Source organism: Nicotiana attenuata, unplaced genomic scaffold (assembly GCF_001879085.1).
Source record: "Nicotiana attenuata strain UT unplaced genomic scaffold, NIATTr2, whole genome shotgun sequence".
In the NCBI taxonomy this organism is placed as follows: Eukaryota; Viridiplantae; Streptophyta; class Magnoliopsida; order Solanales; family Solanaceae; genus Nicotiana; species Nicotiana attenuata.
Genome location: NW_017672257.1, coordinates 95,158 through 151,036, shown reverse-complemented (window position 1 = coordinate 151,036; position 55,879 = coordinate 95,158). Strand labels below are relative to the sequence as shown.

General features: G+C 42.4%; 2 protein-coding genes and 1 long non-coding RNA gene across 6 annotated transcripts; 2 read left to right on the top strand and 1 right to left on the bottom strand.

Moving 5' to 3' along the window:
* The first annotated feature begins 22,841 nt into the window (after positions 1-22,841).
* Positions 22,842-23,699, top strand: LOC109212487. Its single transcript, XM_019376137.1, has one exon. It carries the CDS (start codon positions 22,842-22,844, stop codon positions 23,697-23,699), a length of 858 nt encoding a protein of 285 aa, XP_019231682.1.
* Positions 23,700-25,704: 2,005 nt separating this feature from the next.
* On the bottom strand, positions 25,705-29,648 carry LOC109212492. Of its 4 annotated transcripts, none has more exons than XR_002065866.1 (4): positions 29,272-29,645; positions 28,318-29,186; positions 26,696-28,210; positions 25,705-25,841 (listed from the first exon to the last, which is right to left on the bottom strand). It is a non-coding gene; the product is annotated as an uncharacterized LOC109212492 (long non-coding RNA). The 4 variants fall into 4 exon arrangements; XR_002065867.1 differs by lacking the exon at positions 29,272-29,645 and having other exon boundaries at positions 25,710-25,841; positions 28,318-28,501; positions 29,036-29,050; XR_002065868.1 differs by lacking the exon at positions 29,272-29,645 and having other exon boundaries at positions 25,711-25,841; positions 26,696-26,764; positions 27,500-28,210; positions 28,318-28,621.
* A 12,357-nt stretch (positions 29,649-42,005) lies between these two features.
* Positions 42,006-45,122, top strand: LOC109212486. The gene is made up of 4 exons (XM_019376136.1): positions 42,006-42,611; positions 42,701-42,871; positions 44,584-44,857; positions 44,902-45,122. Exons 1-4 carry the CDS (start codon positions 42,006-42,008, stop codon positions 45,120-45,122), a joined length of 1,272 nt encoding a protein of 423 aa, XP_019231681.1.
* The last annotated feature ends 10,757 nt before the right edge of the window (positions 45,123-55,879 follow it).

Here is a 55,879-nt window from a genome sequence, read left to right as displayed (position 1 = left end):
GGGATAACAGATAATACAGAAATTCAAGAGAATAATAAGGAACATCAATAAATTATCTCTAACACGGATAAGGAAAATAAAAGCAGATTTCACTGTCTGTACACATCTCGTTGCAGGCGTGCAACCCGATCCCATTTCTCAATGTTTCCGTGGTAGGCGTACCACCCGCTCCCATTTCATCAAATCTCGTGGTAGGCGTACCACCTGCTCCCATTTCATTATATCGATAGTTCTTCCAAATGAAGTTTACTCTAATAAACGCAACAATTAATACGAATTCATAAGACAACAAGTACACAATAATTATGATTCACTGAGGAAAACAAATAATGACAAGTAGCAATTAATTATGGGCTTTAAGGAGCAATTAGGAAATTTAGTATCTAATATGTCGAATGTCAAGTAGCAATTAAGTCACATAAACATGTAGCAACTATGGCATAAATTCAAGGCATAATGTTGCACAAGGATACCTTAATTCAATAATAACAAGTAACACAATAAAGAAAAATGTCAACATGAAGAATCACAGTAATAGTAGAATAAGACATAATGCACTTGAACTGTTAGCAATAACAAATCATAACAAACGGCAAATAAGTGCACGGCATCACCCTTTGTGCTTTTACTCTCATCCTTACCAAGCAATGATATAATAAAATGTGCATGGCATCACCCTTCGTGCTTTTACTCTCTTTCCTCACATATAATCAATAGAATTGGCACGGAATGGTACATCGTGCGGCACGACATCACCCTTCGTGCTTTACTCTCTTTCCTCACAATAATCAAACAATGCACGACATCACCCTTCGTGCTTTACACTCCTTCCTCACCATAAACAAACAATGCACGGCATCCCCCTTCGTGCTTTAACACTCTTCCTCACCCAAACAACAATCACAAATAAGGGGCAAGGGAATAAACAAAACAATAATGGAAATCCCGGCAAGGGAACACAATTAAACAATTAAATCCCGGCAAGGGTACAACATCAATAATCTTAGCGTCCCGGCAAGGGATAATAATCAATAAACAACAATATCCCGGCAAGGAAACAGTTTAAATAATCTTTCTCTTCCTTTCAGTTTCATTTCATATCTCACTTTACCACTTAAGCCAATGCTCAAAAGGGTACAACCATTTCATATACGTTCACAATTGTAATATGACTTGAGCCAATGCTCCTCGTTGTTCATAGGTTACAATTCCTCTAACAAGCTTTTCATAACAAATAGGAATCATCGCCAAGGCAAGAGAAATACAACGAAATCAAGATATTCACAATTTAAAGACTCACGGTCATGCTAGACACCAACGTATAGATACTCGTCACCATGCCTATACGTCGTACTACAACAAGAAGCAATTAGCAAATAAGACTCAACTCCTAGTCCCTCAAGCTAGGGTTAACCCCAACACTTACCTCAAACTTCCACGGCCAAATCAATCCTCAACAACCGCTTTCCCTCTCGAATTTGGCTCCAAATCAATCAAATCTTCATAATTGCAATTTCGAAGTAAAGCAGAGACGACATGTCGTGTAGAATCATCATTCTCCACCAGCAGCACTTTAATGGAGGTGACATGAAGAAATTGTTCCCAACAGACTGCCGACCCTTGACTCTGTTGTTGTTGTTGCAATTTTAAACCACCTTGGACTTGCAATGTGTTCCCTCCCACATCTATTCTATCACTATTGGTTGTATTAATGTTGATCTCATTATCCTGAACTACATTTAGCCCCTCACGTAAATTCCCAGCTCCAATAACCTTGTCCTCATCTAGCATTTCTCTTTCTTCATCGCCAACTACTGTCATTGAAACACTCCCTGTGAACCAGATCCAAAAATACTGTATCTAAGGAAGATGTGGTACCGACATAATCTCTCATAAATCCTTGTCAGCTAAAACAAATTGCACATTGCTTCTTCGTCAAGAACCCAAATTCGTCATAACACAAACCCTCTCAAATCTTCTGAGGTCATCGAGAAAGCAGTTAAAGAGATTGCTTTTTCAATCGAAATTCCGTTAAACCCAGCAAAAAAAAATAGAGCAACTGAGTCATGAAAATTGATTTGGAGAGAAAATTAGTAATTATATCATAATGAAATTTACAGAAAATTAACGAACAGATATGGAAATGAATTGCTTTATCGAGTAAAAACCAAAAAAGGTTTTCAACTGTTTTTTTTCCACAAACTTCATTAACTTTCAATTTTAGAAATTTAAGTCCGAAACACGTCAAACGACGTCCGACTTCAACCAAACTTTACAGAAACATCTTAAATCACATATAAGACCTGTACCGGGCGTTGGAACCAAAATACGGGCCCGATACCAACACGTTCTAATCAATTTTCATTTCAATTTTCCTTAATAATTTCAGAAAAATAATTTTACTCAAAACTTCATTTCTCGGGCTTGGGACCTCAGAATTCGATTCCGGGCATACGCCCAAGTCCCATATTTTCCTACGGACCCTCCGGGACCGTCAAATCACGGGTCCGGGTCCGTTTACCCAAATTGTTGATCGAAGTCAAATTTATTCATTTTAGTATCAAAACTTAGCATTCTTTACACAATTTCACATTTAAGCTTTCTGGCTACGCGCCCGGACTGCGCACGCAAATGAGGCGATTATAAATGAGGTTTCCAAGGCCTCAGAAGCACAGAATGGGTAATAAAACAGGTGATGACCCTTTGGGTCGTCACATTCTCCACCTCTAAAACAACCGTTCGTGCTCGAACGGACAAAAGAAAGAAGTACCTGAGTCGGGAAAAAGATGAGGATAACGACTCCGCATATCAGACTCGGACTCCCAGGTCGATGCCTCAAAAGGCTGACCTCTCCACTGAACACAGACAGAAGGAAAAGTCTTGGGTCTCAACTGACGAACCTGCCGGTCCAAAATAGCTACCGGCTCCTCCTTGTAAGACAGGTCCTTGTCCAACTGGACAGTGTTGAAATCTAACACGGGGGATGAATCGCCGCGATACCTCCGAAGTATGGACACATGAAACACTGGATGCACGGCTGATAAGATCGGCGGCAAAGCAAGTCTATAAGCCACCTCTCCCACTCGATCAAGAATCTCAAACGGACCAATGAACCTAGGGCTAAGCTTGCCCTTTTTCCCAAATCTCATCACGCCCTTCATAGGCGACACTCGGAGCAATACCCGCTCACCAATCATGAAAGCCACACCTTGAACCTTACGATCTGCATAACTTTTTTGCCTGGACTGAGCTGTACGAAGCCTATCCTGAATGATCCTGACCTTGTCCAAGGCCTCCTGAACCAAATCCGTACCCAACAATCGAGCCTCTCCCGGCTCAAACCATCCAACTGGAGACCGACACCGCCTACCATATAAAGCCTCATAAGGAGCCATCTGAATGCTCGACTGGTAGCTGTTGTTGTAGGCAAACTCTGCTAAGGGCAAAAACTGATCCCACGAACCTCCAAAGTCAATAACACAAGCTCGGAGCATATCCTCCAAAATCTGAATAGTTTGCTCGGACTGACCGTCCGTCTAGGGATGAAATGATGTGCTCAACTCAACCGGTGTGCCCAACTCTCGCTAAACTTCTCTCCAGAAGCGCGAGGTAAACTGTGTACCCCGATCCGAAATGATAGATACCTGCACACCATGAAGGTGAACAATCTCCCGAATATAGACCTCAACAAACCTCTCAGAAGAATAGGAGATTGCCACAGGAAATGAAATGCGCTGACTTGGTCAGCCTATCAACAATGACCAGTATCGCATCGAACTTCTTTCGAGTCAGCGGAAGTCCAGTAACGAAGTCCATAGTGATCCGCTCCCACTTCCACTCGGGAAGCTCAATCCTCTGAAATAAACCACCAGGCCTCTGATGCTCATACTTAACCTGCTGACAATTCAAACAACGAGCCACATATGCTACAATATCCTTCTTCATTCTACGCCACCAATAGTACTGCCGCAAATCCTGATACATCTTCGCGGCGCCCGGATGATTAGAGTACCGGAACTATAGGCCTCCTCTAAAATCAACTCTCGAAGCTCATCCACATTGGGCACACAAACTCACCCCTGCAATCTCAAGACTCCATCCGCATCTAATGTAACCTGCTTGGCACCTCCTCGCTGCACCGTGTCTCTAAGGACACACAAATGGGGATCATCAAATTGCCGATCACGGATACGCTCCAATAATGAAGAACGAGCGACCGTGCAAGCTAACGCACGACTGGGCTCAGAAACATCCAGTCTCATGAACTGATTGGCCAAAGCCTGAACATCCAAAGCAAGCGGCCTCTGACTGACCGGAATATAAGCAAGACTGCCCATACTGGCTGACTTCCTACTCAAAGCACCGGCCACTACATTGGCCTTCCCCGGATGATATAAAATGGTGATATCATAATCCTTCGACAACTCCAACCACCTCCTCTGCCTCAAATTCAACTCTTTTTGCTTGAACAAGTACTGGAGACTCTTGTGATCAGTCAACACCTCATGTGCCACGCCATACAGATAATGCCTCCAAATCTTCAAGGCGTGAAAAATGGCTGCCAACTCTAAATCATGCACTGGATAGTTCTTCTCATGAATCTCCAACTACCTCGAAGCATAGGCAATGACCTTGCCATCCTGCATCAACATTGCGCCAAGCCCAATACGGGAAGCATCACAATAGACTGTATAAGGCCCTGATCCTGTGGGCAAAACCAACACCGGTGCCGTAGTCAGAGCTGTCTTGAGCTTCTGAAAGCTCGCCTCACACTCATCCGACCATCTGAACTGGGCACCCTTCCGGGTCAACCTGGTCATCGGGGCTGCAATCATGAAAACCCCTCCACAAACCGACGATAGTAGCTTGCCAACCCCAAGAAACTCCGAATCTATGTAGCTGATGCTGGTCTAGGCCAGTTCTTGACTGCCTCAATCTTCTTCGGGTTCACCTGAATACCCTCTGCTGATACAACGTGACCCAGAAATGCAACTGGACTCAGCCAGAACTCACACTTGGAGAACTTGGCATATAACTGACTATCCCTTAGAGTCTGAAGAACCACTCTAAGGTTCTGCTCGTGCTCCTCCTGGTTGCGGGAGTATATCAAAATATCATCAATAAAGACTATCACGAACAAGTCCAAATAAGGCCCGAACACTCGGTTCATCAACTCCATAAACGTTGCTGGGGCATTGGTCAACCCAAATGACATGACCAAGAACTCATAATGCCCGTACCGAGTGCGAAAAGCTATCTTAGGAACATCGGATGCCCTAATCCTCAACTGATGGTAGCTAGATCGCAAGTCAATCTTGGAGAATACCCTGGCACCCTGAAGCTGGTCGAACAAATCATCAATCCTCGGTAGTGGATACTTATTCTTGATCGTTACCTTGGTTCAATTGCCGGTAATCAATGCACATCCTCATTGACCCATCCTTCTTCTTGACAAATAACACCGGCGCACCCCAAGGCGAAACACTGGGTCGAATGAAACCCTTCTCAAGCAAATACTGCAACTGGTCCTTTAGCTCTTTCAACTCCGGCGGGGCCATACGATATGGCGGGATAAAATGGGCTTAGTGCCCGGAGCCAAATCAATGCAAAAATCAATGTCCCTGTCGGGTGGCATACCCGGCAGGTCTGAAGGAAAAACATCAGGAAACTCCCGGACAATGGGTACAGAATCAATAGGAGGGACCTCAGCACTGGAAACGCGAACATAAGCCAAATAGGACAAACACCCCTTTTGACCATACGCCGAGCCTTCACGTACGAAATAACGTTGCGGGTAGAATGACCTGGAGTCCCTCTCCACTCTAAACGAGACATACCCGGTAAAGCTAAGGTCACAGTCTTGGCATGACAGTCCAAGGCAGCGTGGTAAGGTGATAACTAGTCCATCTCCAATATAACATCAAACCAATCATGTCCAGAAGAAGCAAATCTACACGAGTCTCAAATCCGCCAATAACCACTATACGTGAACAATGGACGCAATCCACCGCAATAGAATTACCCACCAGCGTAGACACATAAACAGGGCACTCAAAGAATCACTAGGCATGAACAGATACGGCGCAGATAAAATCGAAGCTTCTCTACCACATACCAGAACAATACCTGCACCTCCACCTCTAATACCTTTACCTCCACCTCTAGCATCTCTACCTCCACCTCTAATACCTTTACCTCCACCTCTAGCATCTCTACCTCCACCCCTAATACCTTTACCTCCTCAAGGCCTCCAAAGACGAAGCCGATCGATCACTGGTATGTGCTGCTGCTCAGCTGAATAAGCGGTACATGACCTTGCCATTCGCGAAAGGACAAGAGTAGAGGTTTCAATTTAGCATTGAGAGAACAAAATCGCACGATAGGGAAGAATAGAAGTGAAACTTTTCCTAACTCTGTAGCCTTTGGGGGGTAAATACAGACGTCTCAGTACCGATCCCTCATAATCTACTAAGCTTGTCCGTGAGACGTGAGACCTATGTAACCTAGAGCTCTGATACCAACTTGTCACGACCCGGATTTCCCACCCTCGGGGGTCGTGATGGCGCCTACTCGTAGAAGCTAGGCAAGCCACACATTTAGAATCCATAAGTACTTTTGTTTTAGATACATTTTTACAAATTAATTTAGCAGGAAATAAATAATTAAACAACAACGGAATTCGCAATTTAGCGGAAGACTTAAACGAAATAAACCAAGATAATAAGGAAGATCCACATATGCCTCTACCCAGAACTGGTGATCACAACATTCACGGACTACTAAGATTTACTACATACAACCGTTTGAAAGAGAGTAACATTGTCTGTCTCGGATACAAGAGATAACAGAAGATAAATAAGGATAGAGGAGACACCGGGCCTGCAGACGCCTGCAAGGCTACCTTGGTGTCTCGGAGGACTGCAGGCTGGCTCTCGAGCTACTACTGCTGTCTGGTACCTGGATCTGTGCAAAAGAGCACAAAGTGTAGTATCAGCAAAACCGGCCCCATGTGCTGGTAAGTGCCTAGCCTAACCCCGGCGAAGTAGAGACGAGGCTAGATCGGACTACCACATAAACCTGTGCAGTAATATATATATCTACAACGGGAAAATAACAAGAATAACCATTTTTAATGGGAAGGGAACATGCTTCGGGGATAATAGATAATACAGAAATTCAAGAGAATAATAAGGAACGTCAATAAATTATCTCTAACACGGATAAGGAAAATAAAAGCAGATTTCACTGTCTGTACACATCTCGTTGCAGGCGTGCAACCCGATCCCATTTCTCAATATTTCCGTGGTAGGCGTACCACCCGCTCCTATTTCATCAAATCTCGTGGTATGCGTACCACCCGCTCCCATTTTATTATATCAACAGTTCTTCCAAATTAAATTTACTCTAATAAACGCAACAATTAATACGAATTCATAAGACAACAAGTACACAATTATTATGATTCGTTGAGGAAAACAAATAATGACAAGTAGCAATTAATTATGGGCTTTAAGGAGCAATTAGGAAATTTAGTATTTAATGTGTCGAATGTCAAGTAGCAATTAAGTCACATAAACATGTAACAATTATGGCATAAATTCAAGACATGACGTTGCACAAGGATTCCTTGATTCAATAATAATAAGTAACACAATAAAGGGAAATGTCAACATCAAGAATCACAGTGATAGTGAAATAAGGCAATTAAATGCACTTGAACTGATAACAATAAGAAATCATAACAAACGGCAATAGGTGCACGGCATCACCCTTCGTGCTTTCACTCTCATCCTCACCAAGTAATGATATAAAAAATGTGCACGGCATCACCCTTCGTGCTTTTACTCTCTTTCCTCACATATAATCAATAGAATCGGCACGGAATGGTAAATCGTGCGGCACGCCATCACCCTTCGTGCTTTACTCTCTTTCCTCACAATAATCAAACAATGCACGGCATCACCCTTCGTGCTTTACACTCTTTCCTCACAATAAACAAACAATGCATGGCATCACCCTTCATGCTTTAACACTCTTCCTCACCCAAGACAAAATCACAAACAAGGGGCAAGGGAATTTAACAAATTTATAATAGAAATCCCGGCAAGGGCATACTGTTAAACAATTAATCCCGGCAAGGGCATAACATCAACAATCTCAACATCCCGGCAAGGGAACAATTTAATAACTCATTTTCTTCTTTCACTTTCATTTCATAACTCACTTTACCACTTGAGCCAATACTCCAAAGGGTTCAATTATTCCATATACATTCACAAGCTTTTCCCAACAATTAAGAATCATCACCAAGGCATCAAGATATGACGAATTCAAGATATTCACAATTTAAAGACTCACAGTCATGCTAGACACCAACGTGTAGATACTCGTCACCATGCCTACACATCGTACTCGACAAATATCACATAGCAATTAAGACTCAACTCCTAATCCCTCAAGATAGGGTTAACCCAAACACTTACCTCAAACTTCCACGGCCAAATCAATCCTCAACAACCGCTTTCCCTCTCGAATTTTGCTCCAAATCAATCAAATGTTCATAATTGCAATTTCGAAGTAAAGCAGAGACGACATGTCGTGTAGAATCATCATTCTCCACCAGCAGCACTTTAATGGAGGTGACATGAAGAAATTGTTCCCAACAGACTGCCGACCCTTGACTCTGTTGCTGTTGTTGCAATTTTAAACCACCTTGGACATGCAATATGTTCCCTCCCACATCTATTCTATCACTATTGGTTGTATTAATGTTGATCTAATTATCCTGAACTACATTTAGCCCCTCACGTAAATTCCCAGCTCCAATAACCTTGTCCTCATCTAGCATTTCTCTTTCTTCATCGCCAACTACTGTTATTGAAACACTCCCTGTGAACCAGATCCAAAAATACTGTTGCTAAGGAAGATGTGGTACCGACATAATCTCTCATAAATCCTTGTCAGCTAAAACAAATTGCACATTGCTTCTTCGTCAAGAACCCAAATTCTTCATAACACAAACCCTCTCAAACCTTCTGAGGTCATCGAGAAAGCAGTTAAAGAGATTGCTTTTTCAATCAAAATTCCGTTAAACCCAGCAAAAAAAAAAAATAGAGCAACTGAGTCATGAAAATTGATTTGGAGAGAAAATTAGTAATTATATCATAATGAATTTTACAGAAAATTAACGAACAGATATAGAAATGAATTGCTTTATCGAGTAAAAACCAAAATGGGTTTCCAACTGTTTTTTTTCCACAAACTTCATTAACTTTCAATTTTAGAAATTTAAGTCCGAAACACGTCAAACGACGTCTGGTTTCAACCAAACTTTACAGAAACATCTTAAATCACATATAAGACCTGTACCGGGCGTCGGAACCAAAATACGGGCCCGATACCAACACGTTCTAATCAATTTTCATTTCAATTTTCCTTAATAATTTCAGAAAAATAATTTTACTCAAAAATTTATTTCTCGGGCTTGGGACCTCAGAATTCGATTCTGGGCATACGCCCAAGTCCCATATTTTCCTACGGAGCCTCCGGGACCATCAAATCACGGGTCCAGGTCCGTTTACCCAAAATGTTGATCAAAGTCAAATTTATTCATTTTAATATCAAAACTTAGCATTCTTTACACAATTTCACATTTAAGCTTTCCGGCTACGCGCCCGGACTGCGCACGCAAATGAGGAGATTATAAATGTGGTTTCCAAGGCCTCGGAAGCACAGAATGGGTAATAAAATAGGTGATGGCCCTTTGGTTCGTCACAGTATTGGGAAAAATTTAGCTTGCATATTGGAGATGACGTGTCATGACACGTAGACTGGTCAAACAGTCAAAGAATTAAGGCTAGTTAAGAGGTACGAGCAACAACAGATACGGGCAAGGTAAATAGAAGAGGCACGATCATTCGTACAAGCCATTCAACGCTCGTACCTATTCAAGACATTTAAAGCTCAAAGATGGTGAAGAATCAAAGGAATGAATCTGACAGCAAATAAAAGTCCCGATACAGTATTTAATAAAACGTTAGAGAATATGTATTTAATGTATATGATTGTGTAACATAGCATTAAAAGTCATTAATTGCCCATAATAGCCTTATTATGACAAAGGTAAGGCTCATATCCCCAAAATAGCTATAAAAGGGGAAAAAACAAACAATTGTAAGGACACGAAACACTATTGGAATATACTTTGATTTACTTGTTTTCTGATCATATTGTCCACAAATATCTTTCTTTATATACTTTTCTGATTATCAGTAACCCGTATTCTTCTAAATTCTAGCTTTGACTAAAAGTTGAACTTTTGGTTAAACAATTGTTCCGCTCCCATCTGTGATTTCAACTTCAAATTCACATATGCAATGTTGTGTTTGTGCGATGATCATGTTTTGGCTATAGGATGTCGTTACTGACTGTCAAAGGTAAGAGCTGCTATTACCTTGGAATCAACATTCTTTCTAGTATGCAGTTGATACAAAGAATTTTGTTTTACGCTTGATTCGTGCTAGATGTTGACACTCAGAGCATAGAAGTACGGATAAAAACTTGAATTCATTTTGCAATGATATTTCTCCTTCAACATAAAAACTTTGTGCCTGTTGAGAAAATAGTAGAAAGATACTACTTAGTAATTACAACATAGAATAACTCGCAAGATAAAATGGCGATCCCAATAACACTAAAAAGGTTCCGGCTCTCTAGTAATTGTACTGTAGCAAAACTATATTCCTAAATGTAATGGACTGACAAAATAATGTCTGTTGTGCCTAAGGTCAAATAAATTTTGAGCATATTTTTATTTTTATACCTTTTTAAATGATAAATAACTTATTTCAATATATAGTAGAGCACTATTGTTAATTTAGGAAACCACATAAAAAATTGTAGGAGAACGTCAATGTAACATCTTTATCTCCTCTTATTTTACTCACTGTGGGGTTCATTATTTCTTCCTGCGGTCCCATTTGTCTATTATTTTTGTAGCAGCTGTACAGTATACAGAAAAAATATTTTAAGAGCCTATTATGTGAAATTCATTTAGCTAAAAATTGTGTTGTAAAACGTCGACTGAGCTTTAGTTTCTCTATTCTTGTTAATATATGTGTTACTGAATTTGTGTTATGACTTTTTGGGGTTAAATCTCTATAGGTCTACAAGTGTTTAGCTAATTTTCTCCAGCTTTATTTGTCTTGGGTAACTCCTTTGGTTTCCTAACAAAAAATATTTCTTTTTGTTCACGTAACTTATTTGTTGATTTCTGCCAATAAATAATAATTGTCAAAAGGCTACTTCTATTCCGATGTACAAGCAAAATAACAATCGTTGCTAAGCCCGACTCATATGTTTTAATATACTCACGCTGGACTGTGAAGGAATGCTTGAAATGGGAACTATTTGATCTTCAAAAGGTGCAACATTTAGTGTTGAAGGCGAGTCTGATGTACTTTTGAGAGTGTATTCAATTAAAATATGCTTGTTGTCCTTTGACCTACGATGTAATAGTAGATATTGTGCTTTTTTTTTTGTGTGGAGAAATACGGTATTAAAAATGGAACGTATAGATGTGCAAATAAAACCTACCAATTCATTAACTATGCTGCCTGCGGGTACAAAGGGTCGATTAAGATTGAGAAATTGAACCTTGTTGTTAGTCGGACCTCTGCATATGATATAGTTGTTAATAAATAAATCTAAACATAAATGTACGTGTGTGATGTAATGTAACTGGGAATACCTTGTTTAAAGTTAGAAATAGCTATTCGTTTTGCAACAATGACAGAATATCGATGTAGTTGATGCAGTAGTTGAGTTTTATCGTTGTGAGCCAATTCTCTCCATATAGTAAACAGAAAAGGTTTTTTCCTATGATATTAAGGATGCGGTGTTAAATACATATTTTTTTGTTAGAGGTAGTTAAAGTGTATGTTACTTGTCGTCTATGAGAATAACCTGTTGAAATAATTTCATGGTACCGCAATTTGCCATAACTGCCACCAAGTCTGCTTTCGAAAAGCATGTGGGTATAAAAGTTGAATGCAACTATTTAAATTTGATAATGAAGAAGGGAGTTTTTTTTACGGCAAAACTGAAGTAGTATAAAGTGATATTTGTTTATCGAATACATCTCCTGGAATCCGTTTCTCGATATCGGCAAAGCACACCATGTTTAATTTCGTAGGCAACAGTAACATTGATTCTTCTTCACTGTTCTCTATAACTTCTTCGACAATACTGAAGGTATCGACGACATTCGAATATGTGCATGGGTATTGCAAAACGTGACGGTTCCCTAACATTAGCTGCTGAGCTGAGGTACGTGTGGAAATATTTGAATATGTTGTCATAATGTGGGACTTCAGGACCATATGTTATGATGCAGATTTGGTCTTCCTGCAATTGTTAACATCTAACATGGAGAACGTCTTTACATATATGGTAGAAGCTTATTACTATGTAGTTGAGATGTTTGTGAACTTACATTTTCGTCCCGGACGATGGTTGTGTGAAAGTGCACCGAGTGATCTCTACTAATTTTGGGCCGGATTTTGTCAACACAGTACTGAAGGAAGAATGGAAGAAGAAGATTATTTAGAGAGCTCAAGTTTGCGTTGTAACTGTTAAAGAAAATTATGCCATGTTGTGCACGAGTGACAACAAAATTTATAGGTGTTGGTCTTAAATTGCAAGTGTAAGCTAAGATTTATCTTCAAATGACTTACTGTCAGAGTAGTTAGTGCATTAAGAAACCATTGTCAGCAATTAAATCATCTGATAGTAGCATTACATCATGTTTAATTCTCCTATATATAAAGTGCCTAAGGAACATGTTTTGCTGACAGAAATTTCGCGACATGCCACTAAAACTTTTATATTTTTGTCTTTGATTTTCAGTATTATAACGTTTGTTGCCATAGAATAATTTGGTAAATGAAGGGAACTTCGTAGGCATCTTCAAAGCCCACACCGTATGCATAATCCATCATTTGTTATTACTGTCATAGGGACACATGTGAAGAGCTAGATGAAACAGTGGACCTATTTGTTTAGGCGTGTTCCCGAGATATTATACTTTATTACTAATATTGTATGGAGTCCGGAATCAAAATGTGGTTCCTTTGGACTCAAAGTACACAAATAGGTGGTAAAAAAAAGTTATATTTTTATGTATAACGCCACAATACCTGGCGCTATACATTAACGGTAACTGCACCGTTATTGTATAGCGCCAGGTATTGTGGCACTATACTGCAAAAGCTGACACGGCGCAGGTATAACGCCATAATAACTAGCGCTATAGCCCTTTTTAAAAATCCATCCGTCTTCTTCATCGCTTCTGCTTCAGAGCCTCCATTATTCTCCTCTTCTCTTCTTGGTCCCCCCATACCCGCTACTGCCCACCTTTAAAAAAAATAATTTTGTGGGTCCCTCCGGCACATAAAACCTGAAGAACGTAGGTCCCACATTCGAGTAGAGCTTCGTGTTATTGTTGATTCACACTTCCGGAGTTAAAATTTCGATCTATTTACTTTTCGAATATTCTAAATCGAGGTATTTCGATTTATTTTAAGTTAAAACTTTTATAATAATGCATATTACTTGATTTGTATGTTTTCTATTTCGGTTTGTGTTTTTTTTTTGAAATTAGCATGTTAAATTTATCCGGATTTAATTTTAGTGTTTTATAAAAAAATATAAATTTGTCAAATAAATTTGTCTGTTAATATCCTCATTTATATATATGTGTTTTCATACCATTTTGTGTTTTATTTACAATTAAATTTATTTGTTGTTTATATTTAGTTTGGATTATTTTTTAGCGTAGTAAAATCTAGACCTCTTTCGCATAGTAAAATGTAGACCCTTCATAGTAAAATTTAGAGCATTGTAGCGTAGTAATGTGTAGTATTTTAGCTTAGAATTCCTTTTGTTTAAGTATCTTATACTGGTAGTTGAAAATGCAAACTTTGTACAATTAAGTTAATAATTGTATCAACACACATAATTAGTAATTTGTACAATAAAGTTATTAAAAAATATGAATTTAAATTATAAAAAAGTACATAATTATTAATGATAGTTTGGTGCCACTGGGCTCAAAATATCGAGCTCGAAACCCATAGGTATATATATATAATTTATACAATTAAGTTATTAAAAAATCTGACTTTGCTTTGATCACGGCCTTGATTAGTGGTGTCGTTTGGTGCCACACTTTCCATCTGCCCATCGGCGAGGCCACCATCACACTCCAGGACGCTGAGATTTTATATGGCCTGTCCGCTGATGGCTTGCCAGTTTTACTGCCTGCGGCGATGAGATATTATTCGCGGCAGGCATATTGGGATATGCTGCACATGCTCACGGGTTTCATGCCGGCGGGCGAGGAGGTAGCCTCTGGGGCCAGTCGTATACAGTTAGTCCCCATTAGAGACCACCTGGTGCAGATCCACGATACTATCACCGACGAGTCAGCGGAGGTGGATGTACAGCGATATACGAGGCTGCTGTTGCTCCTTCTATTTGGGGGGGTCTTGTTCCCGAACACTTCGGGGAACCTAGTGAGCCTCCGTTTTCTGCATCATATTACCCGGTTCGAGGATACAGCCAGCTACAGCTGGGGTGGTGCTGTCATCTCATATTTGTACAGGTAGATGTGCCGGGCTTGCATCGGCACACAGAGAGACGTTTGTGGCTTTCTGCGGATTCTACAGGTGACAACATATTCAAATAATATGTCCGTTAGTTACAATTCTACCTAGTTATAGTTAATCTTATACTTTACGTCAACTTTGTCTGTTAGATTTGGGTCTGGGAGCGATTTCTGCAGTTTCGGCCACCTCTACCACAGCTACCGGCTAATGTAGAAATTCCGCATCTCCCTCTAGCACATAGGTGGGTTATGCATCGTAGACTTGCACGAGATTATGATGCCCATCATAATCTCCCCCTCTGCAGGGATGTGTTAGATTTGCTGGAGGACGCACAGGTAAATATCTAACTATACTTACCAGTTATTGTTTAACTTAGTGTTGCGCATACTAACGGTTTGTGTTCTTATTTGATAGTTCATCTGGACGCCGTACAACGATGAGGTGATAGGTACCCTGCCAGCGTATTGCACGCTCGGCCGACATATTTGGAGGGCTTTTGTCCCGCTCACATGCCTCGATATTTTCGAGCATCATGCCTCAGAGTGGGTATTTTGTCAGTTTGTCCTGCCGCAGCCTATACCGACTCCGCCTGCATGGCATGCTTTACATTATGAGAGGGATGATCGGTCCAGGGTGGATGACACATTTATGGCATGGCTTAACGCGCAGTTGGGTATTTGGGACAGGCGAGGGGACTTGACCCCACCTCCGCAACACTTTCCTCTTGATCGTTATATGGCATGGTACCGTACTGTTTCTCGACTTTTTATTGGGAACCCAGTTCATCAGGCACAAGGTCGGTACGTCCCATACGCCGGGAGACAACATAGTTTGTTGCACCTAAACCAACTTGTTGAAAGCACTTGATGGCATGTGATCAAGGCATGTGGTAGATGGACTATTTTCCACAAGAGCATAACCTTGCAGATTCATTTACAGTATGCACATTATTACCCCGATTTTGATGGATAGCGGTGCGAACTTCAAAAACATTTCTTTCGTTATCATACTGCAAAAATGAATGCCAATGTGCTCGGCGTCTGTATTTCTCAAATCTCTTCATCGGCACCGGCATAAATTCAACACCCCTTTCCATCAATGACATTGCAGCTGCATACTTTTCAACAAACCTCTCCGCTATCTGCTTGAACGACATCCGCACCATGGCTGTGACAAGCAATCCTCTTGCCGACTTCAATAACCTGTTGAAAGACGTTGACACATTTGTAGTCAGATTTCCCCATCATCTGCCACCATCTGCATGCAAAGTCCACTTTTCAGGGTCATGTCGAATTAACCAACGATAGGCTGCCTCGTCTTCTTGCCTGATATATTCCATGTGCTTCTGGAATTTATGCTGTTGGTGGCCTGTTGTTGCCATCCACATCAAATCATGCAGATCCTTATTGGTATATGCCTTCTGGAAATTGGCTTTAAGGTGCCTAACACAGTAACGATGGTAGACATAAGGTTCTTGCCATGCAGGCAAGTTCTCCACAGAACTTACGATACCACCGTGCCGATCAGATATTAGACAGATACCGGAATGCTGTTTGACAACGTGCTCTTTCATATGGTTCAAAAACAGTGTCCACGTCTCTTGGCTTTCATTGGCACAAATAGCAAAAGCTAGAGGAAATATCTGTCCATTAGCATCTACTGCCACAGCTATCAATAACTTGATATCGTACTTTCCATAGACATGAGTGCCGTCTATGGATATTACGGGGCGACAATGCGAAAAACCATAAATTGCTGGTTTAAACACCCAGAACACGTAATTGAATATATATTCTGGTTTACCCGGACTCCGCTCAAGCTTCCACTTAACAACCGTCCCGGGGTTAAAATGCTACATTGCAGCCATGTACCTAGGCAGATTTGCAAATGACTTATCCCAGTTACCATAAACTATTTCAAACGCTCATTTGCGCTCGAGAAATGCCTTTCTTTTAGTAATGGTATGGCCATGTTCCTGGTGGACTGGTGTAATGCACTCTTTGATTTTATACCTTATGGACTGTTCGATGTGTCAAATAAGAACAAGAGAAATCAAGTCAATATCTAAGTTGAAGTGATTCCCGTTGAATGTGTCCATTTCGCATGTGTGGGTGGGAATATATTTACCCACTTTCCACATACCTATCTTCTTCTTGGTCGCACGCAACATCCAATTACATGGCCAAAACCACCTGCGGCAAACAACCTTGTATACCGTCGGACTTGACTCCCATACCTGCATCTCATGACACTCTTTTACGTTGTGCATTTTACAAGCCCTGCTTAGGCGCGCTTTATCAGGAAAAAGCATCCCCTTTGAAAGCATCGTTGGTCTAGACTCATCCCACATTGCTGTCCGGATTTTCATAATCCCTTGTGAGAGCTTCCACATCCGGCATGGTTGGCAAGTTATCAATGTAAGGAATCTCTCTTGAATGAAACGACACTTCGGACTTATACACTCTTCATCTAGGGGAGTCTCTCTTCAAATCAGGTCCTTCCTCCTCATCCTGCGCATCACCATCCTCACGAGGAAAGGGTGTCTCGTCTCCGGATTAATCCGCATTGTTATCATAATCACTGTTTTGTTCCTCACTCTGTGCATCTGCCAGATCTCGATGTAATACGTCATTTTCGGGCAATTGAGTGAGTTCAACTTGCTCATTTTCACTGCACAACCAACAAAAATATAAGCTACTGAATTAATAAATGCTTTCCTTATGGCTATATCACTTCACTTACAAGTCGTAATGTGATGAAATTCCATGATGGACGTTTTCAATTAGGTGATGACTACCAGATGGGCCACTTGTAAAATTGATATCCGGCAGGTACCCCCTATTAAATATATGAGCGTTAATACAAATTCAATACAACAAAAATATACATAATTAACACAAATGAAAATTGAAGTTTACCACTCGTCTTGTGAATTATGGAAAGCAGGGTATAAATTATTTTCTCGCTGCTCATTCATCGACGGTGATAAGTTTAAATCAAAGAAAACTCTTTCATCCGGAACCTGTCCGGCAAAAACTGCTCCAGAATAACCACCCGATGACTAGGGGTTATCTCTACTACGCACAACCTCGTTTTTTGGAACGTCTTCGACCTTCACGTACATCTCCAACATTTTGATTACAAGAAATTCCCGGCATTCTTCCGGAGTCCTCAGAAAATCACTCAAAGTTTCATCATCGTCGATGTTAAACTCCGAGTAAAAAGCAACCCCTTACGGAGTGACGGAATACGGATATCTTCAGGTTACTTTAAGTATCACTGAACGTTTCCTCACACTCATTTTTTTGCATAACAACGATATCAATGTATCGTACTCCATTGTAAGTGGCAATTTAACATGACACTTAGCAGGTAAACTGTAACCCACAGAGTTATTCTCCATCACAATCTCACCCCCTCCCCCCCAATATAATGAAACTCTTATCCTACGCTCTTCAGACATAATGAAAAACTGCTGGAGAATTTAACAACAATAGACGTTTCAACAAGAGTTAAAAATTTTTTGAATGAATTTCTGTATGATTCTAACTTCTTTATATAGGAAATGGCTAGCCGAGAAATTTTTTTTTATATATATAGAGCCAAACGAGTTGGCACTATACGCTTTTGAATTATTGAACTCAGAAATTATTGGCGGGGCCGGGAAAAAGGAGTATATCGCCAGCTATTATGGCATTATACCTGCGCCGTATTAGCTTTTGCAGTATAGTGCCACAATACCTGGCGCTATACATTAACGGTGCAGTTACCGTTAATGTATAGCGCCAGGTATTGTGGTGTTATACATAAAAATGTAACTTTTTTTTACCACCTATTTGTGTACTTTGAGTCCAAAGGAACAACATTTTGGTTCCGGACTCACATTGTATGCCCCTTTCACCTTTATCTTTGCTGATCTCTAGGGCAAAGTTACCTCCTGCTAGGGGTTGAAATACTACAAACAATTATAGTTATAAAGTTATAAGTAAAATATTAGATTTTATATCTAACAAAAGATTACACTGTAATTTGGTACTTACCCACTTTATCTGTGAAAGGAAAATCAAGGGAAGACAATGCACAATAAAAAGGTAAAATAGTATCTATAGTGGCAACATCACGGGTCAACGTTGAAATTATAGTGGAGGACCTTTTAACAGAAGGTTCATATTTGAGGAGATTGACAAAATTAGTACCCTTAAAAATACGGCACTAAGTTTGCAACATTTTATCAAACATGAAAGAAGCAGCAATGGGGAAACACACCAGTAGATAACTGCTTGAAGATGAAAAGCTAGTAAAGCGAGAGAAAGGAAAGATCGTCGAGAGGTGGTCAGAGAGATTCAGGAAGTTTCATATAGTGTTCTAAAGATAACACTGAGTTAAGTTAGGCAGATATAAAAAATGGGAGTCCATGTGTTGGCCAACAACAAAAAGAGTCAGCGATAAGTTTGTATGGGGTCGAATTTGACCAATCACGTCCCATCATCAACATGACCGACCACTGAATGTTTACGAGCCGATATGAGGGGACGACCCAGGGATAAGAGGAAAAACGACCTCGACTTGTCATCGGCTCTGTTATAGAATATACTGATTTTGTCGTTCCAAGGACGAAGGTTGGATCCCCCCCATTATATAAAGGGGATCTAAGCTTTGTAATAGAGGAGGATTTTTCAATATACAAACGGATTCTCTCTCTCATCTTTATCTCTCTATTACTATCTCTCTCTCTCTCTCTCTCTCTCTCTCTCTTTGAACATTACTACTATTCCGATTGTTGCGTTGATCCTGGGGTTTATTATCTTCGATTACGATTTACCCCCTCATCTCTTTTGATTGATTTGCTCAAGAGATTTCAGCCTCTTTTGAACCAAACAATTTGGCGCCGTCTGTGGGGAACTTCTTGTCATGACCCCAATCCCCGATGGCGCCCAACACAATGCTAGGCAAACCCGACCAAACAACATCCTTAACCCAGTTCCTTATACAGTTCATTTCCAATTAACATAGATAATTAACCAATTCATAATACTTAAAGACTTAAATAAGAGTTTAACATGCGGAATATCAAATAAAACCTACTACATAGCCCATAAAGATCCAGTGTCACAAGTCTGAGCCTCTAATACAGGTTTATCAACCTAATGCATAGCAGTCTAGGGAATGCGAAATAAAAATAAAATATAGAAAGGGAGAGATCAGGGCTGCGGACGCCAGCTACCTCGATGCTCCCGGGAATATGCTGCTCAGCAGAGAAGTCCTCACTCAGCCTCAGATGCACGCAAGGTGCAGGGAGTAATGTGAGTACTCCGACCCAGTGAGTAATAAACATAAATAAAGGCTGAGAATAAGAAATCCTGAATAGGCACAATGTAATCTATAAATGCAGCAATTTAAACCAAGTAGTATAAAGTCAGTAAACAAATGAAACAATTATGGAAATGCTGCAACAGATGAGTAAATAAATGACATTCAAATAAGAAATGCAACGCATAGCACGATACTCTCTAGTACCCACTGCGGCGTGCAGCCCGCTCCATTTATTTATCGTCGACGGCGCTCACTGGGGGTGTGCAGACTCCCGGAGGAGCCCCTTACGGCCCAAGCGCAATATCAAGCCATCTCGTGGCATCAACTAGGCCCTCGACCTCATATTAATATCAATATAATACTGCTGCGGCGCGCAGCCCGATCCCATACTCTGTCCAGAATCACATAAGCCTCTCGGGCAATAGTAAAATAATAGTTCTCAGCCCAAAACATTGTTAGAAATGTCATTTAAGTTTCAAATCTGAGTAAAAGTGGCTGAGTTTGCAAAACAATATTAAAAAATTGGACTGAGTTCAAATAATATGCCCAAGTAGTGGGGAAACAGCAATAGCAACCCCCGAAGGGTTCAAATAGTTGGCACGAAGCCCAATTATGACAATTAGTCCAAAATAATAATGATATCAAGTAAACTTCAATCAATTAAGTAGTAATTTCATCAATCGGGACGGACCAAGTCACAATCCCCAACAGTGCTCTCCCCCATGCTCGTTACCCGGCGTGCAAGTCACCTCAATATAGCACTACGTTGTGCAAAATCCGGGGTTTCGAACCCTCAGAACATCATTTACACCTATTACTCACCTCAAGCCGACCAAAAATCTAGCTCGCTATGCCCTTGCTTCTCAAATCGACCTCCTCGCGCGTCGAATCTGACCAAAATCACAACGAATACGTCACAATATGCCAAAGGAACAATACCCAATCGAAAACAATCGAAAAATATTAAAAATCCAGAAATTGGCAAAACCCGAGCCCTGGGCCCACTTCTCAAAACTCAGAAATTCTTACACCAGTGGGTTCCTTATCTCTCCATGAGTCAATGCATATAAAGAACACCAAAATCGGAGTCCAAATGACCCCTCAAATCCCAATTTGAAATATCAAAACTCAAGCCCTAGTTCTTCCCATTTTAGCCAAGTTTCCATGAATTTCAAGGTTAATTTCACATAATAATCGCGTTTTTAGTTCATAGGACTTACCTCCAATCAATCCTCTTCGAATCTCTCTTGAATTTCTCCCAAATAGCTCTCAAGATGCTCAACAATGGAGGAAAATAACTTAGGCTCGCGCAACAAAATGTTTTAAAAGCCCTTCTGCCCAGTTGGTATTTCCCCTATGCGAACGCGGTCAAACCTCCGCGTTCGCGATGAACAAAAGTTTTGTTGACCAAATTTACCCAATGCGAACGCGGTGCCCAACCCGCGATCGCGATGCCTTGACTTCTCAACCTACGCGAACGCGGCCCACATGTGCGAACACGAAGAACAAATGTGCTAGGCCCTCAACTTCTACTATGCGAACGCGTACGCACCACCGCGAACGTGATGCACGAGAACTTAACCTTTCGCGATTGCGGACCCTATATGGCGAACGTGTAGAACCAGACTCAGCCCTGCCAAAATTCCTCTATGCGATCGCGGCCCTTGGCTCGCGATCGCGAAGACCAAAAATGCCCTGCACAGCTGCTGCAATTTCTGCAATAACTCATAGTCCAAAACTTCCCGTTTAGCCATCCGAAATCACCCCGAGGCTCCCGGGACCTCAACCAAAAGCACCAACGCCTCCTAAAACATCATCCAAACTCATTCAAATCATCAAAACACATCAAACAACACTAAAATCATCAATCCTCATCGAATCCAAGCCTAAGTTCTGATGAAACTTCCGAAACACGCATTCGATCAAAAATCCAACAATATCACCTCCGAATGACCAGAAATTTCGCACACACATCCCAAATCATATAACGACGCTACAGCAACTCTCGAAATTCCATTCCGATGCTCGGATCCAAATCTCACCTAACAACCGGAATTCGCCAAAATACTAACTTCGCCAATTCAAGCCTAATTCTACACCGGACCTCCAAAACCGCTTTCGATCACACTCCTAAGTCACAAATCATCCCCCGAAGCTAACCGAATCATCGGAATTCATATCCGAGCCCTCTAACACAATAGTCAACATCCGGTTGACTTTTTCAAACTAAGCCTTCCTTAAAGATACTAAGCGTCTCATTTCCTACCAAAACCAATCCAAACCAACTCGGCCACATATGACAAAGATAACGAAACATAAGAAGCAAAAAATGGGGAAAATGGATCGGTAATTCATAAGACGACGGGTCGGGTCGTCACACTTCTGTAGTCGAAATCATAGTTCTCACCTGGGATATCAAAAGCAACGATCTCTGCTCTTCGCACTCCATAGAAACCAGCGATGGCAGAGAAAGAAGCAAGGTTGAAGGCGATAACAAATGTCTCGAACAACCTGTTGGACTCCCTCAACGATGCCGGTAGAGAAAATACCGAGAACATAACACCAAGAGGTACACCGGAGGGGGAGATCTCACCCTCTACACTCGAGGATCTAACGATCTTGCGTGGAAGAGGAGCTTCGACGTCCACGGTGAAAACACCACCAGCAGTCAAAAAGCTGCTAGAAGAGTGGTTGACAAGCGCTCTAAACACGATGCTTGAAAAACTCCCTCAAGGAAATACCGAAGATTCGCCGACGACGGAAATCGCTAATGTCACCGGCGAGCCAAGCATTGTATGAACAAGCAACACCCGCACTACCGTCAATGCAAGCGATGGTGCAGTCGCGACCATCCTAAAGAAAATGGAAGAAATGGAAAACGAGAACGAAGTGCTTCGTGATCAAATGAATGAACACCAGGAAAGGGTTGACAAGATACCCGGCGCCCCTAAGCTGCTGCCGAAATGCGATGTGGGAAGGTTTGTTGAGCAGCCATATAGTGAGGAAGCTTCTCCCTACCCCATCCCGAAAACTTTTAAAATGCCACCGTACTTGAAAATATACGACGGGACCACGAATCCAGAAGATCATTTGATTCATTACGTCACCGCGGTAAAAGGCAACGACTTGTTAAAAGATCAAGTGCCATCCGTGCTGTTGAAAAAGTTTGGTGAGACTTTGACAGGAGGGGCGTTGACATGGTATTCTCAGCTACCAGCACGGTCGATATCAACATTCGAGGAGATGGCGGATAAATTCGCTACCGCTCATGCAGGAGCAAAGAAGGCTGAAGCTAGGGTCAACGACATCTTCGCCATCAGGCAAACGGCGGGCGAAGGACTTCGGGACTTTCTGGCACGGTTCAACAGGGTAAGAATGGGACTGCCGAATGTGTCAGAAGGAATGTCTGTCGCAGCCTTCCAAAATAGGCTAAGCAGAAGCGGGTCGAAGGCAACCAAGAAGTTACTCAACAGACTCATGAAGTACCTTCCCACCACATGGGAGGAAATCCATAATGCCTACTACGCTGAAGTAAGAGCAGATGAAGACGATCTCAACCGTCCAACCCAGCGCCTAACGTCGGTACAGTTCAAGGATAGGAAGGATCGACGTAACGACGGACGAAGGGATCAACTCGCACGCTTCAATAGGGAAAGGCATCAGCCCTATGTCAGAACTCCTAATCCACCTCCCCCAAGGCATACAGATGTTGTATCGTGACACATCGCGCCCCTTCGAAACGAAAGAGGTATGCCTCCATTATTATCTGCTCATAACTTTTGTGTTTCCCCTTCAGAAATAGTGTACGCACTAGAAAAGCTAGGCACGAAGGTACAGTAGCCACAAAAGATGAAATCGCACCCAAATGCAAGAAGGTCGAATGTCCTCTGCGAATTCCATAAGGAAAGAGGACACAAGACCAAAGACTGCATAGGTTTACGACAGGAGGTGGTCAGAATGCTGAACCAGGGATACCTGAAAGAACTGCTCAGCGATAAAGGAAGGGCTAACTTCGGCAGAGGGCGCGACCCATCTCAAGGACCACCAAGGCCACCATCGACGGCACATACCATACAAATGATTATCGGTGGTGGAGACGACTCGGTGATCAACCACGTAAAGTTCACCACCACACATAAGCTGAAGCGTACAATCGCTCACGAACGGTATGATGACTTCGAAGACAGTATCACCTTCGAAAAGTCAGATGCTGACGGTTTGTCTTTATAAAATTATGCATCGCTGATACAGATGTAAAAAGAATCATGGTAGATGACGGAAGCGGTGCGTGTATTATCCACCCGAGAGTTCTTATGCGAATGAAGCTCGAGGATAAGATAATACCGCGTTGCATAACACTAACGAGTTTTAATAATGCAGTAGAGCGGACATTTGGAGAAATAGCACTGCCAGTCCTGGTAGGGGGAGTCACGCTGGAAACTACATTCCACGTCATGGCCCAGGAAACCGTTTATAATGCCATCATAGGACGTCCATGGATACACGCCATGCGAGCCATCCCTTCAAGCTTCTATCAGGTAATCAAGTTTCCCACCCCCTGGGGAATTTTCAGCATTCAAGGCGAGTTGCGCACCGCCCAGGAATGCTACCGGATTGCCCAAGATTGCACGCATACCAAACAGTTAAAAGGAGCAAGTGCGGAGGCATAGCAATCAGCCATGTCGGGAGCTAAAACCGACCCGCCAGCAGAAGTCATCATAGACCCAGACGTTGTAGAAGCTTGCAAAGCGACTATCGAAGATCTCGACCTGGTACACCTGGACGGCGCCGACAATACGAAAAAAGCTTATATTGGACACAACCTCTCCGAGCCAGGTAAGTATCGTGAGTTTTTGACTAACAATACCGACCTATTTGCCTTTTCACACTCAAATATGCCGGGGATCCCAAATGACATCGCCAGTCATAGGCTGAATGTCGATCCGCTCTATCCGCCTGTACGGCAGATGAGGAGGAAATTCGATGGCGCAATTAACGAGGCGGTCAGTGAAGAAGTGGACAAATTATTGGCCAACGGCTCCATCAGAGAATCGAAATACCCCCAATGGGTCGCTAATGTGGTAATGGTCAAAAAGAAAAATGGCAAATGGAGAATGTGCGTGGACTTCACCGATCTGAACAAGGCATGTCCAAAAGATTCCTTTCCCACTACTACAAAATGGGGCTTTAACGGCAATAAAAAATGCCTTTAGCGTCAATAACAATAGCCGCTATATCCTTTACCGGCCAATGCCATTTAGCTGGCAATGTGGGGGTCGGCAAAGCTTTTGGCGGCCATTCTCACAAAAGCTGGTAAAGGGTATAATTTATTGCCGCTAAAGATCGTTAGTTTTACCGGCAATTGTTTGCGGTAATAATTTTGGCCGGTAATTTAATTCCATAACAAATTAACTATGCTCTTTTAGCGTCCATTTTTATGGCCGATAAATTCAATTAATTGCCGCTAAAAGTCAGTTATTTTTAACGATAAATTTTTTGTGGCAATTAGATTGGTTGTTGTATCCTGCTTGTAAATATCTTATTTTGACCTTTTAGAGTCTTTTAATGGCAAGTGAATTCAACTAACTGTCGCTAATAGTAAAAGAGTCCCTCTTGGTGAAAACAAAGGTTGGCAAATGCTAGAAAATATATTACTATTAATTCATAAAACAAAATATATTTCATTGAATCTAAACAATCCAAAGGAAGTACTAATCCAAAATATTAATGTCACAACTTTTTAAATAAACTTATAGTGATTGAACTCATATAACTAATCCTATCAAATAATATCTTCAAATAGCTTCGGCAACTCTTTATCATATTGAAATCTTCAACATGCGAAATTTTTGAGCATATGACCTGAAAAAAATAAAATAAATATGTAAAAAGATGGAATGTAATGTATAAAACATCATGAGTCTACACATTTAAATATATTGTGAATTCTAAAGACAATGTGAAAAATGAGGTTGCATGCGAACTAGGGTACCAAATTCATCATGGTTGAAGATATCGAAGTGTAATTTTCTAATAAGACAAATCGTTCTTAGGTTGAAGCTCCCTACATCAAGTTATAGTATTGGAATACAACCAAAATATTTTATCTAAGAAAGAACAAAGGATGACAAAAGAAAGATAAAAAAAAAAGTTAGCTAATGTGGCAAATGAAACTTGTAGTATTAGAATACAACTTAGATGTAACATTGTGGGGAAAAAAATAAAGAGCTAATATTTAGAAATTACCAAATCTAATGTCTAAATGTGATACATAAACTATCTGATCATCTTTCCATATTCTCTATTATAAAAATTGCTCCTTCTGCAGCTTCAAGTTGTATAAGATAATGTGAAATATAATGTGAAAAAGTATCTTGTCATCCAACTCACTCACCCAACATCTATAAGCAGAAACAACTAGATGGATTAATAGGCTAGCCAAATAGATGTGCAAATAGTTAAATAGAGTTTCTTTCTTTGTTATGATAGAGAAGAAACAAAAAAAAAATCGAAAGCAGAGTATTACCTTGAAGAAGTAAAAAGAAGTTGCACGCCAAGTTACAATAACAACAACAAGCAAATATTAACAACAAATTAAGACCAGAAAAATCATACCAATAATATATTAAATGGCACATCAAATGTTTTCCCCGATTGAAATTTCCAAATATCTATAAGTAAAGTAGGTCCACGAATCTTTGTTGCCTCTCAATTACCTAAAGTGAAAAAGTTCTGAATCATTTGATCACATCAAGAATCCTAGCACCAGATACTTCAGCATTACGCTGCAGAAAGAGACTAGCAAATTAGTTGGCATATCCATGAAATATTTATTAAGAGATATTTACAATCAAACCAGCAACAAAATGATTAGATCAACGCTAATATGTAGGTGCAGATCTAGAATATAGGAAAAATAAAGTTAAACAACTATAAGAATAATGCATATAAAAAAAATATGCTAGAAAAGTTAATAGTTTGTTTAATTCAAAACTAATGCCATGATTCTTCAATACCAAATTAGAACAGATAAAAAGATTTTACTCATTCAGTAAATTGAACATTGACAATCGAAGCCATAGACCTAACCAATTAGCAATTTTCATCAACCCAACACATACACAATCAAACACTAAAGATAGAAAGAGAAACTTACTGACTTTTTTGGTTGTGATGGTGGCCGACGATTTTGGTTTCGGACAACTTGCAAATGAAATTTGTGTAGTATGAGATTTTTCAATTAAGGTTATTTCTAACTTTTTGTAGTCTTTTAGGTAATTTCTAGACCCAAAATAATTAGCAATTTTCATCAACCCAACACCCACACAATCAAACATTAAAGATAGAGAAAAAAACTTACTTTTTGAATTTGAGATGATGGAATCGTGCTTCTTTGCTTCCAAATTTCTTACGGGTGAGAATTGTACAGTATGGAGATTTTTTTATTAATAAAGTAATAGCAATTTTCATCAATCCAACACCCACAAAATCAAACATTAAAGATAGAGAAAGAAACTTACTTTTTGGATCCTGTCGTGGCTGCTTCTCCTCATCCCTGCTTTCGCCTCTTCTTTCTTCACCATATTCCGTCGCCCACTTTACCCACTGCTACCCGGTGAGATTCGAGTCTGTTTCACCGGGTGCCTGCTACCTCCCACCAGCATAAGCACCGGGTAACTTTGTCCACCAAGGCTTAAACGAATGGAAAGAAATCACCTAGTGTTTATACCTCCTCTTTGTACCTAAGACCTCATAGTTTTTAACTCACTTTATTGACCACTACGCCACATTATTGGTTGCAAGTAATATCTTTAAATTCCTTTGTGCCCAATCAAATGGTCTCATAAAATGAAGGGTATGTTTGCATATAATACTAATGTTCTCACTTTGTGGACCCAAAAGTATTACCGCTGATACTCAAACAATGCAATGAAAGTTTTCAGTTATAAATTAGAAGTCAAATTTGACAATTTAAACAGATGACGTAATAGAGAGCTAAGGGATACCCACCTGCTTTATTCTTTTTCAATTTAGCAATAGAATTATGAACCACAATAATTGAAGTATATTTTTTATGAAAGACCACTTCGTTTAACAATATTTTTGATCGTACCACCTACAAAGACCATAAATGATGATTAATAATGGGCTCACCTTGGCAAGAGGCAACTTGGTTACTGGTAGTAGCCTTCTTGCTTGATGCCCTACTATCCAATGCTTTTTCAGCAGTCCTGAAAATGAGGCGGTGGCAGTAGATACAACACCCATAAATTAACTGTACAGAGGTACACCAGCTGGTATAGGATAGCAATAATACTGAACAAACATGGACAATTACCTTTTTCTACCATTGTCATTTGAGGAAATCCCCTTGCCATCTTTTGAACTATAATCACCCCTCTGCTTCTTAAGCATGAGAGACCTAATCAATATGTTTTGCTGGTTTATCTTAATAAGCTGCTCCTTTGCATATACAACATTTTGTGAAACATAATTCAATCCAGATTGATGAAGGCAGCAATCTAGCCTTGAAGAAAATAGTAAAATGAGGAAAGCATAGAATTTATAATCTTAAAAGGAGAAAAAAAGAGAAAGACATTCAAATTGCTTGAATCATCAAGACTCAAGATAGCGAGATATCTCTAAGATATGCCAACCATGTACTAGACAAGACACAATGAGAGGATATCAGTGCTTTACAATGACTTAAAATAAAAGTGCATATGCAAAGTCCAAGAAGCCAAACACTAAGCAATAAAATAACCATATGCAGGTAAATCCATTCAAAGGACAAAAAAACAGGAGAATAGAGGCTAAATCAATTTTCACCATAAAAAGCGATTGCTCAGCTAATTCGTTTATATAGAATTGCAGCTCCTTACGCAATTTAAAGGCATAAATATATAGAAACAGACCTGAAGGCGATGTTTCATGATCACAGACATATACACGCATTCCACCCAGCATAAAGTTTCAAAATAAGTGAGATCAAAAGAAAATGAAAGAAACATTACTAAAAAGAATTTTTCAGGTGACAACCGGAGTCGAGAGCTCACAGGAAATGGATGCAAATGGCCACCCTCGCAATGTAGTCTTGTTTGCTAACTGGTATTTTCATATATGGCTGGAACAAAACGAACTCCGGCGACCATGTTTCCTCCGTTTTTCGTCTTTTAATTAGTAGATAAGCTGTATATAAATCCAGATCTAACCAGATCCGAGCAAAAAAGAATTTTCAGGTCACGTATATGTTATCCGGCAAACTCCATGAAAACGACAGATATGGACTTACATCTTTGCCTAATCTTCTGCTTCTTGTTTTACATCCTTACAGTTCATGAAACAGACTCGAATCTCACGGGGCTTTGGCTGAAAACTCGTTGGAACATGGCCAGAGATTTATTCCGGCGACCTTTGCATTTCTGTTATTGTATCTCCGTCTCCGGCATTCTTGCCGTTGAGGGATGCGACTGTCTATAACCATCTTCTGATTGTTTTTGCTCTGTTGGTTACTTTTTGATCTAACACCACCGTGAACACCATAAAAATCAGCGGTTATTATTTGGTCCATGGTTCACATCTCTGTTCGTTACATGTTCTAATGAGTAAAGAGGCAAAATGCCATTTGGGTCTGATCAACACCAAAAATAAACTTTGAGAAGGAATATACTTAGGCGGGATATGATTTAGCGGAAAATTAAAATTGAAGGCAACATTAAAAGTAAAAACAATAGTTTTACTGCCTATTCTCTTGAATGGCCATTAAAAGTATACTAATTACCGGTTAATATTTATTGGCCGCTAATATTTTCCTTCCATGAATAAATTAGCGACAATTAGTTTATTGCTGCTAAATAATTGCCGCTAAATCCCCTTTTTGTTGTAGTGTCCATTGCCTCAAATCGACCAGCTGATCGACGCAACGGCAGGACACGAACTGCTGAGTTTCTTGGACGCCTACTCCGGCTACAACCAAATCCTAATGGCCGAGGAGGATCAAGAAAAAACAACCTTCATCACCCATCAAGGGACTTACTGCTATAATGTGATGCCATTTGGATTCAAGAACGCAGGGGCCACATACCAGAGGTTAGTTACCAAGATGTTCAAGGAACAGCTCGGCAAGACAATGGAGGTCTATATCAATGACATGCTGGTGAAATCGGCAAAGAAAGAAGACCATATCGGTCATTTCAAAGAATCCTTCGAGATATTGAAGCGGTACGGGATGAAATTAAATTCGAAAAAATGCGCCTTCGGTGTGGCCTCAGGAAAATTTATGGGTTTCCTTGTATCACAACGAGGCATCGAGGTCAACCCGGATCCGATCAAGGCCATAGATACAATACCTGAGGTACTGAACAGCAAGAAACAGGTACAGAAGCTGACGGGACGAATAGCCGCCCTATCAAGATTCATTTCACGATCCTCGGACAGGTGCCACAAGTTTTTCAATGTTCTAAGAATGGATCATGGGCTACAATGGAACGAGGAGTGCATCGACGCCCTGAGGAAATTGAAAGCATATTTATCCTCACCACCACTACTCGTTAAAGCAGATCCAGGCGAATGTCTGCTCGTATACCTAGCAGTATCCGAAGTTGCCGTCAGCGTAGTCCTGGTCCGCGAAAATAAAGGTACTCAATCCCCTATTTACTATATCAGCAAGACCTTAATAGATGCCGAAACGAGGTATCCACACCTTGAAAAACTGGCTCTGGCATGGCCGTAGCTTCACGAAAGCTTAGACCCTACTTTCAATGTCACCTCATAAAAGTAATAACAATATTCCCCATATGGGGCATCCTGCATAAACCCGAGCTCTCGGGCAAGCCCGTCAAATGGGCTATAGAGCTCAGCGAGCACGACATAACATATCACCCGCGAACTGCCATTAAGTCGCAGGTACTCGCTGACTTTGTCGCCGACTTCAGTATGAAAGTTTTGCCGAAGGCGGAACAAGAGGCCCTTCGTGCCTCCACTCATATCGACCTTTGGACCCTCTATACTGACGGTGCCTCAAGTGCCTTGGGATCGAGACTAGGACTCGTCCTCGAGGTCCCTACAGGTGAAGCAATTCGCCAGTTCATACGATGCCCCGAGATGACTAACAACGAGGCCGAGTGCGAGGCTGTGATTGCAGGTATGAAGTTAGCACTCAAGTACGGAGCCCGACGACTCATCCTCCACTGCGACTCTCAACTCGTCGTAAATCAAGTCATCGAGACTTTCCAAATCAAGGAACAAAGACTACAAAAGTATCAATCAGAAATCCATAAGCTAATTCCAGAGTTCGACGAATGCCGCCTCGAGCAGGTACCCAGGGCACAAAACATTGAAGCAGATGGCCTAGCCAAGCTAGCCGTCGCCACCAAGAATATCAACAAAGAAAATATGCTCACCCTCCTCCACTCAGCCATAGATCACGTCGAGGTATTCTCCTTGAACTTAACCTGGGACTGGCGCAACCGCCTTGAATCCTACCTGCAGAACGGAACACTCCCGCAAGACAAAAAAGAAGCCAAGAAACTCCGAGTGAAAGCTTCCCGATACAACCTGGTAAATCATGACCTCTACAAAAGAACATTCGGCGCCCCTCGCTAAATGCCTCGGACCGCATCAAACAAGACAAGTGCTGGAAAAGGTGCACGAGGGCCATTGTGGTGCCCATACTGGGAACCACGCCCTCGTCCGATGCCTCATCTGCGCCGGCTATTACTGGCCTACTATGAAAAAAGAAGCAGCAGACTATGTCCGGAGATGCGAGCAGTGCCAAAGATACGCCCCCATGATACATCAAGCGGGAGAATTCCTCTATGTAGTCACTTCGCCATGGCTCTTCATAAAATGGGGGATGGACATAGTCGGCCCCTCACCAGCTGGACGAGGAAAGGTACATTTCCTTTTAGTTTTAACTGCTCTAAATGGGTGGAAGCAGGTGCGTAGGCCCAAATACGCGAATAGGAGGTCATCGCTTTTATATGGAAAAATGTTATATGTCGTTTCGGCATCCCCAAAGAAATCAGCTGCGACAATGGGCCTCAGTTCGTTGGAAAGAAAACGACCGAGTTCTTCGAAAAATGGCACATCAAGCGGATACTCTCCACTCCGTATCACCCAGCCGCCAACGGTCAGGACGAGTCTTCCAACAAAGTAATATTGAACATATTGAAAAAGAAGCTCGAAGAAGCTAAAGGGCTATGGCCCGAATTACTGCCTGAAGTACTATGGGCGTACCGAACAACACCAAAGTCCAGCACGGGAGAAATGCCATACTCACTGGTCTACGGGACCGATGCAGTCATACCCGTCGTGGTCGGGGAACGATGCCTGAGATACTCCCATGTCAGTGGGGCAGATAACGACGAGAGCAGGTTGCAAGACCTAAATGAAGTCGAAGAACGGAGAGACATGGCCCATATAAGAATGATAGCCCATAAACAGCAGGTAGAGAGATACTACAGTAGAAAAGCCAAAGTAAGATCGCTCAAAGTTGGCGACTACGTACTCAAGGACAAAACACTGACATCAAAAGACCCACACGAGGGAAAGTTGGGAACCAACTGGGACAGACCGTATAAAATCACAGCAGCTGCAAACAAAGGAGCATTCCAACTAGAAACAATGGAGGGAAAAGCACTCCAAAACAACTGGAACATCGCCCACCTCAAGTACTTCTACTTCGGAAAGGCGTCTCCTAAGTCAAACTCTTTTTCCCTTACCCGAGTTTTGTCCCGATTGGCTTTTCTCGGGGAGGTTTTTAACGAGGCGACGAAGGGGATATCTCGTGGATCAAAACGCAATTCATCACCTCGGCCCATCAACACGGTCTCTAAGCCGAAGTAATGAAGGGGTTACCCTAGTCAATCTCTATTGTATACGCAGAAATCTCCGTCGTGTCGATCTTCATTTTATGAACAGAAATCTCCATTATATAAACAGAAGTCGAACCTCCATCAAATGAACATAATGGCCAAGGCCATCTAAAATAGTTCGATCGACGGATACTACTTCGACGACAGTCGAAGCAACTTCCTAACGGCCAAGGCCATCTACAATGGTTCGACCTCATTTAAACGACGATGAATATTACTTCAACGACAGTCGCAACAACATCATAACGGCCAAGGCCATCAACAATGGTTCGACCTCGTTCGAACCACGATGGATACTACTTCGACGATAGTCGAAGCAACGTCATAACGGTGAAGGCCATCTACAATGGTTTGACCTCGTTCAAACGACGATAGATATTACTTCGACGACAATCGAAGGAACATCATAACGGCTAAGGCCATCTACAATGGTTCGACCTCGTTCGAACCACAGCGGATACTACTTCGACGACAGTCGAAGCAACATCATAACGGCCAAGGCCATCTACAATGGTTCGACCTCATTCGAACCACGACGGATACTACTTCGACGACAGTCGAACAACGTCCTAACGGCCAACGCCATCTACAATGGTTCAACCTCGTTCGAACAACGACGGATATTACTTCGAAGACAGTCGAAACAACATCATAACGGCCAAGGCCATCTTCGATGGTTCGACCTCGTTTGAACCACAACGGATACTATTTCGACGACAGTCGAAGCAACGTCCTAACGGCCAAAGCCATCTATAATGGTTTGACCTCATTCGAATCACGACGAATACTACTTGGACGACAGTCGAAGCAACATCATAATGACCTAGGCCATCTATAATGGTTCGACCCCGTCTGAATTACGATGGATATTACTTCGATGACAGTCGAAGAAACATCCTAGCGGCCAAGACCATCGACATTGGATCGATCTCGTTCGAACCACGACAAAATCTTCTAAAGGCAATGTCCGCGAAGACTAAGTATAAAAAAAACACAACATAAAAGGGGAGAAGCAGCAAACAGACGAAGCGACAGAAACAAAAATTTATATCACAATAAAAAATTATTTACATTCGTCCATATGGACGAACTTTAGTACACCCCACAGCCAAAGAAGATACGGAAGCAAAAATATACAAGCTTAACTATCACCCCCTGCAGGATAAACGTCCTCATACCATGAATCTGAGTCAAGACGATCGACATCCTCAGAAGTAGCACCCTCCCCATCGGGAGAGTCGGGGTAATACCCACATGATTCACGAGCTGTGCGTGCTTTATTTCGCACCGCGTGAACCTCCGCCTCCGTTGCCCGACCCTCTGCATTCAAAGCTCTGTACACATAAAGTCGAGCCTTTGCATAGACCCACATCTCATAGGCACTATGATGCGGGTCCCGACCAGATGGGAGACGAGACGAGGAGGGACGAGAATGGCGATCCGCTTCCTCAGACCTCGGCGGGACGGCTTGCCTCTGCAAAGCGATCAATTTATCGGCATTAGCACTCAGCTCGCCCTTAAGTCTGTCAATTTCTACCATTCTGACACCAAGCTCGGCAGTCAAACCGGCTATCCTCTGCTGCAAGTCGGCGTTCTCCGCAGCAACCCCTCGATTCAATTCGAGTTCATCATCCTTCGCCCTAAGGAGAGCCTCCAGCTCACTGATACGATCAACGACCCTCACTAGCTCCCCATCCTTCTCCTCCAGCTCCGCCCCCTTACGTTCCAACTGGGCCTCCCTCTCCTTAAGTCCCTCGCGGAACACTTGGAACTCAGGGTCCTGTCGATAAAAGTCGGCCACCGCTTGGTGCTTAGCACGTCATTTTTGATACTTCTTCAACATCTTCTTATAGAGGTCTGTCCTCTTCCGCTCACGACGATCCCTCTCCATCCAAGACGAGGGTCTGGGAAGAAAAAATAGGAGTAAGCATATTCCCATACCCATCCTACAATAGGCAAAAAAAATGGTGAGGTTAAAAAATCTACCAGTAAGGCCATGCTGGCGACCTTCCGAGACAGCTCCATATCGTTCATCATCTTGAGCATCTCACACTCAGGGCGGCGCATAACAGAGTAAATGCCGATGCGACCTGCTCACTATTCAGCCGCAAGTTGCAATCCCTAGGGATTGTTATATGCTGATCAGATCCATCCGTCGTCCCCTCCACCTTGGTATGACAACCCACAAACTCATTTATGTCCTCAGGGGAAACGCCGAAACCCGACTCATCAGCTTCCACGCTAGGCCCACCAACGTTAGTTGATGAACTCCCCTCATCGGGGTGCACCGAACTAAACCTTGGGCAGACTCTCTCCTCACGTGCCGGCCTCCCCGATCCGATAGCATCAGCCATAAAAGCGGGCGTCGGGGCTGCCCGAGATATTTTACTGTCGTCAACTTCAGTAGCCACCCCTTTTCCCATCTCTAGTCTTCTCCTTTTTCTTTCTAGAGGCTCCTCACCATGAGAAGATTCGTCGGCGGGTTGTGGGGCCGGTGTCAACAAAGTCGGCTCCCATATAACCACAACCGTGGATGTGGCTTCCCAAAGGGGTGTAAGAAAACGACCTTCTTGGACAGACTCACACAGAATATCACGAGGGTCCGCGGCGGTAGTAGGTCGCACAAAAGTAGGGACTGTGGCCTTCTTCCTTGAAGCACCTTGACCTAGCACCACAAAATCATAGTTAGGCAGGGTCGTCTAACCGACAAAAGGAAATCGGAAGTTTACCTGAAGAAACTTGAGGGTCGTAACGTTGCATGAAGGCAGGCCAAGTTCGGGTTTCCGCCGCGTGAGGACACAGGCGGCGACCTAGTTCCTAAGGCCGATAACGGGTTGGGGTGGACGAGCCATGGCTGTAATATAAAAGTCAGAACTGCTATAAAAGCATGCAACAGTGAACTTGATGAACTACAACACTTACGTGTTTTGTTCCATCTTTCTGGAAATCCGGTGGAGTTGGAGATCGCGTGCCCGGTCCTGACAAAGAAATATTTGTGCCATAATTTATGGCTCGCCCGGTCGTCGGTTCCAATCACCAACCCCTTTGTACCACGACTCCGTAAATGAACCATTGTCCCTTTAAGGAAGCTGGTTGTAAATAAGTGCAAGAGATGATGAACGGAGACGTCGCATCCGGCCAGCGCTGTATATTTGGTTAATAGCAGAAGCACTTTGAGCGTGTACGTTGTAAGCTGAGCCGGGAAGATGTGGTAGAATCTGCAGAACTCTTCCGCCAAGGGAAAAAGAGGAAGACCGTAGCCTATCAAAAAGGGGTACTCGTAGAAGGCACAATAGCCCGGCCTATGAACATCAACATAATCCTCCCCCGCCGGGATCATCTCTAAGTAGGTTGGAATTCCATATTTTACGCGGAGGTCATCCAAGTGGTTTTGTCCCGTCTCAGAACGCACTGGAATCGGAACTACGGAATCCTTGTTGAAATCACACCGGGGCTAGAATCCCTCGGTAACAATGCGTCCACTGTAAGAGGACTGACATCCTCTTCCACTTCCACCTCCCCACACTCGGAGGAGGGCGGCGCATTCGACGGAGCGACTTCAGGAACCTTTTCTTTGGTAAGGCGAGATTTAGGCATATATTGGTTTGAAGAAGATCATGCAAATGAAATAAAAAAGAAGATAAATCTCTAGCCAAGAATGGAAAACGCAGGAACGCGAAAATTAACAGAGGAGGGCTGGGAAATTCTCTGGAATGACCAAAGTTCTTCAACGAAATTAAACCCCTCCCTTATTTATAAGGTTGGGTAGCGCCAGAATCGAGGCGGCAGACTTTAAATCGATGCGGGAAACCAAGCGCCAAGTGTCAATTTTTCTGCCTCGAGAATATGTGTCACGACCCAAACCGATGGGCCGCGACGGGCACCCGGTACCTTACTCAACCGAGTACCAACATAACGTATCTTTCTTATTACATCATTATATACACGTGACATACGGGCCTAGTAGGCCAACATAATCATTTATAAACTCAAACATAGGCCGACAAGTCCGTACAATCTTTCACGTATACGACATATGTCTACAAGCCTCTACCAATACATAAATGTCATAAAGATCGGGATAGAGTCCCGCCATACCAAAAATACACGTCTAAATCATACTAACCAAACAAGCAACTCCGAAGCAGATGGAGCGCACCAACACCTTCGCTGAGCTGATAGCCTAATAGGAGGACTGTCAACCTATCAATCGGGACCTGCGGGCATGAAACGCAGCGTCCCCAGGCAAAAGGGACGTCAGTACGAATAAAGTACTGCGTATGTAAGGCAGGAAAGCATAAATAAGAACAGTAATGTAAAGAGAGATAGAGGAGATACAACCTGTAACATCTGAGTGCCTCTGGGGGCTACTGACATGAAATGCATAATACATATATATACATAAACTTTTAAAAACATACGCCTCTGTGGGCATCATCATCATCATATCATACCCGGCCTCAAAGAGGACTCGGTAAAAACGTACCCGGCCATCATAAGGCTCGGTAGAATCTTACCCGGCCACGTGGAGCTCGGTAAACCCAACTGATCAGTGGTTGCACAATAGGTGCCATACCCGGCCGACTATAGCGCGGCTCGGTAGAGTAAAGTAGATACATATATAATGCATGCTGGACTCATGGAATCACGTTCTAAACCTTTTAGAGTGACATAAGGTCATTGCACCATCGGTTAACATTATGGACATCATACCATCAATATGAACTTCACTAGGACTCAAGGATCATATATGCTTTCTTGGAATAACTTTGTAAGGAAAGAATAACATGGACAACCTTGGTTGCTAGGAGTAGATTCATTATGAAATAGCGTATCGTTTATATTCGTTTCACTTTAGATCATGCCAAAAGAATGAAGGAAGAGCCTTAACATACCTTAAACATGTTGAGTCCTTAATACCTTCCAAGTAACTCTTCAAACAAGTCAACTCGATCTATCATAGCATAAGGAGATTCAAAATCAGTGTTGAACAAAGGCTAAGTCTGTAACTTAAGCTAGTAGCTCGTCTACGTAAATTCGGGCAGCATCTCCCTTGTAACAAGGGCCTCCTCCAATACCATATACCAACAACAACAGCCAGGGAAGTCCAGCAACCTATAAATATCAATAACAAGACACCATATAACAACAACAAGTCACAACTACTTCACGACGAGCGGCAAGCTCCGATTGGAATCCGTATAACCCATATCACCCCTTATAGACTTCTTACATTAATTTAACAGTATCATTAACATGATAATGAAGTCATTCATCAATGATTCCATCCTTATACCATATATTTATAACAAAGGAAACAATCCTCAACTCCAACTATCTTCAATTAGTAGCTTTATTCACTAGTTGACGTCTACTCCATCCATTTAACTTAATCAACATCAAGATAACCTTAAGCACATGCAAGAAGACAATACACACAACTCCTATAGTAACTTCAAGTCGAAATCCAAGTTATATTCAGCTCACAACAACCCTCAATAGCAATACAACACCATAGAAGTGACTTAAGCTAATCCAAGTACTATCTTGTAGTTTATCATCCTAACAACTTAACCAACATACAAGCAAGCTTAATCACAATTAGTAGGCTGTTATACTCACCTTAGACAGCAGCAACAACTTGGAATTTCATCCAAATACAGCCCACAACAATCCTCAATGACAACACAACCTCAAAGAGGTGTTGTTCTTCACTAGAGCTAAGTTTTGATGTTGAGATATGGTGTAATCACTTTGGAATCACTTCAAACACTTGTGGAATCTGTTTAGAAGGGTTAGGAGAAGTTTGGAGACGAAGTTGAGTTGAAAATAAGTGAAAAATAGGCGTCCAAATCGTTTATAAAGTGAAGTAGGTCGACCACCGCCTAAGTGGGTCCCATTGGGAGCTGCTTGCGCGGTCTCGCGAAAATGCGAATATCTCTCTACTCCGATGTCGTATTGACGAATGGTTTAATGCGTTGGAAACTAGACTCGTAGATCTTCAATTTGATATGTTGATCATCCATTTATGCCTAGTATATTGGGAGAAAAGTGCATCTACATTTGACCTAAATTTCAGCACATTATATATGCAACTTGTGATGATCTTTGCTAACTTTTGTTCCATAACTCGTTTGACTTAAAAACATAACACAGGACTATCATACGACTACAATAAATCATAAATTAACCTCCTCATCATGTTAATCACCCTAGTCTCACCCCAAAACAATATGTTATAACATTCCAAACTTGTCGATTTTCGACGAAACTTATTTTCTTCAATTCGTTTAGCTTCTAAGCCTTCAAACGCTCTTGCTACTTGGTATTAATGATCTTAAAAATTTGTAACCTCCACGTTAACATGATGAACTAACTTTGTAAACTTTTCAAAGATGATTCCATTTCTGAGCTTACATTAATTGACTTATGTCGTACTCTTACGTACGAAAACATGGGGTGTAACAATATGCATAATGATGACGCATGCGAACGCTGATGTCACCCAAGGGAGAGTGTTTTACTACAACTTTCTGACAGGTATGATTACCGTCTCCCGCCGGTCACGTCATAACAGGTCAATTAGTCAAACTCTCTCCGACGGAAGCATTGATTCCGCCTATCAAGGACGAATCTCGTTGCGACCCCGACAAGCGGAGGGACTAACTGTATATGGTCAAATTTGACCAACCACGTCCCATCATCAACATGACCGACCACTGAATGTTTATGAGCCGATATAAGGGGACGACCCAGGGGTAAGAGGAAAAACGACCTCGACTTGTCATCGGCTCTGCTATAGAATATACTGATTTTGTCGTTCCAAGGACGAAGGTTGGATCCCCCCATTATATAAAGGGGATCTAAGCTTTGTAATAGAGGAGGATTTTTCAATATACAAACGGATTCTCTCTCTCATCTTTATCTCCCTGTTACTCTCTCTCTCTCTCTCTCTTTGAACATTATTACTGTTCTGATTGTTGCGTTGATCCTAGGGTTTATTATCTTCGATTACGATTTACCCTCTCATCTCTTTTGATTGATTTGCTCAAGAGATTTCAACCTCTTTTGAGCCAAACAAAGTTGAACTGCGAGTTCTTGAAATTACATAAATTCCCACAGACAAGTTAGAAAATGCAAGGAAACACACGTTGACGGAGAGGTGCCTGTGTTCCCTCTTCTAAGAAGTAAGGAATAAGTAGAACGCCCACCGAGTGTAACTACTCCCACGTGATAAGATGACAAGTCAGCTTTGCTTACAAGGACTCAAGTGGGCCACATATCGCAGATGGCAAAACGACTAACCGACAAATTCTCTTTTCTTTGCAGAGTAGTAACAAAGACTGGAATTTTCCTCGAGTGATACATTGCTATACAAACCAACGTGGCGGACAAAGAAGTAGGTTTCACATTCTATGGCATATGCAGAGTAATAAATACTCCAAATTTCCAACTGACACTTTCTTTCTCCTTCTCCTATATACTTGCCCCTGTTTTTTAATATTATAATGGCAGTTGCCATCATAATTTGTCGAATAAAGAGAACATTAGTGGCAATTGTAAAGCACAAATTGTCAGCCCCATTTCCACTTCCAACCAAGAGGTTGTGAGTTCGAGTCTCCCCAAGAGCAAGGTGGGAAGTTCTTGGAGGGAAGGATGCCGGGAGTCTATTTGAAAATAACCTCTCTACCCCAGGATAGGGGTAAGGTCTGCGTACACACTATCCTCCCAGACCCCACTAAGTGAGATTATACTGGGTTGTTGTTGTTGTATTTCCACTGCATGAAGACTATCGTGATTTGATGGCCCCACTTGAATTTGTCATTTCACACTATCATTTGCAATTTAGATTTACACGTCTGCACATATAAGATTAAGCTATTACTAATCGGCCCCGCTAAATTTTATCATCTCACATTTCTCTTATTAAAAATGGCTATACTAATTCATTTTATATTGATAACAATGGCAGCTGCAAACAAATTCGAAGATCAAGGGTGCTTCAAAATTTTCCCTTTCAAAAACATTAAATGCACGCCAGTGTTGGTTGGCCATTAACATCTTCGAACCGTCGCTGCCCCTCTATAAATATGGGGCATCTTCCTTTAGTAAATAACTTTACCATTCTTCAATCTCTTCCAATTTTCATTTCTTCAATCACTTGTCTCCTCCACCTCTTTAAACGCCGTAAAATATCAATATCTAGCCGAAAAAACTACATTCCCGCTCACCCGTATTTCTTACCTTACAATCATGGTCAAAACTTCCAGTGGTCCCTAAAAAATATAAAGTATCCTCCTCCTCTGCCTCCCGGACGGCCAAACCGGTGGTGCTACCGACACTTGAAGAGATCACCCCTGGTGATTGCATCATCAAGAAGGACTTTAATATCGAGAATCCTCCAAATGTCGAGGGCTAATACGAGCACGTGTCACGATGTATTAGCCTGATAACCAAGCAGCTCGTCAAGAATGTAAGGAAGGATTGTCGATGGGGGGACGAGGTCATGATTCATATCCTGAAGCCTGATGAAAGCATAACTACCCATAAGGAGGGGGTTGTGAGTATTTACACTTACCCCTTCACATTGGGCCCTCTCGATCCGGTGGTGGTCAACTTCTGCAAGACGTACGAAGTCACCCTCGGCCAAATCCACACTTCCTTCTGGTGTATCGTGATCATGTTGCGATACTTCTCTGAGAAGGCCGAAGGTTTAGAATTCACCCTCAGCCACCTAGTTCGGTTGTATCGACCCTAGTTATTCCGAGGGCTCATCAAGCTGCAGTGTTGAACCACGAAGTCCTTCTTCGCCAGTACTGATGAAACCAAAGATCGAGGCTATATGAGCCGATTTGTTAGATTTAGGACTCCAGACATCATCCCGAAGAAAAAATGCCGTTCCTCGAGGGATGGAATTTCAACCGTAAGTGGAGTCCGCATTTTTCTTTATATCTATTCTTGTTCTTTCATTTTTCATAGCTTACTCATCTTTCTTTTGGCAGCCGACGCTTGGGCGCCCTTGGCGGTGCTTGATCTCGAGGCTTGGGTCAGGAAACTAGCTGCCACATCCTTTTATGACAATCGTAAGTGGCGTGAATTGGCGAAGGGCCAATAGGAGGCCAAGAACCATGACCTTGGAGATGCGTCCAAGATGAGGCTGGCCCCGCCCGAGGAAACGACCAAGCCTTCGAATCTAAAGCCCAAGAAGGATAATAAAAGAAAGAGGGTATTAGAGCCCAAAGACCCCCAAGACAAGAAAACCTCCACTCGAAGCCTGCGGAAAAAGTTTGCTCAAACGGGCACAGACTCAGCCCATGACTCCCCGGATGGTGAGGAACATGATGAGGAACTAACAGAGCTAGTGACTCGGATCGGGAGGTTAGTCGAGGCCGCCAAGCCTTCCAAACTAGAAAATCCACCTTGTGGTGAGGATGCCCGAAGGGAAGAGACGGGCAAGGCCCTCATATCCCCGGAGGTTGAGATTGTCCCTCCGTCTTCAACAACTATGCCAGAGGGGGTGAATGCTGAAGCCCCCGAGGTTAATGAGAACGCCCCGAGTGAAGAGCTCGGGATCGTGACAATATGTCATTCTCTTTCATTGCCAACTTATTCTAGGGAGGCCATCGAGGAAGCTAACACTTTGCATATGCCCGACCCAAGTAAGGTCATCGCGGACTATCCTTTCCAGAGTTGCTATGCTAGAGTTGAGGGTTTCGATGACTTCAATGATGCACCATCCATTTTGAAGAGGCCCAGCGTCTCTTTACCCGGGTAACGACCTTCCGTTTAACATTGTCATTTTTTCTTTCTTCTCTTTCGGCTGACGTGCTTTTATTTCATGTGTAGGCCGCTGCAAAGTTTAGAGTTGAGCTGAGCCAATGTGAGGCCGAGCTCAAGAAGATTTCAAGCGAAGAAAAGGCCTTGAGGCTTCTCTGCGGTCAGAAAGAAGAGGAGCTTAAGGATCTCCGAGCAGCATTGGCTAAATCTCGAAAAAGCGAATCCGAGCTGGACGAGCAGGTAACTTAGATTTTAACCGAGTACGGCCTCCTTGGCCCTGCTTCAGGGGCTAATTCTTTAACACCTCAACTGCAGCAATAACAACAACAACAACTAATTATAATCCTACAAGTGGGGTCTGGGGGGGCTAATATGTATACAGACCTTACCCCTACCCTGATGGGCAGAGAGGCTGTTTCCAGGAGACCCTTGGCTAAAGAAAGCAACAAGAGACGATATATTAGTACTATCAATAGACTCATAATAAAATAACATAAAATACATAACATAACATAAAATAACAAAATAACAGCAATATAAGAAATATAGGAAATACGAAAAAGAAAAGGAAAAGGATGGAAGGTATACTAATATCCAACAGATAAAGCCCTACATCAGTAGCTAATCAGTAGCATCCTAAGACTAACTCCTAACTGGCTAGTCTCAATCTAGTGCGCTCTAGAAATATCCACAACTTCCCCCTAACCTACAACCTTAATGCTCGACCTCCATAATTCCCTGTCAAGGGCCATTTCCTAATTAATTCTAAGTCGCGCCATGTCCTGCTTGATCACCTCTCCCCAAAAATTCTTATGTCTCCCTCTACCTCTCCTCGTGCCCACCACAGCCAGTCGCTCACACCTTCTCACTGGTGCATCAGTGCTCCTCCCCTAAATGTGCCCGAACCATCTGAGTCTTGCTTCCCGCATCTTGTCCGCCATGGGGGCCACGCCTACCTTCTCTCGAATATCTTCATTCCTAATCTTATCCATCCTTGTATGCCCGCACATCCACCTCAACATCCTCATCTCTGCTACTTCCATCTTCTGGATGTGTGAGTTCCTAACCGGCAAACACTCGGTCCCATACAACATGGAAGGCCTAACCACTGCTCTATAAAACTTACCTTTTAGTAATGGTGGCACTTTCTTGTCACACAGGACTCCCGTCGCTAACCTCCACTTCATCCACCCCACCCCTATACGGTCTGTGACATCCTCGTTGATCTCCCTGATCCACTAAATAACTGACCCAAGGTACTTGAAACTACCCCTCTTAGGGATGACTTGAGAGTCAAGCCTCACTTCCACTCCCCCTTCCGTCGACTCGACCCCGAATTTGCACTCGAGGTATTTCGTATTCGTCCTGCTCAACCTGAAACCTTTAGACTCCCTCTAGCCTCTCGTTGATGCCACATCGTGCCTCGTCAATTAGGACTATGTCATCAGCAAATAGCATGCACCATGGCACCTCCCCTTGAATATGATGCGTTATGGCATCCATCACCAGGGCAAATAGGAAAGGGCTGAACGCAGACCCTTGGTCCAACCCTATAACAACAAAAAAATGCTCGAAGTCACCTCCTATTGTCCTAAACCGAGTCTTAGCTCCATCATACATGTCTTTAATTGCCCTAATGTAGGCAACCGGGACCCTTTTAACCCCTAAGCAGCTCCATAAGACCTCCCTAGGAACCCTGTCGTACGCTTTCTCTAGATCGATAAACACCATGTGAAGATCCTTCTTCTTATCCCTGTATTGTTCCACCATCCTCCTAATAAGGCGGATATCTTTTGTGGTAGATCGCCCCGGAGATTAACATATCTAGAAGATTAATACCTCAACTGCAGCAAAAGCTAAAAATGATTGGGTAGATCTGGGGCGAGGTGAATCAGGTTCGGGGTGATTGTCATCAGTGGAAGAGGAGCATGGATTAACTTGCTGCTGATAAGGAAGCTATTACGGCCCAACTGGTCTCGGCTGAGGCTAAGCTCCGAGATCTTGAAGCGAAGGGCCTAGCTCAGGCTATAAAAATTGAGGGGATGGAGGCCGAACTAGCTAAATCCCGAACAGAAGTTGTGCAAGCTAAAGATGAGGCTGCACAAACCAAGGCCAAAGATGAGAGGATGAAGATTGCGACCGATAAATCTATTTTTATATACACAAGAGAAGTCGTGGCCGTTCAAGCTGAGTTGAGAGCAGCCTCCAACCAAGCAAAATGGAGCAGTGAATTGGCTAAGTGTCAAGCCTAGAGGAAGACTCTCGAGAAGTTCGTGCTCGAGGATTTGACCTTGCCGAGGAGAAAGGGAAAGCACAAGCACGGGAAACCGATGCTAGATTTCTTGTCTCCTCTGATGATGAGGATGTGATGAGTGGCTCCGAGGACGAGGAAGGTGAAGAAGATGCTTCTAAAGGGGAAGAGGATCCAGAAGATAAAGCTACCGGAGATGAAGACGCCACTCCCCGGGACCTGGCCCCGAAAATGGATTAGGTTTCTATTTTTGTATAAGGGTTCTTCGTTGTAATATTCTTTGTGAATTTCTCAGATGAATATAAAGTAGCTTTAGGCTCTGTTCTTGATTTGTGCTGACTCTCCGTTCATAAAATTTCTGATTATTCACATGTTAAAAGTCCGAGTATTGGTTTAGACTCGCAATAAGCCTTTAGGCTTTTATTGCCCAAGATCGTACCCCTTGGGGTTTTAGATGATCCCTGAGCCAATCTTAAAGTTAAATTAATGCGAGCTTGGGGCTTTTGGGTCTGAGTTAAACGAGAATGGGGTCTCAGACTCCCAAAGGTCTTTAACCCTATATTTCTTTTTAAGCTGGCCCTTAGGATCTTGTATATCGGCCTTTAGGCTCTATTTTAGAATTAGCCCTTAGCCTCTTTTAGGTTGGCCCTTAGGCTCTTTAAATTGGATCATTTCAGCCTATAAAAATGGCTATATAGTTTTCCCCCACTTCGGGTAAAAGACTTAATGGAATTTGAGTTATGCCTTAGCATGTATTTTGTACTCGTTGGGTTTTTAGAAGGCTCGACGTATCGGAATCTTATTAGTCATTTTGTTTGTGTGGACATAATCGAATGCCTCTTAAGGGTTTTCCGAAGGCTGGTGTTATCAAAGCCCTTAGATTGTTCGAGGGATGTTTTATCAAAGACTTTAGATTGTTTGAGGGATGATTTGTCGAAGCCCTTAGATTTTTTGGGGGATGAATTTATCGAGGCTATTTATATTTTTCTTTTGCTGGGGGTAGCCTGATTTAACCGATTTTTCAATGTTTAAGGCCTTTAATTTATAGCGGAAGTCAGACGTCTCCGAGCCGCATTTTTTGGTCGTAGCCTTACATGACCGTAGTCTTTAATATGGCCGTAGCCTTCGGGTTTGTCACTTGGACTGGTTTCTTGATAACTTTCCGAACTTGTTCGAAAATTTAGTCCCCGAGTGAGTTGGCCTTGGACTTTATTTTGAGGGAGTGCCTCTTTGAGGTCTTATATTAACTGTCAGTGACAGTCCCCGGGTATTTCGGGGTGCTTTGGCCCTTGAGCCGCCTCCCGTAGGATTGCAAGTGTAGAGTTCGTATGAGATACAAAGTGTGTTTGATGTAACCAGGATTCTTCTTTAAATAGTTAATACATGCGTACATGTTTTTCCATCAGGGCTCGATAATTCTATATGGACACGGTTCATTTGACCATTTGGCCCATTACAAAGTTCTCCTACCGAGGCCCTCTTAGGCGTGAAATATTTTTCTCAAAGTTATAATTTCCGAGGGTGATGCCCCCCAGTATTCGAGTTTGATCGAAGAGAAGCCTTGAATACTTGTTGAGTGACCCTTAGGTAGCATATAGGTGTTAACTCGTTAAAAACCTTGCTGGTAAAACCCATTTGGGATAAAACCCGATCCAAGGAAAAAAGAGTACAACGCATGCTTTCAAACCGAAGGTCTTCGAGATCAACAGTAATATCGCTTGAGCATTGATATATTCTAATTATTTGGTAGTTTCTCACCTTCCATTGTGCTGATTTTTTAGGATCCTTTTCCTACGACTCCAAGGGCACAGTACGGTCGTTCCCAATTGTGACCTACTTTCCATTCGTTTGGGTCTCGAGTGTTAAGGGTAACTTTCCTCAGTACTAAGTCCCCGACTTTGAAGTATCGAAGGTTTGTCTTTCTATTATAATACCTTTTGATTCTCTATTTTTGCACGGCCATTCGTATTAATGCTACCTCACGTTATTCATCAAGTAGCTCCAGAGTTGTGTTCATTGCTTCATGGTTTGAACTTTCGGTGGCATGTTGAAACCTTACACTAGGCTCTCCGACTTCGACTGGGATTAAATCTTCGGACCCATATACCAAAGAAAACGGGGTCACCCCAAGCTTCACTTCGATATTGTCCGATATGCCTATAATACCTCGGGCAACACCTCTCTCCATTTCCCCTTTGCATCATCTAGCCTTTTCTTCAAGTTTGGAATAATGGTTTTGTTGGTGGACTCAGTCTGCCCATTTGCACTTGGGTGGTAAGGTGCTGATAGGATCCTTTTGATTTTATGGTCTTCGAGGAATTTTGTCGCTTTGCTGCCTATGAATTGTTTTCCATTGTCATATGTTATTTCAGCGGGTATCCCGAACTGGCATATGATGTGATCCCATATGAAGTCGATGACTTCTTTTTCTCTTACCTTCTCGAAGGCCTGCGCTTCAATCCATTTTGAAAAGTAGTTAGTCATATATAAAATGAATCTAGATTTACCTGGCGCCATTGGTAGGGGGCCGACGATGTCTATCCCCCCATCATGAATGACCATGGGGATAGGACCGAGTGGAGTTGTTCACCAGGTTGATGAATTATTGGTGCAAATCTCTAGCATTTGTCACATTTCCTAACGAACTCCTTGGTATCCTTTTCCATGCTATCCAATTATATCCTGCTCTGATCACCTTGCGAACCAGAGAGTCTGCACCAGAATGGTTCTTATAGGGGCCCTCGTGGATTTCCCATAGCATATAGTCTGTATCCCCGGGCCATAAGAATACTGCCAGTGGTCCATCAAAGGTTCTTCTGTATAACGTTCCATTTTCATCGAGCAAGAATCGGTCCGCTTTTGACTCTTTTGGGTCCGCGATAAGCTTCCCATGTTTTAAATAATCGATGTACTTATTCCTCCAATCCCATGATAAGCTTGTCGAGTTAATCTCATCATGGCCTTCTTCGATTACTGACTTCGATAGCTGGATGACAGCCCCCGGGACGATATCATCTTATTCGACCGACAATCCTAAGTTTGCTAGTGCATCGGCCTCGCTGTTCTGTTCACGGGGTACATGGTCTAGTGTCCATTCCTTGAAGCGGTGCAGTATTATTTGAAGTCTGTCTAAGTACCTCTACATTCGATCATCTAGAACATTGAAGCTTCAGTTTACATGGTTTACTACCAAAAGGGAATCACATTTTGCCTCGATGACCTCTGCTTCAAGGCCCTTAGCTAGTTCAAGACCCGCGATCATGTCTTCATACTCGGCCTCATTGTTAGTCAATTTAGAAGTTTTGATAGATTGTCTAAAAACACGACCCGTAGGTGGTTTCAAAATGATATCGAGCCCGGACCCTTTCACATTTGAGGCACCATATGTGAAGACGGTCCAAACCCCCGTCGATGTACCTGTTTTTAACAAGAGTTCTTTTTTTACTTCGGGTACGAGGGCAGGTGTGAAGACAGCCACGAAGTCTGCCTAAATTTGATACTTGATGGACGTCCGAGGTTGATATTTGATATCATATCCCCCAAGTTCGATGACCCACTTGGCCAATCTGCCCGATAATTCGGGCTTATGCAGGACATTTCGAAGTGGATATATAGTTGATACATGACCGAGGCCATCATTACACCACTACAAAGTGGAAAGAGTGGTCGAAAAAGCTTTTACCCGAGACGGTCGGGATCGAATCCACAGGGAGCTATAAGTGGGAATTGGATTCCTATCTAAACTAGAAATGCGTAGTGCTCTTAATTGCACTTCCAATATAGTTGGTCTTTTGATTACTTCTAATATTATGCTAAATTAAGCTAATAATGATTACTTGTAAGGTTTTCCAAATAGTTAAAGAGGCACTAGGGAAGTGACTTTCTCCTAGGTGAATACTTGACGGGTTCTCGAATCTAAGGCAAGGATGTCATGTTGGGGATTACGATATAACCAATGCACGAAACTTGTCACTCCATACCTCTCAGTAGTTTGAGTGATTTTGCCCGATTGACTTTCTTAAGACCTATTGGGTATGATAATTGTGCAAGCAATTTAGGTTCAAGTCGAGTATTACTATCTCTAGGTTTAACCCTTTTAATTGGGGCTATTAATCTCTTGAATACGCCCCAATTCCTTGTTGGATTAATTTTCCTCGACTCAAGCTCTCTTTCTCAAGAAGAGCCCAAGTCAAAAAGGCACAAATTAGTGTTTGCAACCACTAATTCGACATGGAAAACACAAATTAGTCCAAATATCAAACACCCATAAACATTCAAGCCTTAAAACTTAAGACCCATCAAATACCCACACTAGGGTAGAGCCACAACCCCAGTTAATGGGTCTAGCTACTCATAATAATGGAAGAAAACAAAGAAATGGATTAACAATAATCTATATAATTTAGTTACAAGCTAATACTTGAAGATTCAATGATAAAACCACTATATAATTACTCAAAATGGTTAAGAATAGCCGTTCACATGCTCATCCCTATGTCAGATTACAAAAGATACCCTAAAAATGTCAAAAGAAAGTATTTATACTAGGACGAATTTTCTGGACAAAAATACCCCTGACGAGTTAGTGCAGTCCGCACAAAATGCACCGCGGACCGCAATGAGACTTTTTAGCTTGATAATGCCTTCTCTGAATCTGGCCAATGCGGGCCACATAAAATGCACCGCGGCCGCGGTGGCATCTGTTGCGGTCTGCACAAAAAGGACCACGCACCGCATTGGCCTTCATCTTCAAACAACTAACTCTCTGAACCCCCATCCCTGCGGACCGCCCAAAATGGGTTGCGGCCGCAAAGAGGCCATTGCGACTACACTAAATCCTCCACGGTCCGCATTACCTTAGGCTCCAAAATTGCACCTCTCTAAATCTCCTCACTGCGGACCGCACTAAATGGATTGCGGCCGAATTGTATCTGTTTTATCTGTGCTTGGACTTGTTCTTGGTACTTGTGAAGGTTTCACTCCTTTTTGAGCTGGTTTTGACTAATTGTCACCTTTTTGACCAAACCCTGCAATAAAGTACAACATGTAAGCCTTTGGGACTACTTTGTACACATCTAAATCAAAACTCAAGTAAAAACGGGTGTGTAAAATGAACTAGAATCCCTAGTTATCAACTCTCCCAAACTCAAGCTTTTGCTTGTCCTCAAGCAAAACAAATAAGAACCACCTCTTAAGAGTAAATCCATGAAAATTCAGCTGACCTAATGTGACCTCATATAGCATCAATTGGGACTAAGAATTGCCCTTAACTCAAATGAATCATTAACAACATTCACTCTTTTAAGCACCATGGTTTTAGTGCGACACAAGAGCTTCAAGAATTGACTCAATCCATCAAGGGAACTCTTTATACTACTTTGGTCATTGTGAAACCCAAACTCATACATCCTCAACTCCCCCTAAGCAAACCTCATTTTTAGGTTGTAGCACTCAGAACGAGGATAGTGGAAACACACTCATCTCTCTCAAAGAAAGGTCACAAGTCCTGCTCTAAGTACCATAAGGGCTTTTGTGAGTCACCACTTATGTAAGCTTAATTCAACTCAAGATCATATTGGGCTTTTGTGGAAGGGTAGGAAATATTTGGTCTTAGTAGGTTCCATCTTCCTTTTAGCACTTCATTTGCTTCATTTTGGCACACATTCTCTTGACTTTTTATGTTATTTGCTTCTTTCTTAGGGGATAGAGAGACACACTGTCGCTCTTTCTTGTTCTTTTCAAACCTTTTTCTCCTTTCTAAACAATCCACATCGTTTATCTCTTTTCTTTTATTGAATCCCTTCATTTCTTCTAGATTGTTCATTCTTTTTGACTTTTTGATTTTCCTTTGTTTTCATTGCCTTTCCTTTTTTTCATTTTGTACCTTTTACCACTTTGTTGCATTCCTCGTCTATCCCCCAAACCTATGCTTTTGCCTTGTGCTAAGGAAAAATAGGGTGCCAAGAGAGGGTCTTTTTAGAACGGGTAAAGGCTTGTATCATAGTTTTTAAAATAAAAAGGTCTATGGCTCAAATGGGTTGACTGGGGATATTATCATTGGTAGGCTATGGAAGTTTTCAAGATATCATTCGGGTCAAGGAGTGCCTATAATCACATCTCAAGTCAAACTACACATAGGATTTCGCCTAGACAAACATTCACGGCGAGTTCTAGACTAATGGCTCGGGACTTGGACTTGCAATTCAAATTCTCACCACACAAGCTATAGGATTGCTAAAGAGACAGAGTTGGGGGCCCACAACAACCTTAGCTAAGATTTGAGCAACACAATGGTCCCGAAAAACCACTTGATGATTATCGGCCAACACAAGAGTCTCAAGGTCACAACTTTAACCATCCTATACACAACAATTTATTTTTGACCATAGGATCAAAGGCAAATGTGTTAGGCCCAAGTGAAGCTTTTCTTGAGGCACCATTACTCACTAGCTACTATTTACACAAAAGGAAAAAGAAAACAGACTCAAACCCTTAAGAAGGTTGTCATGCCATCCACCATCGGGAAGAGCCACACGGTTCACACAAATTCCACTTGGATAGAACCGTGGCATTAAGAAAACCAAAGACTTATTGCACGCAAAACTTCAAAACAAGAGGCTACAAAAATAAAATAAGAAGCTATGAAAGGAAAAATGCGGAAAGTAAAATGAATATATACAAGAGGGGATTTAGTCGAATATACATAAGGGAGAATGAATATATACATCAGAACATAACTTTATATACAAACTAACAGTAAGAAGTACGAAAAGTGCAATAAAATGAAAAAAGTATGTACCTACCAAAAGTAAAAAAAGAAAGCATAATAAAAAGAAAGTAATGTCGTATATACAGCCCAAACATCCAAATAGGGCTACTCCCTCAAATGAAAGCCTCAGTGCTAACTAACCAAAATAAGCACAAGAAAAGATAGAGAGTAAGAATAAACTCCCTATTGACCCTCTGTCTGCATAGGATCATGACTCTGGGTCCCTGGGTCCTCGGACTGCTCAGGAACCTGTGACTGGATCCCTGTCACCTGTGTCTGCACTGGGTCTTGGGCCTGTATTTGCACTGGGTCCTAGGCCTGAACTGGTATCTCGGGCTGGCTAGAGGAACCTCCCTGCGAGTCCTCTAGCTCTATCACAACATCATCAGCATGGGGAATCTCCCTCTTCCTCTTGGCAGGCCTCTCCACCTCCTGCTCCTGCTCAGGCTGTGCTGCTGGGGCCGGGTCATGTAATAAGAGCTCCAAAGGCAAGTTATCAGCCTTCAACTTCTCTACCTCCACCAACTCCTTCAACGACTCCTTGGAATCACGAGTCTTTCTCAATTTCTTTGTCTCCTTAGCAAGCTCCTTCAATGCCTTTCCATGAGAATCAATAGCATCCATGATCAATTTCTGGTTCTCTAGGAGCTCCTTGAGAGTGTCCTCCACTGACTGTGGGACCTGTGGCTGAGGAGGTGCAGACTAGGCTGCCACCGAAATAGAAAGTACAGACAACTTAGAAGTGGCTGCCTGTTTCCAGTTGTTGATACTGGCAAGGGTCTGGTTTAGACAGTGGGAAGTTAATGGGTAGGCTGAAGAGGAGGGAATATCTGGGGCAGTGGTAGTAGAGGGCCTGGGGACATATATGGGGTAGCTAAAGAAGGTTGGGTAGGAACTGTAACTGCTACTAGCTCTTCAGACTGGCCAGTAGAAGTAGCGGATTTGCGTTTAGGATTTCCCATAGGGTTGTCATCATCTTGTAGGTTGTACCAGGAAAAGAGTTCCCTCGGCTTCACCTTTACATCTAATCCCCTTTTTTCTACATCTTGATCCTTGAAGTACATAGTAAGGTAATTTGGAAAAGGGTAGGATCTATCACCTTCGTCCATTAGCCGTGTAATCACCCTGGACATCATATTCCCGATGTTGACCGGGTACCCCGCTATGATAGATGCCACCAATATAGCCCGGGATATAGGAAGAGAGTACTCATGAGTGGTGGGGTCTAGCCTGGTGCACACAAATGTCTCCCACCCTTTTGCTTCGAAGTTCCAGTTTCTCCTTAGTAATTTAACTCCTATTGTCAACCATGCTGGGGTGGTACTTGGGATTTCCAAGTAATTTGCTAACCGTGGACGGGCATCCTCTCCCAATTCTACCTTCTCTAAGTACAGTGACTCATCCTCCTCCAGGAAGCCCAAGTAGTCATTGATCGTTTTTCCATCAAAATTTATTTTCAAATTCCGCACTTTAGTCACCGCAGTGCCCTTTTTGATGTGGGCAACATTGGTGTAGAACTCCTTGACTAAGTGCTCATTGGCATCCTCCACGTGGCCTATGAAATAGTCCCAACCTGCTCTCTCTCTGAACTGCGTGAGCACATTGGGGTTGTAAGGCAAAAGGTCCTTTGTAATGAATTTGCGCTCAGGTATCAACTTTCTCTCGGGCCACCATTCTCCGAACTTGTGGTAGGCCACTTCACTCACGAATGTATCTTTCCATGCTTCCGGCTTCCTGGTTCTCTCAACTCCTCCTACTTGGGGCTCACCCCTCCTTCTTCTTCTACGGGATTCTCACCGGGTGTTGAAGTTGTAGGTGATGTACAAGAGGCACTGTCACTGCCCTCAGTTGAGCCCCCAGACGACTTAGAAGAAATTTGCACTGACGCTTGGGTAGTAGGAGAGACCGGAGGTGTATCTCTCAATTTGTTCCTCTCCGGCCAGTCAAGAACATATTCTGGCACGGAGTCTGAGTCGGATGCCACCCGGGAGGGCTCATACTCACTTCCCAACTGGGAAGCAGCTCTATCTGAAACTCTTATTGACTTTCTAGTTTCTTTGATGGCTTGCCGGACTTGTGGGGTCAATCTGATCATCCCTAGTCCCCTACCCCGGGAGGACCCAAATTTTCCCTTTTGTTTCTCACCTCCGCATCGTGATTTAACCATTATCTGCAAGGAGAATTCATTATGTTATTGTTAGTATCTTAGTGTCAGATGAAGCAGTGAAAAATAAAATTACAGACAGTTGAAAATGAAAAGCAGAACTGCAGATCGCGACTGCAGACTGCACAAAATGAAGTGCTGCCAGAAAGAAGCTGACACAGACTGCACAAAATGCACCGCAGTTTGCATTGAGGTAGGGGTCAGGCTACCCACTCTCTGATTCTAAGCACCACGGACCGTAAGAATTGTAGTGCGGTCGCGGTGAGGCACCGCAGGCCGCACAAAATCCACCGCGGTTGCGGTCCTCAACTTGCAACCTTTCTGAAGTCATACCACTACGGTCCTCACAAAATGGTATTGCAGACCACGGAGAAGCACCGCGGACCTCACAAAATACCATCGCGGACCGCGGTAAGCAAGGAACGATAACTAACCTAGGGTTTCAATTTTCTTAACATTTTTAGTCCAATTTTCACCTATTATTGATCCCCTAGGTGTTCAATTAGTGTTTTTAACTAATTAGTCCTAATTAAAACAACATATCAAACCCTAAGCAAACAAAAATTAAAGAAAAAGGGTAGAAGAAACATAGAACTAACACTTTAAAAGAAAATAAAACACATTTAAAAGCTAAGTAAAGATTAAAAGTACCAGAAGTGAGATGCAAAGATTAATGAGACTCAGCAGTTGAATTCGAGCAGGTAGGAGTGATGAACAATGATATTTTTTTTCTATGCAGTGTGCAAAAGAGCGAAAAGTTTAAAATGGAGGCCTTAGGCCCTATTTATAGAAAAGGGCCCTGGGCCCACTTCACCTGCCCACCGCAGATTGCACAAAATCGCACAGCGGTCCGCGATACTCACAAATTAGAAGTTTAGGGGAGATGTCCACCGCGGACCGCAAGAAATGCAATGCGGCTGCAGTGGTCCACCGCGGACTACACAAAATGTATTGCGGCTGCGGTGGAAAACTTCAGAGAACCCCATTCTTGACCAATTAACTGTGCGGACCGCATTGAAATGTTCTCCCCGCACTAAGGCCTTTATGGCTGCACAAAATGCAATGCGGCCGCAGTGCAAACTTCAGAGAGTGTATATTTTCCCAACTTGGTCCTGCACTGTGTCAAAACAATCCTACACACATCTCACAACCCGTTAGTCCAAAATAAATCCTATACTACAAAGAAAATCAAAGAGAAACAAAAAGAAAAACACAAGGGTTACCTCCCAAGAAGCGCCTAATTTAATGTCGCGGCACGACGCAGGTACCATCAAATCACTTTAGATGGAGCAGTGCCACCACGTGACTATCATCAATCTTTCCCCATTTTTGTTCTTCAGGTCAAGTGCACCAAAAGGAGTCACAAACACCACTTCAAAAGGCCCACTCCATTTCAACTTAAGCTTTTCCGGAAACAGACGTAACCGTAAATTGAACAAGAGAACCAAATCACCCACTTAGAACTCCTTACGACGAGCATATTTATCATGAAGTTACTTCATATTGTCCTTGTACAAGGACGAACTAGAGTATGCATGAAATCGGAATTCATCAAGTTCATTAAGCTGCTCTACACGAAGATTCGCTGCCACATCCCATTCAAGATTCAGCTTCCTCAAATCCCACATGGCCTTGTGCTCTAACTCAACCGGTAGATGACAAGCTTTCCAAAACACCAACCGGTACAGAGACATACCAATCGGAGTCTTGTAAGCAGTCCTATAAGCTCATAGAGTATCATCCAACTTCTTTGACCAATCAGTCCTATTTGCATTGACCGTCTTCGACAATATACTCTTGATTTCCCTGTTTGAGACTCCAACTTGGCCACTCGCCTGAGGATGATAAGGAGTAGAAACTTTGTGATTGACACCATACTTTGCAAGCAAAGTGTCAAAAGCTCCATTACAAAAATAAGACCCCCCCCCCACTCACTATGATTGCACGAGGAGTGCCAAACCTAAGTAAATAGCTCTTTTGTAGAAACGCAACAACACACGGCTCATGTGGTAAGCACGGCTTCACCACTTGAACATATTCAATCGCCACTAAGGAGTGTATATA

Bases quoted from the DNA above. Each gene is read 5' to 3' on its own strand.
- LOC109212486 (XM_019376136.1), top strand. From the start codon at position 42,006: ATGAGGCTGGCCCCGCCCGAGGAAACGACCAAGCCTTCGAATCTAAAG. The intron at 42,612-42,700 runs GTCTCTTTACCC...TTTCATGTGTAG, and splicing joins CCATTTTGAAGAGGCCCAGC to GCCGCTGCAAAGTTTAGAGT. The intron at 44,858-44,901 runs GTGAATTGGCTA...ACTCTCGAGAAG, and splicing joins CAACCAAGCAAAATGGAGCA to TTCGTGCTCGAGGATTTGAC.
- LOC109212487 (XM_019376137.1), top strand. From the start codon at position 22,842: ATGGAAGAAATGGAAAACGAGAACGAAGTGCTTCGTGATCAAATGAAT.